This window comes from Haliotis rufescens, unplaced genomic scaffold, assembly GCF_023055435.1.
Source record: "Haliotis rufescens isolate VD_foot unplaced genomic scaffold, xgHalRufe1.0.p SCAF_38, whole genome shotgun sequence".
Taxonomy (NCBI): Eukaryota; Metazoa; Mollusca; class Gastropoda; order Lepetellida; family Haliotidae; genus Haliotis; species Haliotis rufescens.
This window is the reverse complement of record NW_025964090.1, coordinates 1,120,195-1,192,283: the sequence shown is the minus strand read 5'-3', so window position 1 is coordinate 1,192,283 and position 72,089 is coordinate 1,120,195. Positions and strand designations below refer to the sequence as shown.

Here is a 72,089-nt window from a genome sequence, read left to right as displayed (position 1 = left end):
CAACAGGCAACAGTTGACCTCACTGTTTGTTTGTTTGTTTATTGTTTTACACCACACTCAGCAATATTCCAGCTATATGATGGCGGTCTGTAAATAATCAAGTCTGGACCAGACAATCCAGTGATTTACATCATGAGCATCAATCCACGCAATTGGGACCGATGACATGAATCAACCAAGTCAGCGAGTCTGACCACCCAATCCCGATAGTCGCCTTTTACGGCAAGCCTGGACCTATTCTACCCCGGATCTGACATCACTGTCACATGCCCAAAGCAGCATAACTTTGGAACAGCAAGTCCAAGGCCTATACCGTAATCATGTTAATTTTAGCATTACCATTGAGCTTGAAATTTCTACATGTGAAACTGCAATCTCATTAAAATCAGATCTTAGTTCTCACTACCGCTGAACAAAGATCTGAGGACATCCCATTACGGGTCACGTCAGAACGAACTTTCATCCGACCAATCAGAGCATCACTTACCAGATTATGAAAGTGACTTCTAATCATGTAACCTCGAAAACTTTAACTCCGAACAATAGGTACGGGTTTAACGACTGAACTTTAACGATGAAATATAGTGATAGCTAAATAGACAGATTTTTTATTCATGCACCGATTGTCTTTAAATGTCATATCCAGTTATGTATGACTGTTTAATAATCTCATACCAACTTTGACTGGAGTAGGTCCGATAGTTTTTCAGATATTGTAGTAAACGTCGGTACCTTAAATTACCTTCCAGACTATAGACAAATTTGAAAGTACCCCCTACTACAACCAAACCTTAACAAGGCAGTCTATATTTTCTTGTGTATTTTCCAGAATATATAATTGCCAGGTATTTATTATCCAAAAAGTTTTGTTTTTATCGACGTTTCAACTATGACTGGTTGATCTCTGGAAACAAATTAACTCATTGTGCATAGGTTAAAAAAGCATTCCTCGTCACTTTTCTCGGGGCACTTATTTCATTGATTACCATAATTAGGGTATATGTACTCATTCTCTGACAACAAAGGTTTGTTTCAAGGCGTCAATAGCAGCAATGTGATCCTTGTTGCTGGAGTTGGTGCGATCTGTTCAGATGCCATGTTGCCAAAATTAATGTAAACAATATTGAATGAACACAATACAATTTTAAATAAAACTTATAATAAATATAAAGCCATGTGAACAATGATCATTTTATAACCAAACTATTTTGTGTACTTCTTTTCAGATTTCAATTTTCAGAGCTTGTGGTAAAGTCTTTGCTCATAGTCTGCATTGGGAGTGCCGGACAGATGAACAGAAGGGCCAGTCCTGTGCATTCCTCTCATTATACTCTCAATTGTACATATGGTTACACGATGGGGATCTTAACTGTGTCAAAGTTATAAACTCTTTTTAGCCCCGCCCCTTAGTCCCCAGGGTTGGGGGTAGGGCTCAGCCCCTCTATTTCTCCAATTTGAATCCCAACCATTGGAGAATACTTCCAACCCAAATATGGTTGATATCTATCTCTTAGTTCCAGAGAAGAAGTCGCTTTAAGCAATATAGTCAAATTACCCCTATTTGGCCCCACCCCTCGTACAATTTTGAATCCTCACCACTTTTATTAAGGGAACACGACAAAATGCCAGGTAGGCATATCACTGTGATTGAATGATGAGGCATTCAGTAGGAAGGTAAGGTTTATTTTCTGTAAGTGCAATATATTACAGTTCGCAAGTATATTTTGTAGAAGGATAGTTTTATTTGTTGTTTAATGTTTCACTGTCGCAGTAATATTCCAACTACATGGAGGTGGTCTGTAAATAATCATCTTGACCCGAAAATCCAGTAACTTGCATCATGAGCCTCTTTATGACAAGCATGGGTTTCTGAATACCAATTCTAGCCCAGATCTTCATGGGAGAGAAACTTAGATAAGAGAAAACAAATTTGTAAAAGTCGACATGTACATGATGTAATTCTAAAGAAATTTCATCAGCATTGAAAAAAAATGCATCAACATGATCAAAAGTAACATATTTCTTAGAAATGTCTTACACACGTTTAAAACCACAAAATATGAAGATCCTCGAACAATGACCTCTCATCCAAGTGCATATGTGTAACAAGGTGAGGTGAGGTAAAATGGGGTTTAACGCCGCGTCCAAGATTATTGCACTTATATAGCAACGTGCATGCGTGTTTGTGGCTGCTTGTACTAGTCCGGACTGATGCCGATTTAAAGTGCTAGCCCACTGAGATACCATGCCGCAGTTTAACGTGAATACCCCACTCAGACACAGTATACTGACTCCAAGCCGACCAGTCCTTATTTTAGCCCCTTAATACCGAGCGCCAGACAGGGCAGAGCTCCAGATAAGCTGCGTATCTGCGTGAAATACGCATAAAAAATGCAGAAATATGCAGTAAAATAAAATCCAAGCGTATCAAATACGCAACGAACATTACAGATACGCTACAAAAATAAAATTTGTGCGTATCATCAAAATATTGTGAAGTAACCCTGCGTATTCGATTAGCAAATCAGCAACTTATTTTGAAATTATAAACGGGCATTCCGTCAACCTTGCCAAACTCCACGATGACAGTCACATCATGATCATTTGCCATCACACTATCGTGTGGAAGTATCGTGGTATTTTTTAGTCCTATAAAGCTCTCAAACCCACACGACACCAATTTGCAGGGACTAGATGAATAGTGTTTTTAAATATTTAACTTAAATACCCACATGTGTAAAAACTAGTGGGTAACAGAAATTTGAATACGCAGATAGAATTACTGATACCCAATGATTTTAAAATGCATGGGTAAAATACCAACAACACCAAAAGCTTATCTGGAGCTCTGCAGGGTAACAAGTACCATCTTTTAACGTCTTTTGGTATGCGGCCCCGGGGATCGAACCCCTGACCTTTTTCTATCCGGGCGGATGCTCTACCACTAGACCACGGAGGCGGTCAGCATGCATGTAACAAAGTGTACATGTGTCAAAAATGTCTTCATGTATATAGATTCCTACAGAATAAGTACACATAACAGTGGTCGCATACTTATACATTTTCAAGTTAAACTGGAAACTGCCACATTGTGTTCTACATTGGTACCAATATTACAGCTTTAGATGGTGGCCTGTAAATAGAGTCTGACTAGACAGTCATTCTAACCAGTGTAGCCACCAGGAAAACAAAGAGCAAATTTTGAATGTTGTTTCATTACAGCCAAATGGTGTTTTACCAATATTCCAGCTATATGATGGCGATCTGTAAAATAATCGAGTCTGGGCCACACAATCCAGTGATTGACATCATGAGCATCGATCCATGCATGGGATGCGCCTTTTATGACAAGCATAGTCGCCTTTTACAGCAAGTATGGGTTGCTGAAGACCTATTCTACCCCGAAATCGTTATTAATTAGCTAGCAACAGACTATTACAATATTGAGTCTGATGCAGATTGTATATTTGGTACAGCAGGTGAACATCAGTGCCCGTTGCTTTATTACAGAGAGTGACCATCGTCCATCTATCAGTGGCTGTGTAAAAGGTGTAGGTATTTATTTGTTCCGCATTCCCAGTACTAGAAATTAAGAACATGTAGATCTTACACTTTTTCAATATTTATATTAACAAATGTAGTGGGAAAATATAAACTCTGGAGCCGAATGTTGTATTTGTACAGTGAAATTTAGCCAATCAATGATATTATAGGATTATGACTGCGTTTCATGGCGAGCATCAAACAATCACAAAAAAAATAGTTCCAGCCCAAGTATAATAATGTTGAAAAACAATGGGGAAAAAATACACACATCAATACCTTTCTCAAATTGCAGGTCATCAACGATAGCAGCCGGACCGGAAAAGAGGTATGGGTGCTCTAACCGCCAAAATTATTATGCACATAATGTCGGGTCAATCTCGGTCTGGAGAAGCCACATTTGCCCGCACGGCCGCACTCTACTCATTTTTACAGTTAGTTTCTCGAACAGGAACATACATTAATCAGTCAGAAGTCTTACCTTTCTAAAATAACTGCAGGAGATTAGCGGTTAGATGAATAGATTTGATTAACGACCGTTGTCTCTTTGAATTTGTTTGTCGTAGGAATGGGCGAGCGTGAAGAAATGTCGAAGGGAGGTAACTCAATCTGTCTCACGATCAACATTCTTCAGCCGCGCGTTTGATTGGATATTAGTTCGATGCCATCTTCCGGTTGCAATTTTGGGGTTAAAACAATGAACGATTAGCTGATATTTAGATTTTTTGAATTTATACATATTTTAGAGAACACCAGAAAAGCGGCGTATTTGCGTTACATTAGCAAAATAATTCTGAGTTGCTTGCCGACAAATACGCATGAAAATAAATACGCACAAACCAAATAGTGTAATAACTCTTTACAATTTATATCACTGTTTCCTTTTCAACTTGCATTACCTGTATTTCTTTACAGATCTTTATGTACTGCAATGCAGGCATCACGTGTGCATTACTGTAGTGAACAATGCATACAAATGGCGCTAACTATTGCTTTTTGCTAATTAGTGGGGCGGTGGGGTAGTTTTGTGGTTAAAGCGTTCGCTCGTCACTCCGAAGACACGGTTCGATTCCCGACATGGGTACAATGTGTGAAGACCATTTCGTTGTCCCCCGCCGTGATATTGATGGAATTTTGTGGCGTAAAACCATACTCACTCACTCACGCTAATTAGACATGTATATGGCTCTTTATTTCTTGCCCGTGAAGAGATCACCCATTTAATAAACATACAGCTTTATTACACATTGTGTAATACCAAAACGCGTGCTTATGTACTCTCGGAACACGTTTCACGAACAAATATTGAAAGCTCTCAACATTCCTTGGCTTATTCAACGACATTGCGTATGGAGTTGATAGATCACTGAGAGGAGCTTATGCACACCCGATGACCCCAGCAACCTTGTTGATAGGCTGACGTCACATGGCATTGTTTCGCCGATGGACCTTGCAACAAAATTCCACAATTTACGTCATCGGGTATTGTGACGTGATTGTAAACTTTGAGGTGCAAGACCCGTTCCACAAGGCGATCGTATTGTAGCGCAACGACAGTCGTTAGTCTAAGTTAAAATATGTGAGTTGCGATTAGCCCTACGATAATTTTCTGGAACGGACGCCTGAATTCTAAAGGTGGACCGTTGTATGGTATTAAATTCATACGTTTCAACGTTTGACGTGTTTGAAGTATTATTCTGTTAAACTCAATTGGACTATGCCGTGGATCGTGTAGGTGTCAGCCTATTCATACTCAACAGTATAATTCTAAAAACGTTAACAATGGCAAGTAATAAATAAAATACTAAACTCGCTCCCGTGTAAAACCAATTTTATGAAACTCGTGAATAGTTGTGGTATCTGACTCGCTTTCGCTCGTCAGATACCACAACTATTCACTCGTTTCATAAAATTGGTATTACACGGGAGTGAGTTTAGTATTCTATATTTATGTGACATTTTAGAGCCTGGGACAGCCCGCGAACTGATACAAATTAGAAGTCACTGGAAACAACATTTTAAGCAGAAACACATATAGTACATCGACTTATTGTCATTTGATAGACAAAACATGAAAATGCCCCAGACAAGCAATACCTGTAACAATCTCCATGGGGAAAGTTTGTGTTGAGAGACAATAAATATTTTTAACCCTGTCAATGGTTGATGTAAATGGCACATGCACTAAGGTGTCAATTCATATACTGTGTCCTCAAAATAACCGCATTGCAATCCTGCCAGCATAAGTGAAATGCACCCAGCATGTTACTGACATCCTATGATCTGACTAGGGGAAATTACTTACTCTAGTCTGAAAAGTAGAAACAATTTATGGATTACAATTTCTTTCATATACAGAAATATCAAAGTTTCTGTATAGATCCTTATACGATTGTCAAGCCAGACTCCATAAATTGTACCCATGTCATCCCTTAACTTCTAAGAAAAGCCTTTAGACTGTATGTCGTTTACAATGTAAGTAAAGACAACAGAACTGACAAGAAATATCTCTGACTTATCAGGGAAGGTAAGTTCATAACATACATTATATATCTTATACAAATTATCTTCAAGTTACAGTTAACGATAAATCAACAAGCTAAACATGAAACATTTGTCTGATTCAGCTTAATCTACGAACACTACAGTTGCTGAGTAACTGTTGAACATCCGTTGAAAATGTCAATAATTTCATTCCTGTTCCCTGAATTCTTGTTAACATTAGGTAGAGGGGAAGGGGCATCAGGTACTTAATGGCTTTACTGTCGAAAACGAAAACGGTGTGCTTGGTTGCTCTCTTCCAGTAGTCTGCTCTCACTGTAGATTTGTGAAGGGAATAGGACCAGTAGGCTGTTGCAAGTCCCCTGTGTGGAACAGATGGGTTGTCGAAAGTAGGCTCAGTGCACTTTCTACAGTTGATACCTGATTCTATGTCATAACATTGTCAATGTTGGAGAGATTAATCTTTTATGCATAACCTATTTTGCTTGTAACGACGTTTCAAGGCAACGTCTTGCCCCTTCCTCGGGTGTGGCTACCTTCCTCCGTTCATCAAGCATTATTCAGTTGGATCACAGGACCATGTAACAATCGTCTATGATTTTTTTTGCGACTTTTTATATATTTTCATTGTTACATGGTCCTGTGGTTAGATGGAGGGGCAAGAATTAGGCCCTGAAACGTCGTTACAAACAATAAAGAAGTTACGCATAAATGTTCAGCGTTAGAAATTGGCTCTAGTCCTATAGTCCTTGCCAAACTGTCTAATAGTTAAGGTATCATTAGGACTAGTAGAAATTTGATTCTCTTAAAGCGTTTTTCTATTTGTTTTCATCATAAGGACTAGTGGGCTAAAACTGTTAGTTTCTACCACTGATGTTTCATATCTTCACGTTCTTGTAACTACTAAATGCCCACCAAAGCCTTGGTTGTCAATGTTTAAACAAGAGTGAGTCCACCAAGCTCTGAATGTGTTGCCCATGTACGGCAGGCCTTCGCCCGAGTCGCCCGAGTACTAAAATATGGTTCAAATCTCATCCGAGACGCCATTTTGAAGTTATCGTCCTCGGGACGAGCAAAGACACACATTCGTTTTAGTTCATAGGCTCACCGCCCTCATCATTATTCTGGAGGTCCTTGTCATCTCCATCATATTTCACGTGTTTCCGTTCAACCGTTGCATCCTTTTCTATTTTTTCTATGTCGTTGTTTCCACAACAGCCAGCGTAGTTGCCATCTTTTATTTTACTTCCCGCCCAAACAAGCTCCTTCACAGCGCGTGACACCTTTTTACACTCTCGGTATCAGAGCTCCTTGAACTGACTGTCGCTGTGAGGAGCCTAAAGTCCAAAGGGAGATAATTCCCAACGGGCACATACATTTGCGCCCCTTACATCACCCTTTCCGGAACCTGATCTTCGGCTTGTCCCAGCATAACACGTGTTGGTGACGATGTCATTGACATACATCCAAACAAGCTCGTTCTCGGCGCGTAACACCTTCGTTACACTCTCGGTAACATCGCGATAGTAAGTACAGACAGCTCCGCGAACTGGCTTATCGCTGCGAGGAGCTTTTGGCGTAACGTGACTCTATATAATTTATATTATGTCCATGAGTAGATTAAAGTTAACGTTGATGCAGAGCATCAAAGTTTCCAGCCACATGTGATGCCTCAGAAATGCATTATTGTGATGTTACAGATTTAAGGAATTATAATATAACGCATGGCAAATTAAACGGGAGAAAATATAGCTTGAAGTTACTACGACGGAGCTTCTGCATGCAGCTGCTTAATGTATATTTGACACAAATGAGACAAGGCTGGTATACCCAGGAAATACGATTTGAAGTTAAAGTACTGAAGTAATATGGTTGAATAAAACTGAATAGGAAGTTTTTACGTGCGTCATTAATTTATTTAAAATGTTGAATCTGCGTACTGCAGAGTCGCTAATCCTCCGCGTACCAAAGGATGTTGGAAGTCACTAATGGGATGTGGCATGATATGGTTTGAATCCCAGATGGGCCTCCATCGAAAAAAGGTACTTAAGAAGTTTAAATCCCCAATATGCCTAACATACATGTGGGTATTTTGAGTCATAAAGAATGATGCATGTTCTAGAGGTCAGTGGGGGCGATCGGGTAACCTAGTCGTTAAAGCGTTCGCTCGTCACGCCGAAGACCCGGGTTCGAATCCCGACATGGGTACAATGTGTGAAGCCCATTTCTGGTGTCCCCCGCCGTGATATTGCTGGGATATTGCTAAAAGCACGTAAAACCATACTCACTCACTCACTCACTAAAGGTCAGTGCAAACACAAGCGTAGATTGAACTGTAAACGTAGTTGTAAAAAAATGCAGTTAATGGTCTAAGGGAGATAACCATGTAATGCCTGATTTCCGAACAGGGTGTGCTCACATCAATACAGTCAACGGGAGGTATTCGAGTTTATACAAGATTTAACTCCCTTGCTCTAACGGCGTGAACTCCTAACAGTGGGTCGCTTAAAACTTCACACACGGCATGTATCCTAAGGGAGCTAACCGCGTAGAGCACATCAATAGTTATGCCCCTTATCACAAAAGGAGGCAAGCTCCTTCCCAGCGCGTGACACCTTCGTTACACTCTCGGTAACATAGTATAGAGAGCTCCGCGAACGGACTATCGCTGTGAGGAGCTTGAAAATGAGGTAAGTCGGTTTAGCAAATGGTAAACATGATTTACGGTTACTTCCCCTTGGCCATCAATGGCACCGCTCCTCAAAGCCAGTGAATCGTATTGATGTATATGTAGGTTATTGAATAAGCCGCAATCGTCGGTATGCGGCCCGTGAAACCACAGCAGTGTCCAATCGGCATATATTCTTCCAACTACAACACGAGATGATTTTTTGCGTGACACCGTTGATTGAGTTGTCTCCCTTTGGCCATAAAGAGAACTCCACAACGTTGCATTTTAAATAACCGACCGAAAATCTCAAACATGACGATTCAACCGAATCAACGAAGAGATATGGAGGAGCGACATTTGAAACACTATTGGAAATAACAAACTACAAAACATATATATACAACGCTTGTCCCGAATAAACGCTGAGTCAAAGGACCTCCCGAATTGTATGTAAGCACAAGGAGTAATGTTGAGTTTCGAAACCCGTCTTGAAAAGGTAATCAAAATGAAATAAAAAAATCTTTATTTCTGTATAAATTACCACAAAAGACAATAAATAGATCTTAATTGTGCACCCCCCCTTTTCAAAAAAGCTGTATCCTCCCATGCGTGTTATTCATGGACAAGCCGAATAGCAACTCGTGCCCCTCTCGTCGCCATTTTTGCGACCGGGTTCCGTCTTAGCGCAAACGGACATTCTCATTAAAATCAGACCTTAGTTCTCGCTACCGCTAAACAGTTTAGTTGTAGCGAGAACTAAGATCTGATTTTAATGAGATTGCACAAACGGGCATACCTAAAACAATTGTCAACTCGTTGCGTAATGGTTCACATATATTTCCTCATATAATATATATATTTCAGATGCAATTTAAAGCACATCGGGACGTGCGGAATTGTACCGTATGATTGAAAACATTTAACTGTGTCTTGGGTATATTTTTAGATGCAAGACATATGTAAAATCAAAAATTATTTCTGAGGGATTCTTTGACGCATTCTGATTGGTTTGTCGTAATTCGCACATAACATTCATCGATAGGGGGGGCGAGTCTTCTTGCAGGTTACGGAAAGGGGCGAGTGTTGACGAATGATTCTAACCAGGGATTGGTGGGTGACAAGCAAACAAGATAACAACTCGATTACCACACCGCCAAAGTGGGTCAGCCAGACTATATTGGATATACACATGACATAGTAATACTATGTAAAAAAAAAATTTCTCAACACTATTCAAGTATTAACGTGTGTTGTAAATCTATCCACCATATAACTGCCACCCCCACAACACGGGGCATATTTCACCTGCCATGTACTTGTCATGAATAACCTAAAAGTTGTAGCAGTATCACTCGGGGTACATGACGCATAATACCACATGTACCCCAAGTGATACTGCTACGACGAATTTATCTTACCCATATGTTTTAATATGACATTGGAAAATAATAAAAACAAATTCAAAATTGATACAAAACAGCCGTTCGATTGAGCTGGGGTTAACTTGTGCTATCTCGTCGTATAACGTCTTGTTCGTGGCGGGGTATAATAGATTTATTCTCCCGCCGAGAAATTTATTTCCCTCCATGGTGGGATACATGGTATTTTATCAAGATCACGTGAACCAATCAGATCTTATAATTCTGACATGAAGGTATGATAAATATAGTTGCAATAGACCCTGATCTGAAGTGACCAGAAATGTTAGTCAGATAACATTGAATGTGCTGTTTGTTTCAGCCTTGAATTGGACATTACCGAGTTGGTTCACCTTAGCGAGATGGTTCACCTTACCTTCTCCTTGTCAGAATTTGTGGTTCATCTTCAGTCTGACCAATTTACCTGGTCATGAAATTAATTGTCTCTATTAATTGATTTTGGTATCAAGTTGAAATTGTTTAGAATCTACAGAATATTTGTTGAATTTACGATTCAGAATCCAGTTCCTGGTCATTGTATTATTGAACAAATCTGTGTCCTAGTATATTATCAAGAAATCAGTCCAGCTATTTGACCTATAACCTGCCTGATATTGATTTGGCAGTTCGATCTAATGTTAACTGCCTTGAGAAGTGGAATATTCATGTACTAAACTTCGTAAAGAACACTTCCAAATTCCAGAATTCTTTCTTGTACTATCTGGTCCTGTTTGTTCAGGTGAACACTTGGCTTGCCTGTGCATGTGTTTGTGATGGTTGCCAAAGGTGGGTCAGGATATGCTCGCTTTTTCGTGAACACCCGGTACCATCACTATTTGTTTGCGATTCTTAAACACATGTTCACGATACTCAAACACCTGGTAACATCACCAACACCCAGTATCATCACGAACACCAGTGAAACCCACGAGCACAGGTATGGTGCTGACAAACCTAGAAACATAATCAGTGCGAACCAGGATTCGAACCCACAATCATAGGTTTCTTGCGTGTCCAAGTGACGCAACTTTGCACAGCGAATGGTGGCGCCTTAGATTGGGCCACCAGTGCCCCTCTTTGAATTTATAAACAAAAAAACGAAGCAACCATTAGCAATTTATTGCCCATGTTTTCACTCCCAAGTAAAGCACTCCCTGGTATCCTCACAGTTCTCAGGTATTTTGTTAAAATTATTTGAAGAAAGCGCCATAAATACTGGAGATACTTTGGGGAACAAATTGATTTTGTGCAAAATAGGTTGATCTCCGAAGTAAAAGCAACAAAAGTTAAAACCCTTTCAACAATGATCAGAAATCAGTGCTAAAAGAGAGTGAGTGAGTATGGTTTTACACCACTTTTAGCAATATTCCAGCTATCACTGCGGGGGACACCTGAAATGGACTTCACCCATTGTATCCATGTCGGGAATCGAACCTGGGTCTTCGGTGTGAAAAACGAACACTTTAACCACCAGGCTACCCGACCGCCCCTGTACAATCAGGACTACATCATAATCATGAATGACTTTCAAATAGTGAGGGTATGAGGTATGCAAGAAAAGGTGAGTGTATCCTGTCCCACCATCACAAGCACATGTAAACGCAAGAATGGTGTTCACCTGAACAAAGAAAGGAATATATGCTACATAAAGCATTCCCACGCGTCAGTCCCAATCAGTCTGTCTTATGTCCTTAATGGCCAACCTGTGAATATCCGGGGTAGAATACGTCTTCAGCATCCCATTCTTGCTGTAAAAGGCGACTATGCTTGTTGTAAGAGGCAACTAACAGGATCCGGTGGTAAGGCTCGCTGACTTGGTTGATGCATGTCATCGATCCCAATTGCGTGGATTGATGCTCATGATATTAATCACTGGATTGTGTGGCCCAGACTCGATTATTGACAGACTGCCGTCATATGGCTGGAATATTGCCGAGTGCGGCGTTAAACAACAAACCCACCTTTATGCCCAGTGCCAGGTTGGGTGAGAACAAGTACAATCGTTTAACATCTTGGAGTGACATGGACTGGGGATCGAACCACTAACCTTCTCCAGTCAGACACTCTATCCACTACACCACAGAGGTTACAAACAAAAGGCACAACTCAGAAAAATATGGAATTGTCTTTATCATTGTTAACAGAGTACAACACTGACAATTGACGACTCATCTAATACACACATATTATTTCTATTCTATAACGTCCCTGCATACTATCTTAAAATTTGATTCAAATGTTTAATGTTATATCATGATGCCCGACACAGCAAAACTCAATATCAACTTGATGTGCTCTTTTCCTTGACATCTAAACAAATGCACAAATCCTTCATATGGCTTATAAACGGAAGACCAGGTGTTGGTCATACCAGTCATGGGAACACTGGCTTATGGCATCTAAGGGACAGGTCATTTATGCGTGGGTCTTAATGTACCAATGTACCAATGTACTAAAACAATGAGGGGGCATGGGTGGCCTAGTCGTCTAAGGAGCCACGATTGGCTTGGGCATGCCAGAAACCTATGATTGTGGGTTCGAATTATGTTCGCCCCGATTATGTTTCTAGGTTTGTCAGCACCATACCTGTGGTAAACCGACGTGGTAAGCGTCTGAGACCTGCATCACTTCGGGCTTTTCTCCCACATTAAGCTGACATGCCATGATACCTGAGACCGAGGTGGTAAATGTCTGAGACCTGCATCACTTCGGGCTTTTCTCCCACATTAAGCTGACATGCCACGATATAACTGGAATACTGTTAAAAGTGGTGTTAAACCCAACTCACTCACACACTAAAATAATGACCCTCCCCAAATGCTTGTCATATTTTTGGATGACCCTCCCATGTCTTAATCCAAAAAATTCATGACCCTCCCTGAAAAGACAAAATGAAAAAGCACTATATATTTGATCATAAAATGTGAACTCTTTCAGACCCTCCCTAAATATGTGTATTATTTCATATTCCCCCCTAGAGACTGTCATACTTTTGGGTGACCCTCATTATGATTCCCTCTGACCACCCCAAAATAAAATAAATGACCGGTCCCCGTCAGCCTATGCTCGCCTCCTACTATGTGTTTTGTTTACTTCTGTGACTTGGGTGTTGTGCACTAGGGCTGGGACGGGTCCAAATTTACTACCCGGGTACCCACCACCCTATTACCCGACCCTACCCGGGTACCCGCTGTAGATTTTTAGAGATAGGTACAAACTGTCCAATTTTGAAAAGTTTTACCATAGCCCTGGCAAAATGTATTTAGATACACATGTAAGACGATCCACTCATGCATACACTGAAGTTTAATGCATGAAGTTTTATCTCTATTCAAACATATAAAAGTCAGAAGAAATGGGATATTAGTGACTTATAGTGTAACCATAGAGTTTTAGATAATTTTTTACATCAAACAATATATATCACGTGACTAACTACGGGTCCGGGTCCGGGTCCGGGTCCTACTCAGGACCCATCCGACCCGGGTACCTGAGTTACCCTTCCCAGCCCTATTGTGCACACATCCCTTTACAATATCATGGATCTGCCTCTGCAATATCTTGTTCAGCAGAAGTGTGGTAGCTCCTTGTACCATGGTAGGATGATCTTTTCACTTGCCATGTTCATGCTGAGTTCCCTTCACAAGTTAGAGTGAGCTTGTATAGTGGAAGAAAGCACAAATTAAGAATGACATGTTGTGCTGACAAATCATAGGTATTTATGAGATTCAAAACCCATGATCAGCATACCCTGGCTTGACCAAGGGACACAACTCTCCAAAGCAAATTGATGTGCCTCAGGTTACTGGGTATTCTCTCCATTGTCAAGAATAACCATCTCTGAAGACTTCAAATTTGCATTTCATTATGGTTTGAATCCTGCTTGTGCCAATATTCAAGCAACTTCTCATCCAGGGTAACTAATACCAATAGTAGTCTAGTGGGACATCAATCAGTTCTTCCAGGAGTGATTGAGTGAGTTGTGTTTAACACGGCTTTTAACAGTATTCCAGTCATATCACGGTGTGTCAGCTTAATGTGGGAGGAAAGCCCCAATTGATGCAGGTCTTAGACGTTAAGCACTTCGGTGAAACCAATGAGCATGGGTATGGTGCTGACAAACCTAGAAACATAATCGGGGCGAACTTGGATTCGAACCCACAATCATAGGTTTCTGGCGTGCCTAAGGGATGCACAGATGCACAGCGAATTGCGGTGCCTTAGACGACTGGGCCCCCCCCCGTGCCCCCAGTTCTTCCAGGAGACAAACGAACGATCTCAACAATGGTCCAACCAACCCTCATAATCAGACCATTCATGTAATAACATTATACTAAAAATAAATAGAGCCACAGGGATCTGGATCATTATCATGATTTTCAATCATGATGCAATTAGGATTAATCAGAGATACAGAAGTAAGCAAGGAAACATGTACATTTCATCACTGACAAAATCATGCTAATCCTCTCCAGACATAACAAAAGTGACAAATTGAGAATGTGAGCCCACCTTACAATTTAGCTTTTAATTTGGTATGTCAGCCTTTAATATTAACACAGACAAATCATCAACAGTACACCATGACATGACTCCATGTGATCCTTCAGGTAAGGTGAGCTACAAGAAAATGTAAACAAATGAACCCGACAAAATGCTGTTACACATAAGCAATCTGTCATCAGTTACGTTATGTTACTCGCTTCCTTAGGCCTTATATTAATTAGCTTGTTTACAAAGCTGACGTAAAAAACTAATGATGGCGAAATGAAAAAAAGAAAGAAAAACAATCTTGAAATTGATTAGGCCAGCTTTGAAGTCTTGTCTTAGGAACATGTAAACTTATCATTTATAGCTGTCTGAGAGGACAAAAACAGAACTATTCTCAAACTGATGCAGCGATAGAAACTAACACCTTCAGTCCACTAGTCCTTATAATGATAACAATTAGCAAAACCCTTAAAATGGCAAACTTGAACTCATCCTTAGGATACCTTTACTGTTGGGCAGGACGATAGGACTAGTACCAATTTCTATCGCTGCTCATGACTCATTAAACAACCTCAGCATCAGCAATCAAAATCTTGATAGTGTCATTGATTGATGTTCTCCACGTTTGCTGCCAGTGTATTTGTGGATGCACACAAAGACAATGGACCATGCCGAAACCAGTGTCAAACCATCAAGTTAGACCTCCCCAATACTTGTTCATTCATTAATAGTAAGTTAATTTTGAAGTTGAAACTTTTTTTATATTTCTTATTTGAACTATTTCAAACTAAATAAAAAAGAAACTGGATCTTATGGAAGGACACAAGATCATCTAAGAGAGAAGTGTGATGTACCAATGCATTAAAAAACTACTCACTTCTGGGCTAATGCTGAAAATGCCTACTGATGTTTTGATTCACATTTCAATTCCGTATGGATTTAACAAAAGTAATATTTACAAAGTTGATCAATAATACAGCCTGCTATCTACTTTGGCTATCTTCACGTTACTGCCTATCATGAAACACAATGCTAAATCTTTCTGAGTACCGTATTCAACGTAATAAGCGCCCAGGGCGCTCTCAAAATAAGAAATAGGGGGCTCTTATTAGAATATTATTTTGGTGGAAAAAAACCCAAGAGTTGAAAGATAAATTCTGTTGTTTATGCTGTCAGCCTGAAATGTTTAAGTACGACAGATATATTTTTCAAAATTAAATGCCCATAATTAGGGGGGCATATATCATGTATATCACACAAGTGCGTATTATACGCGAATAAATAAGTCTTGTGTACATTCATCAATCGGAAGGGGTGCTAATTGGGATTGTTCACTAGCCAATATCTTAGCAAATGTCGCCATGGGCGCTTATTACATCGAATACGGTAATACAATTAGACATAGCTGTTATCATGGTTATCATGTTACACAATTACCAAATTCCATGTTTTTAAACACAATCTGATCAAGAGAAACATCCTCCTGTCACAGAATTTTATACAAAAAAGAATCCTGGAACAAAAATTAAGTTTAGCAGTACATATCTTACAAGGAAAGCTGATCATATCATCAAGTTGCACTTGAACTAATTGTAAAAGAGGTAGTGCACCAGGACATATCATTCCTAAATTGTACAGTCTTTTAAAAAATGCATGTCTAGTAGACGGAAGATCGAGGAGTGTACATGAACGTACAACTTGGTCAGCTCAACAATGCAGTTTAGCGGCCACAGATTACATAGAGCTGAACGGGTCAGGTTACCCCAAGCTCTATCTTTAGCCCATGGATCCCCTTTCCCATCAAGCACCCCTTCACGATCCTTAGGGCTGATTCTCAGGGGTGGGCTATACTTTATGACCAAGCACCCCTTCACGATCCTTAGGGCTGATTCTCAGGATTGGGCTATACTTTATGATCAAGCACCCCTTCACGATCCTTAGGGCTGATTCTCAGGTGTGGGCTATACTTTATGATCAAACACCCTTTCATGATCCTTAGGGCTAATTCTTAGGTGTGGGCTATACTTTCCGATCAAGCACCCCTTCACGATCCTTTGGGCTAATTCTTAGGGGTAGGCTATACTTTATGATCAAGCACCCCTTCACGATCCTTAGGAATGATTCTTAGGGGTGGGCTATACTTTCTGGTGAAGCACCCCTTTACAATCCTTAGGGTGAGGCACCCCTTTACAAACCTTTTAGTTAGTTGTGAGGTATGGTTTGGGTTAGCATTCACTTTCAATGAATTAATCCGATGTAATTTGAGGAGACTGTTCAAGTTTTGTGCATAAAGGTATGAGGTGCTGATGACTTGGTGAAAAAGCACTAAATATTTGTGAAAGCGCCCGTGGTCCTGTGGTGGCTTATTAGACTAACTCATTAGCCTCGCTTATCTTCAGGCTGTCAATGTGAAGTCAACCCAAAACACATCACTAATTGAAATCCGAAAATGTGCGCCCGGTAAAGTGCACTTGTCTACATTCCGCTATTGGCATGTGCACTTCTCGAGTTCACTATTTGTTAAAAAAATTACAAAAACACATTTTCAATGAACTATTTGCTTGATCTGTGTGACACTCTGTCCTTTGTCCAGCAGAAGAGTCTTAGGGTAATAACTAAAAGAGAGAACAGATATCAGTACAGCCCGGCTAACCGACTTGCATGCACAAGATGCACATCAAGATTCTTCAACAAGTGAATGGGTGGGTATGGTTTTATGTCGCTCTTAGCAATATTCCAGCAATATCACTGTGGGGGACACCAGAAATGGGCTTTAACACTGTACCCATGAAGGGAATCGAACCCAGGTCTTCGGCGTGACAAGCAAACGCTATAAAAACTACGCTACCCCACTGCCCCTTTTTTAACAAGTAACAATAATACTTTTTACCAGTATATATCTACTGTGACATGTCATCTGTGTTAACAGGTTACAGAATTCTTCAAATAATTTTCCACACGATGCATTCATTTCCACCTCCATTGTGTGTTTTCTTGTGATCCTGCAATTCGCCTGGTGTTCCATAGGCCTTGTCACACTGATTACATTTGTGGGCTTTGTCTGCGCTGTGACACCTCATGTGTCTATCCAGGTCAGCAGACCGTGAGAATGCTTTCTCACATTCGCTACACGGATAAGGCTTCACTCCACTGTGACACCTCATGTGTCTCCTCCGATTACCTGATGTCGTGAAAGCCTTGCCACACTCTGTGCAGGGGTAGGGTTTAATTCCAGTGTGACTCCTCATGTGCGTCTTCAAGGTATCGGATGTTGCAAAGGATTTCTCACATTGTCCACACTGGTAAGGTTTTTGTTTTGTGTGACACATCATGTGAGTTCGCAGACTACCTGCTTTTGTAAATGAATTCCCACACACCCCACACTCAAAAGGTTTGACGCCGCTGTGACTCTTCATGTGCAGTTGAATGCCGACCAAGTGCGCGAACGCCTTCCCACACTCACAACAAAAATAAGGCTTGACAACGCTGTGAAGCCTCAAGTGGATCTGCAGACTGAAAGCGCTTGTAAATGCTTTCCCACATTCTTTACAGTGATGAGATTTGATTCCGGTGTGACTCCCCATGTGTCTGTCCAGGTCAGTGGTCCGTGCAAATGCTTTCCCACACTCTGTACACTGATGAGATTTGGCTTTGCTGTGACCATGGTAAGACTGCATATGTGTCCGCAGGCCCCCTGGCTGGGTAAACGATTCACCACAGTCACTACACTGATAAGGAGTCATTTCGCTTAATTGTGTACATATTCCCTCGCATCCAGCATCTAAGTCTGCTTCATTGTCACACTCGTCCTGTAGATCGTCAGTTTGTGTACAAGCTCCCTCGCATTCTGCATCTATGTCCGTGGTTGTATCACTTTCACACTCCATCTGCTTCTGAGGATCAGTTGTTTGGGTACGTGCCTCCTCACATATACTTTTCCCATCTGTGTCTGTGACATGGGTACTGGTTTGTGCTTCACTTGGCGCAGCCATGACAGAGTTTGAAGTTGATGCACGCAGAGCTGTCACCTTTCACACAAGCGATGTCTTCAGGTTTAGTATTGGGGCTCCACACCTACAACTGTTGTATATCTGGAAAGGATATCAGAATGAGGCAAGGTGAAATTGGGTTTGACAACTCATTCAACATTTTAGCACTTATACAGGGATGACCATGCATGTGTGCGAGTGATTTAAAATCAACGTTTTTTCAGCATTATTTCAGCCATATACACCGGTATTGTGATGTGTCACGCACGTGTGATGTATGGTGAAATGGGGTTAACGTTGCGTTCAAGGTTATTGCACTAGTATAGTGACGTGCATGCATGTGTGTGTGGCTGCTTGTCGTAGTTGTTCTATTCTAGATTAATGTCGATTTTATAGTGCTAGCCCACTGAGATTCCACACCACAGTTTAACATGAATATCCCACTCAGACACACTATATTGACTCCGAGCCGACGAGTCCTTGTTTAGCCCTTTACTGTACGTGGGGTACATATCTGTAGTACCCTTTGCCAACAAACACCCCTTCAGGATAACTAACATTCTATACTAACAAACTCGTAGGCCAGAATATTAGTTAGATCTACATGGTCCTGTGGTTAAAATTCTTTGAAGTAAACAGTTTGATTTATAAATTAACCAAATTAACATCTTCAAATCAAAACATTTCGTTATATTATTTGTCTCATATTTATGAACTCAAACAATCTCAGAAATGAAGTTTACCAATATGCTTCAAATCATAATTACTATGATGCTTATTTGGAAGTTTAATTTGGTTGGTTTGTTGACATAATTATTATCTATCAACCAATAAAATCAACAGCGTGCAGAAATTTGGTCGCGTCAGGGGAGATAATTCATGATAGACAAGGACAAAACAAACCCCTGAAATTATTTTGATGTGTAGGCAATATTAAAAAAAGAGCGATGTTAATGAGAATCATAACGATAGATAGACAAATCACGAAATATCCATTTTAGTACGAAATACACATTTCGTGATCCAGTGGGCACGATGAGACAGAGACATGTGCCCCTGGCTGTGATCTAGGGCCTAGTTACATTCCACAGCACCTAGCGGTATCATATTCCTTCTCGACCGTTTCCGAGGCTTTTCAAAACTCTGTACACTCTTACCTCGGCGAGAAACAGCTCTAGGTCGGGTAAACAAGTGGGAAGTTACATGAATCTGCAAGTAATTTGGCTATGACCAGCCTTTTCGTTTTTTTCTCTCATTGTCGTCTTCGGAAATGAGTGGTTATCAAAGGGACATCACTCCATGTGGTTCATGCACATTGATATTTCTGGGGACCCAAGATATAGCTACATGAGTTCGACCCCCACTCGGTCATACTTTTTTTAAATGTTGTAATAAATAAATTGTAATACAACAACACATGATTCCGATTTCCTCGACGAGCGTTGTTTTATTCCGTCGACTGAATTGTTATGTTTTCACCACAATAGAATTGTGCATACAACTTTCTGGCGAGATTGGTAGCACGAACATGTACACACGACCATGCTCTCCCCCACCCCACCCGACCTAAAAAAAGGAAAAAGAAAAGAAGATTAAGAAATAAAGAAAACATACTTTCTCACATCCTCATGTTCCAAAATGAAATCCGTCAACAATACAGTTTGAAAGTCTACTAAACTTTGTCATATTATTTAGTAATATTACACTACACTTTCAATTGCTTGTCATTAATCAGAGTTAAGACAGTTGGGTTTCAGTGATTACATTGGCTGCCCGTATGAATTGTAAATGTATTGGTGAATTAGGAATGGAAAAATTACACATTAGGAGCTTAAACACATATGTAATATAAAAATAGAAAACAAAAACATATCATTAAAACATAACTAGTAATATGTTTTAACAACAACGACTTCGTGAAACATGTGTTACCGTTTTAAAGGAAGAGATATTTAGTTGACAGTGATAGTGGTATACATGATAAATGTTTAGAATTTTAATTGAATGTAATGGCATAAACACTCTTTTGTTGGCATATCATATGTTGCATGTCTTGATACGAATGAACAATTATTATGAAAGCAACACAATGGTTGGACGGAAATGGCATAAACATGTTTTGAATAATGTTATTAATATTTTTCATAATTAGTCTTTTCAAAGTAATAGTTACATTATTGTAATATTATTTATTATGAACTAGGTCAGTGGAGACATGCAGATATTGTTAGAATTTAAACCCACAATTTTGTGAGTATGCAGTTATTATTAACCATGAATCATACCTCCCTAATACCAAACGTACTGTACGTTTACTGCTGTAGCCTGATACGTTATCATTATACATTAGACAAAGACTTGTTTTCTTTTGAAGATTGTTTTTATACATCTTTCCAACAATTACTCATATTATAGAGTTTGCCTCCCTTTGAGCATTCTGCTGACTAACGCAAACGTGTTTAGTGCAATAATTTACAGTTAGGAATGTTTTACATGATATTTTCATAATTAGTTATGTATTTCGTATGTACACATATAATTATAAACGTGCGAGATAAAGATAAGGTTTTCTTTTAAACTTTGTTACATAGATTTACAACTATTTCTCATCCCCATGTAACTTTCTAAAACCAAACACAAATAAAGCACAGCACATGGCCAAACGTACCGCGCGCAAGAGGTGAGGTGAGGTGAAATGGGGTTTCACGTCGCGTCCAAGATTATTGCACTTATATAGCGACGTGCAAGTACGTGTGTGTGTTTGTGTGCCTGCTTGTACTAGTCTGGACTGATGCCGATTTATAGTGCTAGCTCACTGAGATACAATGCCGCAGTTTAACATGAATACCCCACTCAGACACAGTATACTGACTCCGAGCCGACCAGTCCTTGTTTTAGCTCCTTAATGCCGAGCGCCAGACAGGGTAACAACAAGTACCATCTTTTAACGTCTTTGGGTATGACGCGGTCGGGGATCAAACCCCGAACCTTCCGCTCTCCGGGCGGACGCTCTACCACTAGATCACGGAGGCGGTCTACGCGCGCAAGACTCTTGTAGGCCTATGTTAAAGTATGGGAGTTACGATCATCTAAGCGCTAAGTTCGCTTTGTGCAATAGGGCCCTGCATACCCTCCCAGTGTGGATGAGGATTTCTAAAGACTACTAAAAGTCTCCTGATATGAGACTGTCGATGCCCTTATCTATAAAGTCAGACATATGGATTCGATCAACTAACAGCTATGGATTCTGGGTCACACATTAACTACATGTAGTTCGTCGCAGGAGTAGGCTGAGAGAGACTCGGGTTACCATTAATGTGGATCAAGATAGACTGATACCCGGATTCCTAGATTGTTAGAATGATAAAATTCAAGAGGGGGCACGCGTGGCCCAGTCGTCTAAGGCGCCGCAATTCGCTGTGCAGAGTACCGTGTGCAATGTATTTTGAATCCTGAATAAAAAGATTATTACAAAAAAATAAATAATTTTCAAGTCATTGTTATCAGCTCCTATGCGCCTACAGAGCATGATGCTGAAACTACAGCCCTATGACCTCACAGGGGGCACGGGTGGCCCAGTCGTCTCAGGCGCCGCGATTGGCTGTGCAGAGTTGCGTACCTTGGGCACGCCAGAAACCTATGATTGTGGGCTCGAATCCCGGTTCGCCCCGATTATGTTTCTAGGTTTGTCAGCACCATACCCGTGCACGTGGGTTTCACCGTAGTGGTAAACGTCTGAGACCTGCATCACTTCGGGCTTTCCTCCCACATTAAGCTGACACGCCGCGATATAACTGGAATACTGTAAAAGCGGCGTTAAACCCAACTCACTCACACTCAAATTCAAGAGGAGCTTGTCACCACCCAACTGTTGATGTTCAGTCAATTCAAAAGGATGTATAGGCAACATCTTCTCTCCCAAGTGCTTACCAAGGCAGTATTGGAGCAAACCAGGAGGTTTGAGATGATTCAACCTGTCTCAGCGACTCGTCCTTTTAATAGCAAACTTACCACGGTAAGGAGGAGGTGCGCCAGGACATTACAGATAGCTGCCATCACTCCACCATTAACTTGGCGACCAGCACACGAAATTCGGTTCACTAGATCAAGAGAACACAATCTCATTGAAATCAGACCTTAGTTCTCGCTACCGCTAAACAAAGATCTGAAGACATCCCATTAGGGGTCACGTCAGAACGACCTTTCATCCGACCAATCAGAGCGTCGCTTACCAGATCATGAAAGTGACAGTCGGAATGTGATTTCTAATCATACAACCTCGAAAACTTTAACACGGGGTATTCCGAACGATAGTTACGGGTTTAACGACTGAATCCATACAATCTAGACCATCTATTAGCCATTCCAGAATGTTCTTCTGTTCAGGTTTCAAATTTGTAATCGAGAATTTGTCAAAATATGTCTCGAAACGTAGTCGCCAATTTGAAATTAGTGCCGTAAAGCACGAGAAAGCTGCCTTCTGATTGGTCATTCCATTGGTCAGTCAAAGTTAAGACTGACGTGACCCGTAATGGGATGTCCTCAGATCTTTGTTTAGCAGTAGCGAGAACTAAAATCTGATTTTAATGAGATTGAAGAGAACATGAATGAATTTTCCGTGACTCCCCCCAAAAGAAGTTCTACCTTCCGGAAAAGAGTCCTATCAGGCCAGTAAGGGAAAGACTGATCCCACAGTCACACTCCAATAGGGAACATCGAGATGGTAACCGTGAATCAGATTACAAGCATCGGGAGGCCACAGAGGGAGCAAGCCGTTAATGATTGTCAGGCAACCCCATCTTTTAGAATAAACCCTATCGACTTGGCGGGAACTGGGCAATCCATACCCAAACGTTTTTGGCGGACTCCTACACAAGTGTTGGATAATCCGTACCACGTCACGCCTAATCAACTGGACGACTCGTACCCCTAATAGCGAATCCTTACCCGATGAAAATATATATGACTTTAAACATTAATAGTTTTCCTTTTACCTGTAGCTATGACCGGAAATGATATTTGACTCTGGCGATGTTTAGTGTTGAATAAATAATTGGAAACACATACTTTTTTTGTCGTTTTTACGTCTATACGGATTAAAGCAATACGGTTTCGGACATCTTGCTTTAAAAAATAAATGGGTACGGGTCATCCAAATTTGGATACGGGTCAGCCAAATAAAGTACGAACGCTCCAACGTTGCCTTCTACGACAAGCATAGTCGCCTTTTACGGCAAGCAAGGGTTGCTGAAGACCTATTCTACCCCGGATCTTCACGGCTCTCCGTGGGTAGGGATCGTCTAGCATCCAACTTGGCCATGTTTGCAGATTTAGATTCTCGCCTTCCGGCATTCAATGTAACGCATCATCAGGACCAGTAGGAGGGACGATTGGTGTCATTGGCCGAAATAAAGGTCGTTCTGGAGGATACAAAGTACATTCAATCAACTATCAAATAGTGTTACCCGGCCGTGGGGCCGTCGGTCTTATCTGGAAGGTACCAAGCTAACAACAGCCTCCGGGGCTGTTCAGACGCTATATTACAAGTGCGCCATACAGGAACTGGAGAAAACTGATCACAGCCAAGGCTTCTATTTTCCAGTTTTGTGATTCACAATTTGCACGTGCATGTTCACTGTTGTTTAACTGCAAATAACGCTGACGCAATACTACTGCTTGCTGATGACAGATACGTTCCTGCCCATCTTCTTTGACGACTTTGTGTGTGTGTGTGTGTGTGTGTGTGTGTGTGTGTGTGTGTGTGTGTGTGTGTGAAATAAAATACATATCCTGATGTTTGTGACATGATTTAGAATGTAATTGCCAGTAACCTTGATCCCATACAGAAATAACAATCAAAACACAAATATTGAGTTTGGTAATAATTGTCTCAAAATTTCATATTTAGTGGTTTTGAATCGTCCTTGATATATCCAGTGTATTATAGCTCCATGATGTTATGACATGTACCGTGGACTCAATCGTCAACATTGCTTCACTCAGGCCCAATTCAAATGGCACGACGCGGTTCAATTAAATTACTCTGAGTGAGAAAACAGATGCTGAGTTGTTTATTGAGAAAGAGCAACTGTGGCGAATGTCACCTCCGAAATGAAGTTATGGTGGTGAATGGGCATTTATCAAAATATACACTTGCACAAAAGTTAAGCACCACCAACCATATTTGTGAGCTGTTACTTTTGGCACTTAATGATGACTATTATAACGAGATGTACGATTGTTATAAGCCGTATATGTAAACCTCATGTGATGCAAAAGTTGTCCCAAAGCTATTGACGCATTGAAACGAACTGTAGTGGATAGAGAATGGATATATATCTGTTACAGGAAACATGTATAATCAGTGATTAAGTCTAATGACTGAACATTTCAGTGATTATGTCTAATAACTGATTCACTCGGTGGTTATGTCTAATTACTGAAATCTTCAGTAATTAGACATAATCACTGAAATGAACCAAGGGATTTTATACTTGTTTACCATGTTTACTGAAAGCATATCCCTGCCTTGTTTTTATAATGTGTGAAATTAGTTTGCTATCAAAGTAAATACAACCTCCTGTAACCAGATACCTTACACAAAAATCACAGAAATAAGCTTAAACAGTTCAATCTTTTATTTCATAAAATGGTATGACGTGAATGGTATGACGTGAATGGTATGACATGAATGGTATGACAAATAGCAGTCAGATTGACACTCAGGAATGTTTGTTTGCACATGAAAGACTTGAATGACATCTAGAATTACATTGCATCTTGGCCTTAAAACATTTGCAGCGATTGGTCTGACACCGTTTAGTTCCAACACAATTACACCTTACAAAGCCTTGACCACCACAGACTGAGTCAAGTTGAACCGCTTGACGCAAAGAGAGTGTTCGATCGGTATTGAAATCGTCAGCATTATACAGTTTGGTGACACATACATTAAACTGGTTACGGGAATATTTCCCATTTAGCCACTGTGGAGATACCACTGTGGAGACTTGAATTCTTCTGAAACTGGACGAACTTAAGTCCTACAGTCCAATCACTGGTGTCATTGTCTCCAAGTCAAGCAACTAGAATGACTTTAATGTCACAGTTCGCCCTCTCTACAGAACCTTGGCTTTGGGGATGTCGAGGCTTTCCGTGCAGGATCACCAATGAGGGCAACATAAGTTTCAATTCAGTTACAACCTGTGCTGTAAATTCAGATGAAGCTTTCTCACAAGTTATTATAAAAAGGCAGGGATATGCTTTCAGTAAACAAGTATAAAATCGAACCCGGGTCGACACTTTTCCACACACATCGAACTTAAAAGGCTTGATTCCACTGTGAATCCACGTGTGTATTCCGATTACATCTTTTTGAAAAGGTTTTCTCGCACTCACTACACTTACACGGCTTGATTCCACTGTGAATCCTAATGTGAACCTCCAGGAGACAAGCTCATGTAAATCCTTTCCACACTCATCACACTTAAAAGGCTTGATTCCACTGTGAATCCTAAGGATCAAAATGGATAAGCCTAGAAAGCTTCCTTGCTTTTCTGAAAATCCACCACACAGTTCATGATAAGTTAAGAGACATACGCCGCTTCAACATACAGAGGAAAATACAGTCCCATTCATTAAGTGTGCGATCTGTTAACCAAAAGTATTTGGATGATGATGGGTCAGAAACTGTACTCGAGGAACGCCAAATAAGTTTTGTTTCATTTTTGAGATTTTGCCTGAACCATGTTGAGGACCTCAACATCTGTAAACGTGTAGTGAACGAACTACAGACATGTGCACTTGATGAAGATGATACTCCATCCGATTCATTATATGAATTTTACAGAATGATCAGCAAGTCTGTATTCAGACTTGATACTCTTGAAAACCTACTGACAAACAATACTCATTTGATTGACATCCCATGTTTGTTTACATCGTATCAAACACATTTCTCCAACGAAGAATGGGAAAAGATCAAGATCTTTGAAAACCATATCTGGAAAACTGTTGAAGACGATACTAGACTACAGGACGTTGGCTTTTACAGTGATCCCTCAGTGAGAAGAAGATGGGACATTTTCCACCAATGCCAAAATCTGTACGCATTACAACCACGTCTCATCTACTGTGCTAAAAACACAATGAAATTAAATTTAGACAGGAGGGCAGCTGCAGTCAAAGCAGAAGGCACTCTGTTATTGACAGAATCAAGACATCTTCCCAGACTGGTGGATGAAAACATTAAAGAAGAATTAGAAAAACTCTTGCCAGGATTCTTCAAACATGTCATCTGCCTGGATTGTGATCATGAATGTACCCAAAATCATCCCCGTGGAATCCATGTGTTCCTAGATGCAGGCAAAGAACAAAGCTTGCTTAACTGTGATGATGTGTGTGTTCTCATCAAATATACACTTGCCACTGTACACAAGGACAACTGCGTGGAAATAGCCATGCTTGGACATTCAGATATTAATGAAGATGTGATCAGCAGACGTTTCCACCTACGAGACAGTATTAGGAAGGGTGAAATATCAAGTACAAGACTATATTTCATTTCTGACTCTGAACACATCCTGGATGTTGAAAGCACATCTTGTCCAACATGTACACCTGTTCTGAGTCATGAGGATCCTTTGGATTTCAAGACCTTTGATTTGCTGAGAGAATGGAAATTTCACGTCCCACTACCATTCCAAATCCTGTTGGAAACATTTCTCAATGGAACCACATTGAGGAAATCTCAAAACAAAAATAAGTATTTGATGGAGAAACTTGAAAAACTTCACCTGCTCTTTGATGCTCTGTTGAACACAAACAATCGGAACTAAATTGGCATTCAACAGGAAGTAAACACAGATGAACTCTCAGCATCGTATCACAGTGTCACAAAAGTATTCAACTTGACCTCTCAAGGCGGACTGACAAGTTCCTTTAATAAAGCAACGAGTCGTTTGCAGGACCAAGCTGATGCCGATACATGTTATTACAACACATTTCTGAAGAAATATGACTTGGAATATGAGGCGATTGATGGAATCAAGAGACCTGTGTCACTCCAGGACTGCCACTTAATCTTCTGTTTTGACAACTTGGTGCACCTATCCTTTCATCGTGATCCAGACAGGGGGGAGTCCAGATCATCACAAATTTGCACTCTTCCAATGACTCTCATGGGAATTCCGAAGAATGCTGCCATCACTCAGAACTGGCACGATGAAAACATTTGTGATGGATCAAATGCTTGTAAATGCAAAGATACCACCATACTGAAATCATGTGAAAGGCAATATGTATTTCATGAGCTTACAGTGGACGAGGATCAACAACAAAAGAGACTCAATTCTGCTTTAACATGGGGCCATTTTAAACTTTGGAGAAACATTGATGCATCTCAAGTATTCCCCTTGTTGAAAACCGCACTGGAGAAAAATGAGGATAATGACTCTATCACATTTGAAGCATCCATTTTGGACACAGATGAGTCTGATGAAGAAATACCAAGCGACTGGAAACCAGATCATGACAGAGAACTGGATACCATTCTGTTTCAAATTGACAAGCAAGAAGGTCTCATGGACTCATCATTCTCTGAAGCATCATCTGGTGAGGAAATCATCTCTCAGTTATCCTCTTCTGGTGACCATGAATCCCCTAATGAAGACTTAACTGCTCTCAATGAAAGCATTGGTGCCCTGTCACTTGGATGTTGTCCTCTCGACACAATGGTTCCATCTCCATCTGATCAATCGTCAGACGATCTTGTTGACACTTTTGATCAGGAAACATCTAATGATCATGAACACCAGTTCTCAACGATGGGATTTGAAACGTTCAATCCTCCACCCTTACTGGTGCGCCACCCACCACCAGCCATAGGCAGAGATGACGACATAAAGAAGTTGAAGGAAATTTTAGAAGACATTCTCATGAAAGCTGGAAACTATTCCGATACCTGTCGCATTCTGTTTGCCCCTGATAACAAAATTGGGAGATGCTTGTTTAAGCTGATGACACAGGATGAAAAGTACAAGAGGTATTTACCTGAATTTCCCCTCCTCCATCTCCGGAAGTCCAAGATTGGAAATCTACTAACTGCTTACAAAGATGCTGGTCTGTATCACTTACTTGGATATATGCAAGACACAAGCACAGACTGGGAAAATCTTGTTAGCACCGAGAACATAGAAGATGCCACACACAATATCAGGAGGATCTCATATGCACTACATCTTGCATTTGTGATGAAATTTCTTGAGGTACTTCACCCAGAAGACTCCAGTGCTCTTTTTGAGTGGCTCAAAGAGACCAATCGAGTATCCAATGAGAGATGGGAACATGAGTATGAACATTTCATCAAGGATGGGTGCACTCAGAATGCAACGTTTTCACTTCATCACGATATAATGACCCATTGTGATGAAATATTGGCACTGTCTGTGGCTGAGAGGGTTGGAGGTGAGACTGGGTATGACCTATTATTAGGCACAGTGAAAGCTTCCCTACCATTTGCGTTTTTGAATGGAGCATCCTCATATGGTACTTTCTGTTGTGAGCTTCTGCTACAGCACTACACTGCTGGCTACTTCCATCAGAAATTCAAGAAGACGTTCTTTAGCTGCCCATACAAAGGCAGTTCAACAAATTTTGCACTGGACACTCACAGAGAGATGGACCATAGAGATGCACTGAAAGGTTTTCGTCCCAGAGCCACTGTGACATCTGTATTGCCAAGAATGTCTCTTGTTGACAGATACCAGGAAATGGAAAGTTACAGAGATGATGATTTGTCGCTACCTCATCCAGCAGGTGTTCACAAAAGCAGAACATGGGGTATATCAGATCAAGACCTGAAGAAGATATACCCAACAGCCCTCCTTATTCTAAGGCAGGGTGGACTTGATCATCAGAAGTGTGACATACCCATCAATGTGTATTCCAAAAAAAGGTCTACTTTGCCTGACGCAGTATTGGATAGGAAAACATTTGATGTGGGAAGATACCTAATTGACAGACATGTACAGAACAAGATCTTTCATGATCAAACAATTGATCCGCTACATCACTTCAAAACCTCACAAAATGCAAAAGAATTGATCAAGAAGGCAAAGGTGACAAAAGGTGTTACAATCAGAAGAATGTCCTGTAAGCCACAGATCATGCCGCAAGATGAAAAGGAAGTCAAGAGGAAGAGAAAGCTCAAGACATTGATTGGCATTGCAGAAGGACTCTCATCAGATATGAACACTTGCCAAGCAGTAGTAAAACCAGATGGTTCCAAATCAGCCGTGCAAAAATCAAGGGGAATGAAAAAGGCATTCATAAATGTAGTTGCTAACGCATGTGGACAAGAAGAGAGCATGGGGAATGAAGACTGCCTGCGAAAATATGATCTTGCTGAATTTGACTTGAAAAACCTACCGGTGCATAAACTCCAAATGGTAAGCCATTCTGTGGTGGAACTGGCTGGGGTCAAATTCAAAACAGTAGCAAAATCAGGATATGAGTATGTGAAAGCTGTTGAGGATAGACTTATAAAATCCATCAAGAACAAACTACCCAAAGCTAAACACATGGTCCTATGTGAAGAAAAGTATTCATTCACTCCAGATGACTTTAAGGCAGCCACAAGACTCAAGAGAAGCAAGACTCATGGTCAGTCAATTTCACACCTTAAAAGAGGAACAGAAATAATAAGCAGTTCAACATTTGACAAGACTGCTGTGACCTCTACTGATACTGGGAAGGCTGCTATCAGCTCATTTCTTGCTGGAAATATTGCAATCTTGGACATTCATCAGGATTTCATCTTGGACATAGACAGTGAGTGGGTAGTAGATGGTTGCAGTTGTGGAAATCTAGTTCCTTGTCAATGCTGTACAAAGTATGCCGTACCAACGAGGACAATATTTTCTCATGACAAGTCACCGATTACAAGTACACTTGATCATATTCAACAGAGGAAAGGTGAAGCAGAGATGGCGCAAATGGATTGGATACTTGAAGTGAAAAATAATCTGAATTCGGGTGATGAAGTTCTTTCTGTGGTGACTTCTGGAGATATAGACGCACTACCCATACACCTGTTCTCATTGTCACATCTTTGGCCAAGAAATGAAGATGGCACCTACAAGCACCATGTACATGTTGTACTGATGAAGCCAGGATCCATGGATATCTACTCCATTACTAGAATTCTAGAAATCTTGGAGAAAAAACATGGTTCTCAAGCAGGTATGAACATTGCTTTGGCACTCTGCATGGGGGGAAATGATTTTATACCCAAGTACTTTGGCAAATCCCATGACAAACTAATGGGGATTTTCATGAACCTGAACTTCTGGCAAAAGTTATTCTCCTTCACACCATCTGAGGAATATGGTGCTGTGTCTCATGATGTGTACAAGGACCTTGTAAAACACATGTACTGCCCAAAAGGTCTTGATGCAAACAGGATGACATATGATGAGATTCGTCAACTCACTGTCAAGCTCCCCCAGAAGGAGGAGATGGCAAAGCCTACCTCGTGGATGCCACCAATGTCTGCACTTGAGCAATTGTGTCACCTTATTGAGTACCAAATGGAGTACTTATTCACTGCAGGATTCCACTCAAAGCAAATGCCAGATTTCATGAGCAAAGGCTGTCTGAGGAGAAGAAGTGATGGACAAATAGAATACTACCTTGGACCAGACTCAGCAGTAAGAAAACCTGAAGACCTCTTGGTCATGCCGGAAGCCACTCTTTTGAAAAGAGTATTAGAGTGCAAGTGCAAGAAAAGTGATCTCTCAAGGAAACGGACTCTCAAAGATACCCCACAGAAAGGAGCAAGACGCAAATAGAGGCAGCTTACATCAACACCAAAGTAAGTATTAAAAATTCTTTAGAAAGTCATGTTCATCTCGAGCAACTTTTCCTTAATGAATACAAAATACTGCTCGATCACACCGTATGGTAAATGGCGATGTCTGTTCTGCTTTAAATATTATGTATCTTTTTTATATAATAATTCATCGGAGGAGACGTGCATGTGTGCATATGTGCATGTTTGTAACAAACAGTTATATTCTTTGTGACAATCAGTCATTCCCTTGTTCATTTAAACTGAATATTGACACATTTATTAGGTGAGTAAGTGAGTGAATATGGTTTTACGCCGCTTTTAGCAATATTCCAGCTTTATCACAAGGAATGGGAAATCGAACCCGGGTCTTCGGCTTGACACAGTTATTAGGGATACAGTGTTATTGTAAAAGACTATGCATAAAAATACTTTAAAAACCTTTACATGTCAATCAATATTTTTCATTTTAAACATGTCATGGAAATTCTCTGTAAATACAAATTTTGACAAATAATATGATGTACCTATGTTTTCAGGAAGTAGAGACATCTGTCACTAAGAAATGGCTATCTCATGCAGAACCAGAAACCAGAGATTGGAATTGAAGATGCAACAATATCAATGACTATATGACTTCGGACATGGACTATGATTACTCAAGCACAAAATCATATTACTATTTGTGCACAGGGTGTGACATGACATTTTTACATTCATTCCTGATGTTTCTTGCATACTGACAACTAACATTTTTGGAATTGTTTTTAGTAACCATGTTAGTTTTGATTCGGTATAATAATCAGATCATGTACATACAGCATTATTCTTTTTTATCTTATTGAGACTGAGGGAATCAGTGGTAGCATACCTAGATATGCGATAAATAAGATATTTCTTGCGTATCATTTCATCGAGAAACAGTGACATTATTCTACTAATATATATATATATATACACACACACACACACACACACACAGACACACACACACACACACACACACACAATGTTTTGAGTTATTTACAGTTGATGTTTAAGAATGACATTTGTTGAGTTGTGTAAGCTTTATAAGTTAATCATAGTTAGAAATCAGACAAAATTTAGGGAGAAAAAACATTTTGTAGTTACAATTTTGATGTTACATTTTTTACTCATACACATTTATTATTAAAATATGAGTAGATATATTTGTGTTGGTTTTGTTTCTCGCTATTTACAATTGAAATGCATCATCTGCTAGAGACATCTGGTGGTAATTAATCATTAGCTGTCACCATGGGGCACGGTCCTGGTAAGGACCAGCAGAGAGCCTGTAAATGGAATGTAATGTAGTAACTTGAAACTCCACAATCTCTGCTCAGATCCGAGCACATTCTGACCACTGGAGGATATAGTACACACTTAAAAGGTTTGATTCCACTGTGAATCCTCATGTGGGTCCGCAGGTGACATGCATGTGTAAATGCTTCCCCACACTCCTCACACTGATAAGGCTTCAGTTCAACGTGAGACTGCAGGTTACCCACTTCTGTAAACTCTTTCCCGGAAACACCACACCTAAATGGCTTGATTCAACTGTGCATCTTAAAAGCGTGTCTTACGAGTATCTATTTGAGTAAACGATTTCCTGCACTCCTCACACAGGTGAGGCTTGAGTTCACCATGAGACCTCAAGTGAGACTGCAGGTTACCTGCTTCTGTAAACTCTTTCCCAAAATCACCACACCTTAATGGCTTGATTCAACTATGAATCTTAAAAGCGTGTCTTAAGAGTATCTATTTGAGTAAACGATTTCCTGCACTCCTCACACAGGTGAGGCTTGAGTTCACCATGAGACCTCAAGTGAGACTGCAGGTTACCTGCTTCTGTAAACTCTTTCCCAAAATCACCACACCTTAATGGCTTGATTCAACTATGAATCTTAAAAGCGTGTCTTAAGAGTATCTATTTGAGTAAACGATTTCCTGCACTCCTCACACAGGTGAGGCTTGAGTTCACCATGAGACCTCAAGTGAGACTGCAGGTTACCTGCTTCTGTAAACTCTTTCCCAAAATCACCACACCTTAATGGCTTGATTCAACTATGAATCTTAAAAGCGTGTCTTAAGAGTATCTATTTGAGTAAACGATTTCCTGCACTCCTCACACAGGTGAGGCTTGAGTTCACCATGAGACCTCAAGTGAGACTGCAGGTTACCTGCTTCTGTAAACTCTTTCCCAAAATCACCACACCTTAATGGCTTGATTCAACTATGAATCTTAAAAGCGTGTCTTAAGAGTATCTATTTGAGTAAACGATTTCCTGCACTCCTCACACAGGTGAGGCTTGAGTTCACCATGAGACCTCAAGTGAGACTGCAGGTTACCTGCTTCTGTAAACTCTTTCCCAAAATCACCACACCTTAATGGCTTGATTCAACTATGAATCTTAAAAGCGTGTCTTAAGAGTATCTATTTGAGTAAACGATTTCCTGCACTCCTCACACAGGTGAGGCTTGAGTTCACCATGAGACCTCAAGTGAGACTGCAGGTTACCTGCTTCTGTAAACTCTTTCCCGAAATCACCACACCTAAATCAAATGTAAACATGGTAAATGGCTTGATTCAACTGTGAATCTTCAAGTGTGTCTTAAAGGTATCTATTCGAGTATACGATTTCCTGCACTCCTTACACAGGTAAGGCTTGAGTTCATAGTGAGACCTCAAGTGAGACTGCAGGTTCCCTGCTTCTGTAAACTCTTTCCCGAAATCACCACACCTAAATCAAATGTAAACATGGTAAATGGCTTGATTCAACTGTGAATCTTCAAGTGTGTCTTAAAGGTATCTATTCGAGTAAACGATTTCCTGCACTCCTTACACAGGTAAGGCTTCACTCCAGTGTGATTAATCATGTGAGACTGCAGATTGCGTTTTCGTGCAAACTCTTTCCCACATTCAGCACACTTAAAAGGCTTGATACCATTGTGAATCCTCATGTGTATCTTCAGGTCGATTCTTTGTGTAAATGTTTTCCCGCAGTCATCACACAGATAAGGCTTGAGTCCACTGTGACTCGCCATGTGCCTCTGCAGGTGACCAGCTTGTGCAAACTCTCTCCCACATTCATCACACTTAAAGGCTTTGATTCCACTGTGAAGCCTCATGTGTGTCTGCAGGGTACTTGATTGTGCATACCCTTTGCCGCATTCAGCACACTTAAAAGGCTTGATTCCACTGTGACTAATCATGTGCCTCTGCAGGTGACCTGATTGTGCATACCCTTTCCCACATTCAGCACATTTAAAAGGCTTGACACCACTGTGAACCCTCATGTGTGTCTTCAGGCTATATGCTTGTACAAAATCTTTCCCACATTCAGCACACTTAAAAGGCTTGATTCCACTGTGAATCCTCATGTGGGCTTGCAGGCCACCTGCTTGTGCAAACTTTTTGCCACATTCAGCACACTCAAAAGGCTTGATACCACTGTGAAGCATCATGTGTATCTGCAGTTTATATGCTTGTGCAAACTCTTTCCCACATTCACCACACTCAAAAGTCTTGAGTCCTCTGTGATTACTCATATGAGAAAGCAGGCGATCAGCGTGTGCAAACTTTTTCCCACAATCAGCACACTTTAAAGGCTTGATACCATTGTGAATCTTCATGTGTATCTTCAGATAACTTTTTTGTGGAAATGTTTTCCCGCACTTATCACACAGATAAGGCTTGAGTCCATGGTGACTACACATGTGCGCCTGAAGGCCACTTGCCCGTGCAAAATCTTTGCCACATTCAGCACACTTAAAAGGCTTGATCCCACAGTAAATCCTCATATGCGTTTGCAGGTTACCTGCTTTCACAAACTCTTTGCCACATTTAGCACACTGAAAAGACTTGCTACGACTGTGAAGCCTCGTGTGTGTCTTTAGATTGTAACTTTGTGCAAATGTCTTCCCGCACTCACCACACTTAAAAGGCTTGATTCCACTGTGAACCCTCATGTGTTGCTGCAGGTTACTTGCTTGTGCCAACTCTTTGCCACATTCGCCACACTTAAAAGGCTTGATTCCACTGTGAAGCTTTATGTGTTTCTTCAGATATCTTCTTAGTGTAAATGTCTTCCCGCACTCATCACACTTAAACATGTTAAAAGGCTTGAGTCCACTTAGACAGCATGTGAGACTGCAGGCCACTTGCTGGTGCAAACTCTTTTCAACATTCAGCACACTTACATGGCTTGATGCCACTGTGAAGCAAAATGTGTGTCTTCAGTGTACCTTTTAGAGTAAATGCTTTCCCACATTCAGCACACTTAAAAGGCTTCACTCTACTTTGACTCAGGATGTGTGTCTTCAGAGAACATCTTAGTGAAAATGTTTTCCCACATTCAGCACACTTAAAAGGCTTGATTCCAAAGTGAAGAGTCTAATGGTGGGTCTTCATGCTCCTTGATGTCTTAAATACTTTCCACTGTGACCACTGTGTCTGTAATGTACTTATCTCATGAACACTTTCCAACATTCACCACACTAATTAGGTTTCCCATTCACATCACTGTGACCACTTTCATGTGTCTTCATGTGTCATTTCAGATGGCCATTTTCTGTGAATTCTTTCCCACACTCACTACGCTGATAAGGTCTGACTCCAACATGACATTTAATGTGTTTCCTCAACTTGCCTGTACAAATTCTTTCCCACACTCACTTCACTTTACAGCAAGACGCCACTGTGCCACTGACATCTTATATATATATCCCACACTCTGCTGCTTTGCTGTCACAATCGTTGTGAGTCTTGAGATCACCTGTTCCAACGTTCAAGCAAAACACACGTTTCTGTAACAGAGCCAGGATTCTGTGGATGGCTTTGTACTTCCATTATCAACTTGTGGATGTCATTGTGTTCACTGAAAACATAAAAGAGTTGTCATGTAAGTTTAACCTAGTTTATGCATCTTTGTCTGATGTTTCCACTAGGGCTGCAACGAATACACAGTGAGGCGAATACGATTTATATCACGAATATAGGGTAAAGAATACAAATCTTAATTCCTCAATTACAATAACAAGTCAGCAGTTTATGTAGTATTTATATCATTCAGTGAAACAATAACATCATAATTTATTTGACATGGTTTGTTAATTATCTATATTATACATTTATATACTGCACTTATCCAGGTACTAGTATCATCTCAAATGCGACAATGACCAGTGACAACAATACTATCAAATTAAATATTATTAGAAATCTATGCATATAATATGTTGTTATGGATATTTTTAGGTACAGGGTATGTAAATATACATGATAGCATATTCATAAATATTCGATTCTAGTGGCCATGAATAACGAATTCAATTCATGTATGGTTACGGTTCGATTCACTGAATACAAGAGTGAATCGTAACAGCCCTAGTTTCCACACACACATGGGGGCACGGGTGGCCCAGTCGTCTAAGGCGCCGCGATTCGCTGTGCAGAGTTGCATCCCTTGGGCACGCCAGAAACCTATGATTGTGGGTTCAAATCCCGGTTCGCCCCGATTATGTTTCTAGGTTTGTCAGCACCATACCCGTGCTCGTGGGTTTCACCGAAGTGGTAAACGTCTGAGACCTGCATCACTTCGGGCTTTCCTCCCACATTAAGCTGACACGCCGCGATATAACTGGAATAATGTTAAAAGCGGCGTTAAACCTAACTCACTCACTCACTCACTCCACACACACACACAGTGACACACAGGGCCGGGACAATACACACAATGTAGAGATACAGTGTTCCTGCTCGCTTTTGAAAGACAGTCCTGGTGGCTGGCAACTCTAAAAATTACCAGTCCCCCCTAATTTTTGCTTGTCCCAACTTTCAACAAATAAAACAACGCATGAAAATGACCTGGTTTAAATAATTTTAACATCATGTTCGATTGGATGGACATCATCTCTGAAGTAACATAGTTATACACATCATTCCCACAAGGTTAGTCACAATTTTCTCCTTTTTTTGAATATTTCGAGACTAAGTCACCACATGGTCACTACAAATACATATTTAACCTTAAAGCAACACGAAATGTTGTTTCTTTGCACTGAAAATAGACAACGGGAAACCCTGATAGTTACAGACAAGCTGACTTCGCTCGAAAAACCATATCGCCAATGTTTTATTCACCAACAAAGATTTATAAGGTACTTTATTTGCGGGTCCACAGGGACTGGCAGTCACATGAATTACCAGTCAAAACCTAACTTTACCGGTACAAAACTGGCAATTACCGGTAAATCGGAATACTGAGGTATGTATTGTGATATGAATGAATGACACAATCTAGTTACTTCAGGTACCTAAACTAAAACATTTTTGTTAATGTTTTCAAATGGAAATTGATAAAAACATGGTGTTAAACAGCCAAATTCTGAAATATGCTGCAAACAATCTCATTAAAATCAGATCTTAGTTCTCGCTACCGCTAAACAAAGATCTGAGGACATCCCATTTTGTTTGTTTGTTTGTTGTTTAACGCCGCACTCAGCAATATTCCAGCTATATGACGGCGGTCTGTAAAATAATCAAGTCTGGACCAGACAATCCAGTGATCGACATCATGAGCATCGATCCACTAAATTGGGATCGATGACATGTATCAACCAATTAAGCGAGCCTGACCACCCGATCCCGTAAGTCACCTTTTACGACAAGCATAGTCGCCTTTTACGGCAAGCATGGGTTGCTGAAGACCTATTCTACCCCGGAATCTTCACAGGTCTTATCAATATTTAATATACCATATTCGACGTAATAAGCGCCCACGGCGATATTTGTTAATATATTGGCTAGTGAAAAAAACCAATTAGCACTCCTTCTGATTGATCAATGTATACAAGACTTATTTATTCGCGTATAATACGCACTCGTGTGTTATATGCATTCTTAATTATGGGCAATAATTCTGGAAAAATGTATCTGTCGCATATAAACATTTCAGTGTGTCAGCATAAACCACGACATTTATCTTTCAACTCTCTTTTTTCCACTAAAGTAATATTCTAATAAGAGCCCCCTATTTCTAATTTTGAGAGCGCCCTGGGTGCTTATTTCGTCGAATACGGTATTTGATATTCTACCATGAATTTGGAAAAAAATGATTTTGATTGGTCAATCAGGGTTATCAAATCATAATATACCCCATCTGATTGAAAGAGACAATTTGACAACCGCATCACTGCAGAAGCAGATATTTTTGGAATAGTTCTTCTTTTACAGTCTTTGTTGATAGGCATATTTAGATAATTATAGGTACAGTTATCTTGGTTATCGGCAACAAAATGCAAAACTGTGGTAACTAGAATATATCAAAGGATGTGCCGCAATACATTTCGTGCTGAAAACACAGTAGAAATCTACAATTAGATTGTATTTCAAGTTTTGAGGACAACAGTGAGTGTGAGTGAGTTGGGTTTAGCGCCACTTTTAACAGTATTCCAGTTATATCACGGCTTGTCAGCTTAATGTGGGAGGAAAGCCCGAAGTGATGCAGGTCTCAGACGTTTACCACTTCGATGAAACCCACGAGCACGGGTAAGGTGCTGACAAACCTAGAAACATAATTGGGGCGAACCAGGATTCGAACCCACAATCATAGGTTTCTGGCGTGCCCAAGGGACGCAACTCTGCACAGCGAATCGCGACGCTTTAAACAACTGGGCCACCTGTGCCCCCTTGAGGACAACAGAGAGCTGGTTATTTGGTGCTCTTCTATATATGACTTGGCATCATATCTTTTGCACCACAATGAGTCATATGACACCATAATAGTGATGTGTGTTTTCTTTTGGAGTGACCACCTCATGTTAGCTTTTGAAGTTGCCGGGCTACATGCTTGGTGTGCCTGTCATAAGTTTGCGTGAAGTATTACGGAGTAAACACAATGCTTGAGCATATGGAGCACCATATCTCAAGCCTCAAAGTTTAATTTTGTCACTAGTAGCCATATGGCTACCAGTATTTTTTTCCAGGTAGCCAGTGGTAAAATCAGCAAGACAGGCCACAATTTTAGGTAGCCAAAAACATTTGAAATTATCTTTTATCAAATAACTATTATGGTATGTACAAGTCATAGCACTAGGCTTGAAATTGTATATTAGTCATCTTCCCGAGGCAAGAGAGTTAACTGACTTTAAAAGTCCAGTTTCCACCCTTGCCGAACTAGGCTGGAATTACTGGGCTCGATCGTAGCGCCATCAGTGGCTTTTACCAGTCATGTCCCTTCACAGCCTCTCCTATGGACCAATAAGACTCCACCTCTCGTATCACTTGCGTTTGCTTCACACTAAATGGTGGCGCCCGGTCAGTTAGATCTGATCGACAATCAAGATCTATATTCTGATAAAACGGGTCTTACATCGCGAAATGCATTAAATCATGTGAGCACCTTGATTAGAAACATGAAAACATTTGGAAAATATCTGCTGACAACGAGTTGGCGGTGAACATGCTTTGCAAACCCAGCAATCGACTGAAATCTGTACAACAGTGTACGAACCGGATTATGACTTCGGTGCGCGATTTTGATTGGACTATGCATAGACTTGTTAGTCCAGTCAAAATGTAACTCCATAATACCAGCCTAGTTCGGCAAGGGTGGAAACTGGACTTTTATTGTCAGTTAACTCTCTTGCCTCGGGAAGATGTATATTAGTGTACTTGAATTTTGTTATTTGTGACTCGAATGATGCAATTTATTTTAGTAGATGACATAGGTATAGCCTTGCTCATCCAATGAGCATTGTCAACTAAAATAAAATTGTAATTACATCATAATTATGTATTTGTGTTCATTGTCAACTTTAGGAGGAATTATTCGCGAGTACAGTTATTATTAGCAGACTTGTTTTCCACGATCTGCTGTTCTTTTCATTGGCATGCAGGAGACAACAATCTGCCATTAACAGATTTCTATAGGTCTTCGACAATGTGTGTTTAGATCGTAACTGAATATATTCAAAGTGATAAGACATTAAAAGCGGATACCGGTGTTGTAAATGGTGTTACCATGTCATTATGCAATGAATATTGTTCCAGGTGCACTCTTTTCTTCAATTAGCAACAATGAAATTATTCATTTCCCGCAAAAGGCGCTCAGTAACATGAAGAAATACCTCTGTTTTCGATAACTTTGTATGAATAACACGTTTGTCGAAGACTGTCATATGACACACCGCTAGAAAGCTTGTTTTTTTTCATCTACATGGCCATAACATCACCCAGAGTCTTTTTGTATCTGTTACAATAGTAATTGGATAAAAAATGGTTTCTTATGAAGCTTTTGGGCTGAAATCAGCTACAGGGTTCATGATTGGTCAAATTTGAGCATGTGACCTAAGGAAGCCAATCAAATAACAGCTATGGTACTGTCCTCGTGTGTAATGAATTTCAGACTTTGACAACCACCTTGATCTAGAGGATAGAGTGTCTGCCCAGAGAGCAGAAGGTCTTTGAGTTCGATTCACATCTTCTTCATACAAAAAGACATCATAAGACGGTATTTTATGTCACCCTGCCTTGTGCTCAGCCTAAGGGAAGAAACAAAGACTGGGTGGCTCGGAGTCAGCATACTGCAACTGCGTAGCGAATTCGAGCTAAGATGTGGCATGGTATATCTGTGTGGTAGTACTATGAAACCGGCATTAGTCCAGACTATTACAAGAAGCTGCAGCCACACCCACATGTAACTACATGAATGCAATAATCTTGAACGCGATGTTAAACCTGATTTCATCTCACCTCCATATCAGTCATGTTGAACATTTGAATAAAACCTTCGTGCATTGAAGCACATTGTAAATTATTAAAATATTTATTTATGTTTTAAGTCAGAACTACCCTGTAGGCATCTACACATCCCACTCTAAACAATCCATGGAATGAATCCATTATTTAACTGTAGTGTGTTGCCATTTTGAGTAGGTGTTAGAGTACATAGTAGTAGCTAGCTTGTGCTATGACATAGTTGATGATGTCATCGATGACCACAGGTACTGTCGCCATAACTAAGAATTAACCCATGATCGTATCCTCATGTCTTTGTGGTTAATAGATCCAGAGCTACAGATAAGAAGCGTATTTGCATAAAATACCCACAAAAAATATTCAAAACCCAATTACTTTCAATTAACTTGCGTACAGAAATGCATGCAGTAAATGAAAAACTCAAATGTATAAAAACAGCATGCGGAAATACCCAATAAAGCTTTTTCAGCATGTGTACAAAGAAGCTAATTTCCGAAACACATTTACGAGCTAATTTACTTTCCGAGTCAAGCCTATATATTTAGAACAGTTATTTACAACTAAAACATTATTTTATTTTTTTTAAATCTTAAAATGTTCAATAATTTTGCGGGGAAAAAAACAATCGAGAGATGAATAGATGGGTGAACAAATATTGGTTACCCAATGAAAAATGTAATAACCCAATTGAGATAGAAACTCAATTGCTCAAAAAGTTATCTGGAGCTCTGTCGATCTATGCGAAGATATTTCCTTGAAGACTAGGCCCTACAAGGTAGAACATTACACTATTAAAGTACAAGCTCTCGCTTATCTTTGCCAAAACTGAAGTAATTAACTCTGTTACACCTTACACACAATGAGGATTTTGATTGTCAAGCACTCAAGTGATTATGGAAAATTAACATGAACTGAACAATTTCTTTCATGCCCCTTTGGTCAGACATAAACATGATAAAATAAAAAGCGTGTATTCTGTTTGTTGGGTCAATGCGTCAGGGGAGATAATTCATGCCAAAATAAATCGAAAATATACCTCTGAAATTATTTTGAAGTGAAAGCGGTTAAACCAGAGCGACATTTGTGAGAACCATAACGACAAAATACCCCATCACGAAATCTCCTTTTCTACATCACCTCCAAGCAATCCTACAGTTTGCAAAACTTGCCACGCTCTTACCTCGTCGAGAAATGACTCTTTCGGGTAAACAACTGGGAAGTAACTTGCGCCTAGATTGTGATATCAAAGACGGGGCCCAGCTTAACACGGCGCAGTGGTGACTAAGCATTAACACCACTTAAGCTGGGCCCCGTCTCTAATATCCCAATATTGGCGCAAGTTGACGACGCGCATAGGGAGCGCTGGAACCAGCTCAAACACACATTCGTCACCCAAGCTCCTCACAGCGATAGTCCGTTCGGGGAGCTCTCTATACTATGTTACCGAGAGTGTAACGAAACATACGTCACCACTCGCCCCTTTCCGTAACCTGCAAGAAGACTCGTCCCTAGACTGGTTCCCGTTCGTTCCTGCGAAACACATCACAGTTATAAAAGGTATGACCTTTCGTGGACCTTAAGAAAGCATTTGGTATGGTGAATAGAAATATTTTGATGTTAACCATTAAACAATGGCAATCACGGTAAATTATTTCGAGTTATTGAGAGTATTCAAGTCATGTTAAGGCTGCAGGTTTTTTTTTGTAATTATCTGAGTATTTTACGGGCCCAGTTGGTGTACTCTCAGTACCTTACTTTTTCCGGTTTTTATTAAGGAAGTGGTTGAAATTATTGGATCTAGGTTAGATGATGGTGTGAATATATAAGGAAATGTATAACATGATTTCTTTACTATTTGCAGATGATTTAATACTGGTAGCAGATACTACTATAACATTACAAAGATGATTGTATCTCTTGCAAGGATGACCCGTGAAGATTCCGGGATAGAATAGGTCTTCAGCAACCCATGCTTGCCGTAAAAGGTGACTATGCTTGTCGTAAAAGGCGACTATGCTAGCCGTAAAAGGCGACTAACGGGATCGGGTGGTCAGGCTCGCTGGCTTGGTTGATGCATGTCATCGATCCCAATTGCGTGTATCGATGCTCATGATATTAATCACTGGATTGTCTGGTCCAGACTCGATTATTTACAGACCGCCGTCATATAGCTGGAATACTGCTGAGTGCGGCGTTAAACAACAATCCAATCCAATCCAATCTTGCAAGGATACTGCGAAATATGGGGAATGGAAATAAACACACAAAAACTAAAATTATTGTATTAAAAGATAAGACTAGGGAAGATGGGCCGATTAAAAACTAATTTGGAATAGAGCTTGTAATAACCGCGCAGAAAGGCAATTTGCGCAAGTAAAGCACTATGCACAAGTGTTTTGATGGTATACATTGCTTTACTTGAGCAAATTGCCTGTTCTGCAAGGTTATAACAAATGTATGGGGTATCGTTCAAGCAAGGTCACGTTACATAGGTCACGTTATGATACGTATCGCGAAACGCATATTTTTGTCAAATCGCGTGAAAGCGTCTTGACTAGAGTATTTCAGTGTAGGTTCAAAGGGACTAGCTAGCTGTTTGTAGTGGCTATTTTTGGTAATGAACTTGAAACGGTAATTACAACACATTTTGCGATATTTGATTGACAAAAACGCCGAGTGTAATTAAACGAGTAGTAAGTAATTTAGTTTAGCAAGTGTATCGTCTTGTACCGATACCGTCGGAAAAAAACCTCATCGTTTATCATCATTCGTCACCACTCGCCCCTTTCCGTGACCTGGCTATTCGGCTTGCCCCGGAATAACACGAGTTGGTTACGAATGCGTTTATCATATCGTTGCGACCGCCTCCGTGGTCTAGTGGTAGAGCGTCCGCCCGGAGAGCGGAAGGTCCGGGGTTCGATCCGCGGCCGCGTCATACCAAAAGACGTTAAAAGATGGTATTTGTTGTTACCCTGTCTGGCGCTCGGCATTTAGGGGCTAAAACAAGGACTGGTCGGCTCGGAGTCAGTATACTGTGTCTGAGTGGGGTATTCATGTTAAACTGCGGCATGGTATCTCAGTGGGCTAGCACTATAAATCTGCATCAGTCCGGACAAGTACAAGCAGCCACACAAACACACACACGTACATGCACGTCGCTATATAAGTGCAATAATCTTGGACGCGACGTTAAACCCCATTTCACCTCACCTCACCTCATATCGTTGCACGAAAACTCACGAGGCACGAGGCACCGGTGCACCGATGTATCGTTGCACCTCTATCAAGTATTTGGCACAAAAATAGTACCGATACTGATGTCTAGTAGCGATTCGTGGTGATACACCCAAAGGGAGAATATAGAAAATTGTACATAGACAATCTTGTAAATTACTACATGTTATTAAGTTTTAAATAAAAGTTATTGCTTGTGCCTGTTGCCTTGTGTTGTTGCTTAAGGTGGTTGTGGCAGATACCCATTCTACACGAAATATTATGTCGTATTTATTAAATATTGGTTACATGTTTTAAGCCCACATGTACATGGCCATCTGCAACCATTTTTTGAATGATATATAATACCCGTTATAGAAAATACTTAACGTAAACCATAACTTAATTTCATATTAGAAATTTGTTTTTTAGTTGGATATCTCAGGGAGCTGGTAATGAAGAAAAAGAAGCATCTATCTTTGTCTGGAAACGTATCCTTGATTGTGCTAAATAAGAAAATTGCATTCACTTCTCATATTTAAACAATAACTTCTCCAGCCTGGTTCCCTGGGTATGCTGCGCTGGCGCTACACTACCAGGCTGTAACCTCTCCTTTGTTTAACAATAAACTTCTCCAGCCTGGTTCCCTGGGTATGCTGCGCTGGCGCTACTCTACCAGGCTGTAACTTTTCTTTTATTTAACCATAAAATTATAAAAAAAAACTTCAGTTTTAGTCGTATGTCCAAAATATTAATGCACTTCATGATAGAAAGGTTGGGTTAAATATGACATGAATATAAAACATCTGGTGTTCAAAACGTATGTAAAGGTAAATTGAATGTAGGTGACTGATTCAGATACTCATTACAAAGTTTTATCAAACAACCACGTCCACGATATGATGTCTATAATTTATTGTAAAAGATTTAAGAATATGTTTCGTGTGTCAAAATATGCTAGGAAAATACTTAAAAGAACCCCAAATTTATTCAGAAATTATAATATATAAAGAAATGACGTGAAATCCAATCTTCATAGTAAAGTCAATATCTGGTCCATGCCCCGTGAGCATCGATACAGGCATAAAACACCTGGGCATAATGAAAATCAACGCTGGATTACCTCCCGTGGTATTGTTGAAAGGCGCGAATCAGCATGCGCTGCAGAGGTTGGTTGGTTGGCTGGTTGTTTTACGCCGCACTCAGCAATATTCCAGCAATATCACGGCGGGGGACACCAGAAATGGGCTTCACACATTGTATCCACGTCGGAAATCGAACCCCGGGTCTTCGGCGTGAGAGCGAACGCTTTAACCACTAGGCTACCCGACCGCCCGTATTCGACAATAATTACACGTATGCCATGTGACTGGTATCGCATGACTACTATTTAGAGGTTTCCTTGCCTTCACATGTCATGACATTGTCAACGGGACATGACTCCATGCAAATGAAACACTTGCAATCATTCTGGACAAAGCACGCATGCACGCACACGCACTCTCCCCTGGTAATTCTTTTTCTAAATGTTGTGTTCATTAAGTTTTAAAAATAACACCTCGATCCCATTTCCCCAATTGATGTTATTTCTGAGAACAAACCAATAATTAGGAAATCGTCTACCCAAACTAACCCCAAGAGAGCGATACTTAAACACTTTTTAACATAGTTTATGGATCCGCCCACCTAAGAAAATATAAATAATAATTGCACATCTCTTCCTGGGTCTCAAACCAGAGGTGAAATGGAGTTTAACATCGCATCCAACATTATTGCACTTGTATAGCCACGTGCATGCATTTGTGTGTGTGGTTGCTGTGACTGAGGCCGATTTTATAGTGCTAACACACTCAGATACCATTTAACATATATGAGTGAGTGAGTATGGTTTTTACGCCGCTTTTAGCAATATTCCAGCAATATCATGGTGGGGGACACCAGAAATGGGCTTCACACATTGTACCCATGTCGGGAATCAAACCCGGGTCTTCCGCGTGACGAGCAAACGCTTTAACCACTATGCTACCCGACCGTCCCTTTAACATATATACCCCACTCAGACACAGTATACTGACTCCGAGCTGACCAACCCTGTTTTAGCCCCCTAATGCCGACGTCAGACAGGGTAACAACAAGTACCATCTTTTAACGTCTTTTGGTATGCACGGACAGGGATTGAACCACAGAGGCGTTAATGCCGAGTGTCAGACAGGGTAACAACAAGTACCATCTTTTAACGTCTTTTGGTATGCACGGACATGGATTGAACCACAGAGGCGTTAATGCAGAGTGTCAGACAGGGTAACAACAAGTACCATCTTTTAACGTCTTTTGGTATGCACGGGCAGGGATCGAACCACGGAGGCAGTTCAAACCAGAGGTGGGGGAAGTAGTTATGTCACAGAGGCTCGAACATGCAGGTTGCCATGGACCTTCCATCTTAGCATATCACCACTGCACTTCACCCTACACTTAACAATATTAAAGCTATATGATAGTGGTCCGCAAAAATGACAATCCAGTGATTTACACTATGAGCATAGTTCATCAGATTTGCTCACATCCATGTAGTGTGTCTGCATGAATACGTCAACGATTTTCTGTTGGACAATCACGACGATCAGCATCTTAAAACACAACCGTCCTCGTCCAACTTCTGTCTCATCTTGGTTTCCTGTTCGTCTGGAGAACAAGCCAGTCCAAGACATCATTTATATTGGTGCCGACTTTACAGGGAAATCCAATGTCCACCGGAGGATCATAAGGAAGGGAATTTAAGGATGTCAACTTCTTTATTTTGAGGAACACAACGTTTTGGAGTATATGCTTACTCCTTCATCATGGGAATTATATACTATTCCAAAAAAACCGCATAAGGCAGAAATCTGAAGAGACAAAGGTTTAATTCAAACGTGTATAACTATTCAACAAACATACTCAGGAGCATGAAATTTGACGTGCACATGGCAGAACCACGTGTGTATACGATAATAATGATCACCACAGGCTAAACAGTCATGATTTTGTTCAGCGTCCACAGAAGTGTCAGTACCTGTTATGTCCACCACGTGCACGAATAACAGTTCGGACCTGCCTCGTCATGGACTGGATCAGACGCTGTATAACTGGTTGAGGAATTCTCCTCCACTCCTGCTGAAGAAATTCAGCTTACTCCTGAAGAGTTTGAGGTTGACGTACACGCTGACGTAGACGCCGATCAAGTTCATCCCAAAGATGTTCTACGGGGTTGAGATCCGGGGAACGAGATGGCCAGGGGAGCACAGGAATGTTGTTATTTGCCAGATACTCTATGGTGACACGTGCTGTATGTGGCCTGGCGTTGTCTTGCTGGAATAACTCCCGTCGGACGTCAACGACTGGGAGAAGGTGTTGCTGAAGAATATTGTCCCTATAGCGCACAGCCGACAGGTTTCCTTGGACATGGATAAGATTAGTACGGTTGGTGTAGGATATCGCCGCCCACATCATGACACTTCCTCCACCGAATCTGTCCACTTGACGTACACAGTTAGGAGCATAACGTTCATGGAACCGTCTGTAAACTCTGTTTCGTCCATCCCGTCTCTGTAGAAGAAACCTAGATTCATCGCTGAACCATATGCGCCTCCAGTTTCGTAAGTTCCAGGCCGACATGTTATTGCACCAGCGGAGACGTTGGACGCGATGCTGACGTCGTAACACGTTCCCGAAGTAGGGTCTCCGGGATCTCAGTCCAACCTCTCTCAGTCTGTTCCGTACTGTTTGCCCCGATATCCTTCGAAGTCCAGGCACCCTGGCCACTGTGCTCTCAGCTGTAACAGTACGATCACGTAAATGGAGGACCGGATGTAGCGATCCTGAGCTGCTGTGGTGACTCGTGGTATTCCGGTGCGTGGACGGTCGTTTGTGGTACCCGCAAGGTTGTAGCGTGTTGCGAGTCGAGAAATCGTACTCTGGCTTACATTTAAACGTCTTGCAACTGAAGATTGCGACTCACCTGCCCCTAGTCTTCCAATGGCGATATTTCGAGTCGCAGCGTCTAGACGTGGCATAATGATTCCGTCGTGAAACTCTTCAAAACTGATTTCACATTTCGAATGCGACATGGCATTTTATAGACAGATACAGCATGCAATTCATGGCCCAATTTGCACGTGCAAAATGAGTTTAGTTTCGTTTTGGTGATGTGTTTTCAGAAATTTGTAAAACGTCTTATCAAACACAACGTTTTGTGTTTTGGTGGGTTTTTTAAATACAGATTTGCATAGAAGTCTCCTATAAACAGATTTATAACATATTTTAACGATTCAGTTGACATATTCTTTGATCAGAGGAATTTTAAAAATTCAGAAACACCTATGCGTTTCTTTTTTGGAATAGTATATATACATAATGGCTGGCATTGCCGATCACATATCAGTGCCAATTAACGATTGACTTCCATTTTTAAATTTCCACCTTTGTTATCGAAGTATTTCCACACAAGAAGGAAGATGACTTCCATAAATTCTCTTCCTTATGTATCACTTCCAAATGCCATCCAAAGATTTCGCTGGAGAATCGTTACCTGAACACAATGTGGATGGTCCCACTGTGGCAAATTGGCCCAACCCCACTCTATGATGGTGGATGTCATTGTGGACAGGACGTAACTTACAGGGGAAAACTTGATTGGTCCCATACATAACAGTGGTAGCTGTCATCTAGAGGCGTTGGTGTTTTATGTTTTATCACTGTCATATCATTTCCGTTTGTTCCAGGATAGTCTGCTCCCTAAACTACCATTCAAACTACAACCCCATCTTTGAGCATTTGTTAGTAGTGGCTAGTCCTCTTCACTAGCAGGAAGCTGAGGTACGGTTAGTCCCTATCATCCAGAGTCACATGACCTTGCTTTTGCTGTTTGTGGTTTATGGTCCCTGGTTTCGACACTTGTCAATATTATTGCTTTGCTAAACAAGTTTGGAATCTGGGGGATTCCGGATAGAAATATTGGTCCCCAGCAACACATGCTTGGTGTAAGAGGTGAGAGTGAGTATGGTTTTATGCCGCTTTTAGCAATATGCCAGCAATATCAGGGCAGGGGACACCAGAAATGGGCTTCACTTTTTACCAAGTCGGGAATCGAACCCGGGTCTTCGGTGTGACGAGCGAACGCTTTAACCACTAGGCTACCCGACCGCCCCTAAGAGGTGAAGAAAGTGGAAGGGGCGATCAGGTTCAGTGGCTTGGTTGGCTTCATGTCATGGTATTCTAACTACCTGGAGCGACAGTCTCACCTTGTGTGCGAAATAAAAACTAAAGCCTGGTGTTTGTGACATGATCACGAACATATTGTTTGGAAATGTTTGTCTTAAAATTGAGTGTTTAGTGATGTTGAATCATCCTTGATGTATTATAGCTAAATTATGTTTTGATACATACCCTGGACTCAGTCGTCAACATTAATTTGGAGGCTGATTCAAATGGCATGATGTGGTTCAATTAAATTACACTGAGTGAGAAACACGTGGAGCGTTTTCTATAGAGATAGAGTTATTGAGTCTGTGACGTCACTTCCGAACTGGTGAATGGGTATTAATCAAAACAGAGTGAGTGAGTGAGTGAGTGAGTGAGTGAGTGAGTGAGTATGGTTTTACGCCGCTTATAGCAATATTCCAGCAATATCACGGCGGGGGACACCAGAAATGGGCTTCACACATTGTACCCATGTCCGGAATCGAACCGGGTCTTCGGCGTGACGAGCGAACGCTTTAACCACTCGGCTACCCGACCGCCCCCTAATCAAAACAGAATCAAAACTGAAAAGATAAAATCATACATAATATACAGAACAACCAACAGGCAGAATAGAATTATGTATTATCGGTCGATCCAAATAATGTTGGAAGTCAAAATTACACAATAGCTTCACTCGGGACAGATAGTCCGTAATTCCTCGTTACTCATAAGCTATTCTCTAAATATATTTCATTGTAACAACATAAATGCAGACAAATTTTCACAGTTTATTCATATGACATATAATTAATGAAACATATAATACATATATGCATTCTACAAGTACAGACAGTTAGAGATCTCAATACTCATCAAAATAATACAAACATCTGATAATGTTTACAAATATCAACATAAATAAATTGCTACAAAATGGACACTCATTGTTGGCACAAGTATTTTTGTAAGCCCATAATTTTGAAGTGTATTGATACCATACTTGTCCTACTTGTCATAAAGACTACACACATTTTTGTTGGTTTACGGATACACCAACCTCAAGCATTGAAAATTGAACACATAAAAAATGAAATAATTCAGAATGGCAAGATTTTTCTTTTCACCACCAAGAGTTAAAATTGCTTTGACAATAAATACATTTTCAAGGGACTAATATGACTACAACAAATGCAAAATTCCAACAATCAATCACTTTTGTTTCATTGGCTCTTTTTCAGTGGTCATCAAATCATAAATAAACGGTGGACAGATGGACGGACAAACGGACATGTTGGTCCCGATTTTCATAACGAGGGTATACAGCATCAACATTTCCGTTGAAACTTTTATTAGAGCCTGGTGATGGAAAATGCATTCAATATGTTTTGTTTTTCTTCTACCTTTCTGTCTACGTATTGAATTACGGCCTACAGCAAGTGTGAGCTATATTTCCTCATCATAATGAAAACATGTCTGACTGTCGACAATGCCAATTCCAGATGGAAATATTAAGCATTATGTAACTCACTGTGCAATTCACAGACATGTACCTAATTTAAAGTTTCCATGCTGCTTGGAACATTGCATACGACAATTTCACACCGATGCGGCCTTCAAAGCTCGCATGCACTGCAATCACAAAGGTTACAGAGGGTCCGACAAAATCTCTCTCTTAGGATGAACGTTGAAATACTCATACATACTCTGGATAATCCTTTTTTTTAGCAGTCACCTCTATCCCCAATGTCTTCAAGTGGATCTTCAATTTTTCCCCCAAGTACCAAGCCTATCATGTATGTAAACAGAGACCCTAACTGGACAGTGAAAATGGATCTGCTGTTCGGTAATCTTAACCAGGAAAGCTCTTGTTCAAGGCAAACATCTTACTCCGGATGCCAAAAAGGAAGTTGTGCATAAGATTGTTGAGACTGTGGGACAGAAAACATGTCACGCAATGACGCCACCAATGTGCAGAGAATGGTGGCTGCATACCCTTAGAGTTTGCAGGACAAGATTGAGGAGAGCATTGTGGGCAGTGGGTATGACACAATTTTGAATAAACTTGTGTCCTGAAACCAAAATCTGAACCGTGGAAATTCTAAAATGAGTCTGTCAGCAAAGAAATGTCCCCTGCAGACAACTGAAAATAGATCTGGTTGTGATGAACCACTTAATGGTGACAGAACAGGCATGAAGAAGGATTCTTATGGCTGTGAAAAATGCATGCCTTAAGTAGCATAAGATGAAGAAAAGGACGTGGAAGCACCCAGAGTTTCCTTGAGTGCAATGTAAGTTCCACATCTACTGAAAGGGATATCTGGATATGGAACAGATAGAGACAGACATGGCATCAACTTCTGCTTTGCTTTAAAGGATGCAATGTCAAAGGTGGATCTAAAAGCTTCCTGGCCTTTTTTTTTTAGTATTCCGTGTTGTAGAAGTAAGTTATGTGCAGACAGTTGTTCTCTGAACCAATGTAATCTGACAATAGTGAATTGATGTTTTTCTTTAGAAATACAGGAATCTGTCCAAATTGGACTTTGTAAAATTGGTGAAAACGAGACTTTTTCTCTGGTCAATGTTTTGGTCAGGCGATACATTGCCTAGGAAAGAACAACTCGTGTTGTGTATACAGTTGTGAACATATTAAAGTCCTATACATCTAAAGCACTGGTGAGTTTGTCAACTGCTACAGATGAAGTATCTGACTTGATCATCCATGATCTGTCGCTTCAGTTAATGAAGTTTTGTTGTGAAAATTAAACCTTGCTGGTCTCTGATTTAGCAGGACCAGTTGAACATCAGGATGGGCAAGTACAATATTTAAGTATATTTGCCGTTGGGCAAGGATGGGTGTGAGTGAGTGAGTGAGTGAGTGAGTATGGTTTTACACCGCTTTTAGCAATATTCCAGCAATATCATGGCGGGGGACACCAGAAATGGGCTTCACACATTTGGGCAAGGAGGAAATTTTGGTATGTGAACACTCCTGCATAATAACTACTCTTCTTAAAAATATATTGCTCCTTTAATAATAATAAACCAAGTATTGCTTTTGTTTGAACAAATGCAGAGATGAAATTAAATATGACGATAAAAAGTATGATCTGAGGTGATTCATTTGGTGAAAAAAAAAACCAGGAGATGGAGGAAGGTGATTTTTCCAACCCGAGTTCACCAGTTCGACACAAGTCAGTAATTGGGGAAAAAGGGAGGAAAAATGCAGGGACTAAACACTTATGATTGATTGTTTGTCTTGCATAGGTGCTTCATGTACTGGCCTGGTCATGGACGATAATTGACAAGCCTACTGTCAAAACCTGTCAAGACATGTGCGAAAACTGAGACATAAATATAAAGTACTTTGGTGAGTGAGTGAGTGAGTTGGGTTTAACGCCGCTTTTAACATTATTCCAGTAATATCACAGCGTGTCAGCTTAAGGTGGGAGGAAAGCCGCAAGTGATGCAGGACGTTTACCACTTTGGTGAACCTTACGAGCACAGGTATGGTGCTGACAAACCTAGAAACATAATCGGGGCGAACCAGGATTCGAAGCCACAATCATAGGTTTCTGGCGTGCCCAAGGGATGCAACTCTGCACAGCGAATCGCAGCGCCTGAGAGGACTGCGCCACCCGTGGCCCTCAGAGAGAAGAAGAAAAGTCTTATTTTAGCAGGGGTGGTGGGGTAGCCTAGTGGTTGAAGTGTTTGCTCATCACCCTGAAGACCCCGGTTCCATTACCCGCATGGGTACAATGTGTGAAGCCCATATTTTGTGTCTCCCACCATGATATCGATGGTATATTGATAACAGTGGCGCAAAACAATACTCACTCACTTTAATTTTAACAAACCTATATAACTGAAGCAATGGAAGATGTGCAGAATAAAGAAAAATGATTTGTCAGACACTACATCTGCTGTTGACAAATGCATTTTACATCCATGAAGTTTAAAGTTAAAACCGATTTTCATACATTCCCCCAAGATAAATGAATTATATTTTCCCACTTGCCCGGCACTTTAGCATCACGGATCGGTCAAGTTGGGCATACTAGTGAGTGAGTGAGTGAGTTGGGTTTAACACCACTTTTAACAGTATTTCAGTTATATCGCGGCGTGTCAGCTTAATGTGGGAGGAAATCCCGAAGTGATGCAGATGTCAGACTTTTACCACTCCGGTGAAACCTACGAGCACGGGTATGGTGCTGACAAACCTAGAAACATAATTGGGGCGAACTGGGATTCGAACCCACAATCATAGGTTTCTGGCGTGTCCCAGGGACGCAACTCTGCAAAGCGAATCGCGGCGCCTTAGACGACTCGGCTACCTGTGCCCCCTGGGCATACTAATATAACATCCCTGTATTATGATAGCAAAAAAACAATCATAATGAAATTGTGTTACAACATGTACAATATGTGATTTAATATGTTCATTGTAATGTTCATTCACAGAGGATGTGGAATTCTCATTCAATGCAATTGTGGAAAGAACATACAAGTTTCCTACCTACAGACTGGCAGGAAGACATTTTGAAAGACTGACAACTAATTTCCAAGGATTTCTGTCAGACAGTTTTGTAAAACCAAGCAAGCAGGAACTGTTGACTTCACTAACAATACTGTAGATATCGCTACAATGCTTTGCAGACCATTGTGACGTCATTGGTTACCATGACGTCACAATCAAATGACATCACTAATGGCTCTGCTACTGAAGCTGTTAGCAGTACATTTTACACTTAAGAACTGAAAAAGTGGGAAGAATGATGTTGGATGATAAATAACATCTCTCCCTCGTGTCTTTTGATATCAAATATATCAACACTCGTTGATAAAAGTGAAAAAAAAACCTCAGCAAGCCTCGGAGTTTTCCCACTTTTATCAACTCGTGTTGATATATTTGATATCAAAAGACACTCGGGTGAGATTCTCTCTATATAAACTGAAATTATTGGAGGCTAATGCATTTAGAATGTCTATGGTACTTGTATCCTGCCACTTCTTCAGATGGAAAGTGTACCCTGACTGTAGCAAACACCACCGCTGCTAGGCGACGCACGCAACCTATCACTTATTAGCAGACCAAGCAATTTCATACACTTTGCTTTGGAAATATCCTACAACTTTGGCCTTGGCAAAGGTGAAATATCAAAGCGTACATGAATATATTAACCATAAAATCACCATTATTTTATCAAGTGCGATCAAACGAAGATTTGTCAGCACTTGAAACTGCAATTTGGACATGAATGGTCAACCATATATGCAATAGGTAACGGTTGTTTCTTGACTTTAGACTTCATAGAAGTGATTCCATCCGTATTTTAACAAAAATAAAGCATACTCAATTTTCCAAAGGGAGGTAACTGTAGACAATCGCGCTGTACAATTGTGCGGTAGATGTTACATTGCTCTCTTTAGGTCGGGGACCTCCTTGAAAATAACATAAGAGTACTATTAAGACTATTAATATACAGATCAGGACTTTATTAATTTCTTCATATCTAGTTTTCTTTTTAAATATTCTACAGAACTAAGTGATACTAAATGTGTTTAGTTGAGTAAGATTTAATTTTAAACTAGAAAACTAGTACATTATTAAATGAAGTAAAAGATACACTGTAGTTATTAATTAAAAGTAATAAAATTATTAATAAAATAACTCTAATATAAGCAGTACACTTTAAAAAAAATGATATTTCTATTTAATCTGAGAATATGAGAAACTTTATATAAGCAAATTGGGGTTACTTATAAATTATCAAATGATATAATAAGAAATACAAAATATTAGATCTTGAAATTGTTGTAATCTATGGTCATGTGATTTACCTATTCAATTACATGACATAATCTAAACTTTTTATCTTAAAGTGGACCCGGAAGACATTCTATTGCATTCTATAACTTTAGTAATGCTTATGGTTGTGTGCTTGGTTGGTTGGTGAGTCAGATTGTTACTTATTGCATGCTATATTTACTGCTGATAATAACACACATTAGTTAAAATGAAGATGGCACGGGTGAATAATTGTACGAACAGTATTCATCATACTTTTACCATATTTACATTTATTTTACACACACATTTGCATAACACATCAATTACTACCTGTGTTATTGAGTATGTTCTGTTAAAGCAAGTGTATTCTGATAATCATTTTTGCAAAACACCCCCACATTCTTTTATATAATGTATATACTGCATAAAGCATCAAACAGAATTTTTGTATTTTTTGAGTTTTCCTTTTTACAATGTAAATTGTATGTGCTTTGGAAATAGGTTTTTGGACCCTTTAATACTTAAGACAAAGACATAGTTAATTTCACATGATAACCTTAAATATATCTTTCAGTTACCATGACCGAGTCTGTCAGCCTCACATTTGATAGCCAGCCATTGCCGAGTTCTGATGAAGATTCCCAGTATAGATATGGAGGTCTATCTTTCACAGACACGCAGGTGATAAGATTCACATTGTATTATCTATCAATTCATACTACTCCTATATTATTTCATGAATAATTAGTCAATAATAATAGTCGACTTCTACAGAGCTGAAATCTACACCACTTGGGGTAAGCTAAAAGCACATGACATTTTATGATATGACATTTGGATCATATCTTGCATACCATATCCATCTCAACTCCATGGGGAGTATTAACACTATGTGGGTATGAATAACAATAATTAATAAAATAGTATCAATATCAATTTTTTAATAACACTTTACAATTTTTACATATTATTTTTTCCCGACAGGCTGTAGACAGTGATGCCACTATACCCCCCTCGCAGCCTGTCACAAGTGATGAAGGTCCTTCGCCCAAACCACGCACCAGTTACAAGACTTCTGCAAGACACTCAGTTAAATACATCTCTAGTTCGGAAGAGGCATCAGAATCTCAGTCAGTCATTCTGAAGAAGAGGCGTAAAAGTAAGTCAATTGAAACCAAGCAATCAGTCGAGTCACAGACAGTCAGTATTGGGGACTGTGACACACATTCCACAGGTCTTTCAGCTGGTGACTTGGTGGAAGTTTTCCGAAACCAGAAGTCAACTCAGGCAATTTCAAGAGGAATCATCTTGTCATTCAGTAACCATCTGTTTATTGATAAATTGTTCAGCCATGACCAATTTGGATCATCTTGGAAATTCTTAAAGTACATTAATAGATGACAGCTCTGAACTTCAAAAAATTGCAGAAAGAAAAGTGATAAATGAATTTCTAATTGATTTGTTTTCTTTGTCACGGACATTAGGTCATATAGTCTAAAGTAATCTGAGGTAAGTTTCAGATTTGGCAAATCATAGCTAGTGACCCAGCAAGAACAAGACATGATCTGTCACCCACCCTCCACACCAGCTATAAATACCAGTAGCGGACAGTAGAGGGCGACATGGGTGGACACCAGTGATGACAGCAGCTGAGAAGGATCAGAAGAATGTGTTTCATCTGCATGTTGAGCAAAGATATTTGATTGTTGATTGGGAGGTAATTCCAGATTCCAAATCATAGAAAGTGACCCAGCAAGAACAAGACATGACTTGTCACCAAAACCTCCACACCAGCTATAAATACAAGAAGCTGACAGTAGAGTGTGACATGGATGGACCGCAGTAATGATGGCAGCTGAGAAGGATCAGAAGAAAGTGTTTCATTGGCTGGAATATAAGGTTGGAAGAGAAACAGTGGGAAACATCTGCCACTGGAAAAACGTCACTCATCTATTGTGATCTGCTACTGGTAAGAAGAAGGTTTTTGATCTGCATGATGAGCAAAGATCATGGAGAATTCAGGCCTGGAAGCTGTTTGTTCCCAGATATTGAGTCTGATTGTTGATTGGGTGGCTATTATCTATAATATAATAATATAATTATTATCAGCATCGAACATAAGGATGCTATTTGGCAGGACCTGAAGCGGAGTTCAAGGGACAATGTATGTAGATGTTCAATGTCAGTCTGTTGGACAGACAAGACGAAACATGTAACAACAAAAGCTCACTTGACTTTCAGTGGGTGGCCAGACACCTGTGACAAAAGCAGCTGAGGATAAGAAGAAGGTTTTCGATCTGCATGATGAGCAAAGATCATGGAGAATTCAGGCCTGGGAGCTGTTTGTTCCCAGATATTGAGTCATATTTGAGATATTTGATTGTTGATTGGGAGGTAAATTCCAGATTCAGAATCATAGAAAGTGACCCAGCAAGAACAAGACATGATCTGTCACCCACCCTCCACACCAGCTGTTTAAAGCTGAGCGTAGAGGGGTGCATGGATAGACACCAGTGATGACAGCAGCTGAAGCTGACCAGAAGACAGTTTTCTATCTGCATGATGAGCAAAGATCAAGGAGCATTCAGGCATGGGAACTGTTTGTTCCCAGATATTGAATCAGATTGTTGATTGGGTGGCTATTATCTATACTACAATAATATAATTATTATTATCAGCATCAAACATAAGGATGCTATTTGGACAGGACCTGAAGCGGAGTTCAAGGGACAATGTATGTAGATGTTCAATGTTAGTTGGTTGGACAGACAATAAGAAACATGTAACAACAAAAGCTCACTTCAGTCAGGTGAGCTACCAAACAAACAAAGATTATAGCCTTTGAAGAATCAGAAGAGATGTACAAAATCATGGATTCACAGATGACAGACAACACAACAAAAGCTCACTTGACTATCACCTGATTAACTAAAGTGAGTTAGTTTTCAATGCCTCAGTCTGCAATATTTAAACCTGGGACATAAGGTTGGAAGAGAAAAAGTGGAATACATCTGCCACTGGTGAATGTCACTCAAATGAAGTTATCTGCTACTGGTAAGAAGAAAGTATTTGATCTGCATGATGAGCAAATATCATGGAGAATTCAGGTCTGGGAGCTGTTTTTTCCCAGATATTGAGTCATATTTGAGATATTTGATTGTTGATTGGGAGGTAAATTCCAGATTCAGAATCATAGAAAGTGACCCAGCAAGAACAAGACATGATCTGTCACCCACCCTCCACACCAGCTGTTTAAAGCTGAGAGTAGAGGGGTGCATGGATAGACACCAGTGATGACAGCAGCTGAAGCTGACCAGAAGACAGTTTTCTATCTGCATGATGAGCAAACATCATGAGCATTCAGGCATGGGAGCTGTTTGTTCCCAGATATTGAGTCAGATTGTTGATTGGGTGGCTATTATCTATACTACAATAATATAATTATTATTATCAGCATCAAACATGAGGATGCTATATGGACAGGACCTGAAGCGGAGTTCAAGGGACAATGTATGTAGATGTTCAATGTTAGTTGGTTGGACAGACAAGAAGAAACATGTAACAACAAAAGCTCACTTCAGTCAGGTGAGCTACCAAACAAACAAAGATTATAGCCTTTGAAGAATCAGAAGAGATGTACAAAATCATGGATTCACAGATGACAGACTACACAACAAAAGCTCACTTGACTATCACCTGATTAACTAAAGTGAGTTAGTTTTCAATGCCTCAGTCTGCAATATTTAGTCCTGGGACATAAGGTTGGAAGAGAAAAAGTGGAATACATCTGCCACTGGTGAATGTCACTCAAATACAGTCATCTGCTACTGGTAAGAAGAAAGTATTTGATCTGCATGATGAGCAAAGATCATGGAGAATTCAGGTCTGGGAGCTGTTTGTTCCCAGATATTGAGTCTGATTGTTGATTGGGTGGCAATTATCTATAATATAATAATATAATTATTATCAGCATCAAACATAAGGATGCTATTTGGCAGGACCTGAAGCGGAGTTCAAGGGACAATGTATGTAGATGTTCAATGTCAGTCTGTTGGACAGACAAGACGAAACATGTAACAACAAATGCTCACTTGACTTTCAGTCAGGTGAGCTACCAAACAAACAAAGATTATAGTCTTTGAAGAATCAGAAGAGATGTACAAAATCATGGATTCACAGATGACAGACAACACAACAAAAGCTCACTTGACTATCACCTGACTAACTAAAGTGAGTTAGTTTTCAATGCCTCAGTCTGCAATATTTAAACCTGGGACATAAGGTTGAAAGAGAAAAAGTGGAATACATCTGCCACCGGTGAATGTCACTCAAATAAAGTCATCTGCTACTGGTCAGAAGAAAGTATTTGATCTGCATGATGAGCAAAGATCATGGAGAATTCAGGCCTGGGAGCTGTTTGTTCCAAGATATTGAGTCATATTTGAGATATTTGATTGTTGATTGGGAGGTAAATTCCAGATTCAGAATCATAGAAAGTGACCCAGCAAGAACAAGACATGATCTGTCACCCACCCTCCACACCAGCTGTAAAAAGCTGAGAGTAGAGGGGTGCATGGATAGACACCAGTGATGACAGCAGCTGAAGCTGACCAGAAGACAGTTTTCTATCTGCATGATGAGCAAAGATCAAGGAGCATTCAGGCATGGGAACTGTTTGTTCCCAGATATTGAGTCAGATTGTTGATTGGGTGGCTATTATCTATACTACAATAATATAATTATTATTATCAGCATCAAACATGAGGATGCTATTTGGACAGGACCTGAAGCGGAGTTCAAGGGACAATGTATGTAGATGTTCAATGTTAGTTGGTTTGACAGACAAGAAGAAACATGTAACAACAAAAGCTCACTTCAGTCAGGTGAGCTACCAAACAAACAAAGATTATAGTCTTTGAAGAATCAGAAGAGATGTACAAAATCATGGATTCACAGATGACAGACAACACAACAAAAGCTCACTTGACTATCACCTGACTAACTAAAGTGAGTTAGTTTTCAATGCCTCAGTCTGCAATATTTAAACCTGGGACATAAGGTTGAAAGAGAAAAAGTGGAATACATCTGCCACCGGTGAATGTCACTCAAATAAAGTCATCTGCTACTGGTCAGAAGAAAGTATTTGATCTGCATGATGAGCAAAGATCATGGAGAATTCAGGCCTGGGAGCTGTTTGTTCCAAGATATTGAGTCATATTTGAGATATTTGATTGTTGATTGGGAGGTAAATTCCAGATTCAGAATCATAGAAAGTGACCCAGCAAGAACAAGACATGATCTGTCACCCACCCTCCACACCAGCTGTAAAAAGCTGAGAGTAGAGGGGTGCATGGATAGACACCAGTGATGACAGCAGCTGAAGCTGACCAGAAGACAGTTTTCTATCTGCATGATGAGCAAAGATCAAGGAGCATTCAGGCATGGGAACTGTTTGTTCCCAGATATTGAGTCAGATTGTTGATTGGGTGGCTATTATCTATACTACAATAATATAATTATTATTATCAGCATCAAACATGAGGATGCTATTTGGACAGGACCTGAAGCGGAGTTCAAGGGACAATGTATGTAGATGTTCAATGTTAGTTGGTTTGACAGACAAGAAGAAACATGTAACAACAAAAGCTCACTTCAGTCAGGTGAGCTACCAAACAAACAAAGATTATAGTCTTTGAAGAATCAGAAGAGATGTACAAAATCATGGATTCACAGATGACAGACAACACAACAAAAGCTCACTTGACTATCACCTGACTAACTAAAGTGAGTTAGTTTTCAATGCCTCAGTCTGCAATATTTAAACCTGGGACATAAGGTTGAAAGAGAAAAAGTGGAATACATCTGCCACCGGTGAATGTCACTCAAATAAAGTCATCTGCTACTGGTCAGAAGAAAGTATTTGATCTGCATGATGAGCAAAGATCATGGAGAATTCAGGCCTGGGAGCTGTTTGTTCCCAGATATTGAGTCATATTTGAGATATTTGATTGTTGATTGGGAGGTAAATTCCAGATTCAGAATCATAGAAAGTGACCCAGCAAGAACAAGACATGATCTGTCACCCACCCTCCACACCAGCTGTAAAAAGCTGAGAGTAGAGGGGTGCATGGATAGACACCAGTGATGACAGCAGCTGAAGCTGACCAGAAGACAGTTTTCTATCTGCATGATGAGCAAAGATCAAGGAGCATTCAGGCATTGGAACTGTTTGTTCCCAGATATTGAGTCAGATTGTTGATTGGGTGGCTATTATCTATACTACAATAATATAATTATTATTATCAGCATCAAACATAAGGATGCTATTTGGACAGGACCTGAAGCGGAGTTCAAGGGACAATGTATGTAGATGTTCAATGTTAGTTGGTTGGACAGACAATAAGAAACATGTAACAACAAAAGCTCACTTCAGTCAGGTGAGCTACCAAACAAACAAAGATTATAGCCTTTGAAGAATCAGAAGAGATGTACAAAATCATGGATTCACAGATGACAGACAACACAACAAAAGCTCACTTGACTATCACCTGATTAACTAAAGTGAGTTAGTTTTCAATGCCTCAGTCTGCAATATTTAAACCTGGGACATAAGGTTGGAAGAGAAAAAGTGGAATACATCTGCCACCGGTGAATGTCACTCAAATAAAGTCATCTGCTACTGGTAAGAAGAAAGTATTTGATCTGCATGATGAGCAAAGATCATGGAGAATTCAGGTCTGGGAGCTGTTTGTTCCCAGATATTGAGTCTGATTGTTGATTGGGTGGCTATTATCTATAATAAAATAATATAATTATTATCAGCATCAAACATAAGGATGCTATTTGGCAGGACATGAAGTAGAGTTCAAGGGACAATTTATGTTAATATTCAATGTCAGTCTGTTGGACAGACAAGAAGAAACATGTAACAACAAAAGCTCACTTGACTTTCAGTCAGGTGAGCTACCAAACAAACAAAGATTATAGTCTTTGAAGAATCAGAAGAGATGTACAAAATCATGGATTCACAGATGACAGACAACACAACAAAAGCTCACTTGACTATCACCTGACTAACTAAAGTGAGTTAGTTTTCAATGCCTCAGTCTGCAATATTTAAACCTGGGACATAAGGTTGAAAGAGAAAAAGTGGAATACATCTGCCACCGGTGAATGTCACTCAAATAAAGTCATCTGCTACTGGTCAGAAGAAAGTATTTGATCTGCATGATGAGCAAAGATCATGGAGAATTCAGGCCTGGGAGCTGTTTGTTCCCAGATATTGAGTCATATTTGAGATATTTGATTGTTGATTGGGAGGTAAATTCCAGATTCAGAATCATAGAAAGTGACCCAGCAAGAACAAGACATGATCTGTCACCCACCCTCCACACCAGCTGTAAAAAGCTGAGAGTAGAGGGGTGCATGGATAGACACCAGTGATGACAGCAGCTGAAGCTGACCAGAAGACAGTTTTCTATCTGCATGATGAGCAAAGATCAAGGAGCATTCAGGCATTGGAACTGTTTGTTCCCAGATATTGAGTCAGATTGTTGATTGGGTGGCTATTATCTATACTACAATAATATAATTATTATTATCAGCATCAAACATAAGGATGCTATTTGGCAGGACCTGAAGTAGAGTTCAAGGGACAATTTATGTTAATATTCAATGTCAGTTGGTTGGACAGACAATAAGAAACATGTAACAATAAAAGATCATTTGACCTCCTTGTCGATTAAGGAGGGATGTAGAAAATGAAGGACTGACAGATGACAGACAACACACAACAAAGGCTCACTTGACTTTTAGTCAGGTTACCTAACCAGCAAACAAAGTTACAAGAGTTCATAGTCCTTGTAGATTCAGAAGACGTGTACAAAATCATGGATTCACAGCTATAAATACCAGTAGCTGACAGTAGAGGGCAGCATGGGTGGACAGCAGTAATGATGGCAGCTGAGAAGGATCAACAGAAGGTGTTTGATCTGCATGATGAGCAAAGACTACAAGGAGAAAGCAGGCCTGGGAGCTGTTTGTTCCCAGATACTGAGTCATATTTGAGATATTTGATTGTTGATTGGGAGGTAAATTCCAGATTCAGAATCATAGAAAGTGACCCAGCAAGAACAAGACATGATCTGTCACCCACCCTCCACACCAGCTATAAATTCCAGTAGCTGACAGTAGAGGGATGCATGGGTGGACTCCAGTGATGACAGCAGCTGAGAAGGATCAGGAGAAACTCAAAGTGTTTCATAGATAGTGACCAAGTAAGAACACATGGTAAATGTCACATATTAAAGTCATCAGGGTAAATTCCAGATTCGGCAAATCATAGAAAGTGACCCAGCAAGAACAAGACATGATCTGTCACCCACCCTCCACACCAGCTATGAATACCAGAAGCTGACAGCAGAGGGCAGCATGGGTGGACAGCAGTAATGATGGCAGCTGAGAAAGATCAACAGAAGGTGTTCGATCTGCATGATGAGCAAAGACTACAAGGAGAATGCAGCCCTGGGAGCTGTTTGTTCCCAGATATTGAGTCCGATTGTTGATTTAGTAGCTATTATCAATTACATAATAATATTTATTATTATCAGCATCAAACATAAGGATGCTATTTGGTGGGACCTGAAGTAGAGTAAAACATGTAGATATTCAATGCCTGTCGAATGAGACAAGAAACATGTAACAAAAAAAGCCCACTTGACTTTCAGTCAGGTGAGCTAAACAGCAATCATAATTACAAGGTTTCACATTTCTTTTAGATTCAGGAGGGATGTAAGAGGATCAAAGTAACAAAGTTACAAGATTTCATAGCCCTTGACGAATCAGAAGAGTTGTACAAAATCATGGATTCACAGCTGATGGACAACACAACAAAAGCTCACTTGACTATCACTTGAATAATCGATTGAGTTAGTTTTTAATCTACCACTGGTGAATGTCACTAGTCTTTCGTCATCTGAAGTAAATTCCAGATTCGGCAACAGACGACGGACGATTTGTGGTTGCTTTAATCAGGCTTTTGACAGGATGCAGAAATGTATAACATGGACATATGAAAAAAACCAGTGCATTCCTTGGGACCCAGACTAACAATATTCATTGCACCAAATCCTTGACAAGAAATATCAAGGTCCAGTAATGGATCATCAAATCTTGCAGTGCAGAACACAAGACCATTTCATTACTTTACAGGACCCTCATATTTCCTGTAACGACTCTTGAAATTAATTATTGGGGGTCCCCTGGACCCTTGTTTAGAAGGTCAAGTCAAAACCATGTTCAATGTGTGACAGCCACTTTCAGTCAGGTGATCTATAAGTACAAATCAATGACTAATGTGCGGCATATTTCATGTTCCATTTTTGTCCTCATACAGAATGTAATGGAGACACCAGCATTTACTTGAAGCTCAGCGTTTAATCAAGCAAATGCAGTAGTTGTGTGTTTAAGTTCAACAAAAGACAAGTGCGGAAACTCTGGTACGAGCCTAAAAGGATTGCCTAGGAACCACAAAATCATGGCATGTTGCATCATGTCCTACCATGAAGAAAGGAAAATTTCACTGTGAAATGAAGACCATCCTGCAAGAAGAAAGTTACCAGCTGCTCTCTGAACAAAAAATAAAGCATATTGTTGTCATGACATGTCAAATTTGTACTCCACACAAGCCGATCGGGATGTTCGCTAGAGGTATGGAAAATAGCATCACAGCTCTTGGAAAGTCAGATGGACAGACAATGTTTCCCACACTTTCAGGGCAGGACTCCCTGATGATGCCCTCTGTTTGTCTTCAGACAACTTGATGCAGTGAATGTTCCTCCAACTCTCACCACACTTTCAGGGCAGGACTCCCTGATGATGCCCTCTGTGTGTCTTCAGACAACTTGATGCTGTGAATGTTCCCCCAACTCTCACCACACTTTCAGGGCAGGACTCCCTGATGATGCCCTCTGTGTGTCTTCAGACAACTTGATGCTGTGAATGTTCCCCCAACTCTCACCACACTTTCAGGGCAGGTCTCCCTGATGATGCCCTGTGTGTGTCTTCAGACAACTTGATGCTGTGAATGTTCCTCCAACTCTCACCACACTTTCAAGGCAGGACTCCCTGATTATGCCCTCTGTGTGTCTTCAGACAACTTGATGCTGTGAATGTTCCCCCAACCCTCACCACACTTTCAGGGCAGGACTCCCTGATGATGCCCTCTGTGTGTCTTCAGACAACTTGATGCTGTGAATGTTCCCCCAACTCTCACCACACTTTCAGGGCAGGCAGGGCAGGACTCCCTGTTGATGCCTTCTGTGTGTCTTCAGACAACTTGATGCTGTGAATGTTCCCCCAACTCACACCACACTTTCAGGGCAGGACTCCCTGATGATGCCCTCTGTGTGTCTTCAGACAACTTGATGCTGTGAATGTTCCTCCAACTCTCACCACACTTTCAAGGCAGGACTCCCTGATTATGCCCTCTGTGTGTCTTCAGACAACTTGATGCTGTGAATGTTCCCCCAACTCTCACCACACTTTCAGGGCAGGCAGGGCAGGACTCCCTGATGATGCCCTATGTGTGTCTTCAGACAACTTGATGCTGTGAATGTTCCCCCAACTCACACCACACTTTCAGGGCAGGACTCCCTGATGATGCCCTCTGTGTGTCTTCAGACAACTTGATGCTGTGAATGTTCTCCCTACGTTTCATCATGCTTCTGATTCTGTAAATGCCATTCCATGTGAAATCTCTTCTGGTGCATCTTCTTGGTCCATGATGTTGCAAACCCTTTCCCACACACACAACACTTAAATGACTTGATTCCACTGTGACTCGCCATGTGTCTCTGCAGGTTGCCTGAATGTGCAAACTCCTTCCCACATTCGCCACACTTAAAAGGCTTGATACCACTGTGAAGCCCCATGTGTGCACTCAGATTACTCCTTTGTGTAAATGTTTCTCCACACTCACCACACTTATAAGGCTTGAGTCCACTGTGACTCAGCATGTGAGACTGCAGTGTAGATGCTCGTGCAAAATCTTTCCCACATTCAGCACACTTAAAAGACTTGATACCATTGTGAATCTTCAAGTGTGTCTTCAGATTACCTCTAAGAGTAAATGTTTTCCCACACTCACTGCACTCATAAGGCTTGAGTCCACTGTGACTGATCATGTGACACCTCAAGCTATCTGCTCGTGCAAAATCTTTCCCACATTCAACACACTTAAAAGGCTTGATACCACTGTGAATCTTTATGTGTGTCTTCAGAGTAGCTTTAAGTGGAAATGTTTTCCCGCACTCACTGCACTCATGAGGCCTGAGGCCACTGTGACTCATCATGTGTGTCTGCAAGTTACTTGATGTTTTAAACACTTTCCCACATTCCCCACACTGATGAGGTTTTCCATTCACATCACTGTGACCACTCTCATGTGTCTTCATGTCTTCAGATTTGTGGTGAATTCTTTCTCAAAACCACTACAGTAAAAAGGTCTGAATCTAGCAAGATGTGTGAGTTTCCCCAGGTAACTTCCTCATACTTATTCTTTCCCAGCCTCACCACTCCCAACAAGACTCCATTGTGCCACTGACGTTTAATTTGTCTCATGGACAGACAGTGTCTCCACCTGTGTCAATCAGGAAGTGTTTCCTGAGATCACCTCTGTACAGGAAGGCCCATGACTACATCTGTTTCAGTTACAGAGCCAGGATCATGTGGCTGGCGTTGTACTTCCATCATCAAACTGTGGATGTCATGGTGTTCACTGAAAACATAAAAGAGTTGTGTCTTAGCTTCATTATTGCTGATCATCTTTGTCACACAAAGTCATGAAAAGATATATGTATAATGTGATGAAAGAATGTCACTCGGAGTAAAGCATACAAAAAAAATATTGCTTGAAAGTCAACGATTCTGGTTGGAAATTTAAGAAAATTTAACAAACAGACAGACACTGAAATATGGTGCTAGGCATTAAAATTTACAAAGCACATCAACAACATGTTACATGCTTATTACAATGCAAAACATTGTTTTGTATCAGTACAGCTACCTACAATAATAGTGACATGGAAATTTAATGTATCATCGTGCATTGGTGTTGCTGTGAATGCCCACCCAATCCCACTGGGCAAGTCTTATGACAAGCATTGTCTGGAAGACCAATTTTAATATATCACATTAATAATGAAAAAGCGATCGCTCACGCACACACACACACACACACACACACACACACACACACAGAGGGGCACCCACTTTTGTCTACAGTTCCTTTGCCTGCAAAGTTATCAAAACAAAGTTATGCTCCAGTGATTAGACCAGTCTGTGTAGGATTACTGCTGGATGGTTGTGTTAGGTTGTTAGGTCAGGTTGACACATGTCAGTCGTGTATTATTTAGTTAAGAAATAAACTTCACTCTTACCCATGTGTAGTGAAATAAAGGGAGCACCATTAGAATCAGAACATAATTTTCTCATGAGGATGATCTCTGCCGAAGGTCACATGTCATAAAGACAAGCAACTTATTTTTTTTGTTAGAATCTGCCGGGAGAGAACTCGCGACCTTCATATTGTTAGCCTGACAACTTACACTGTTAAACTTAGTGCAAATTTACCTTGTCATGCTTGAGATGTTACGGAACTGCATGGAAAGGGTTGAATAGGTGACAGAGACTTATGAAGGTTACAGGTACATGGTGTCTTCATCCCGAAGCCACTTGGCACACTCAACCCATTCTTTAATCTACAAGATACCGAGTGGTGAGAGGTGAGCCAATATGGCATGAACAACCCCAGTCGTCAGACGTTGAATTCAAGAGTACGCATGAATGACAGCATGTTTATAATTTGTTTGGTGATTTGTCACAGAAAAGTGTGGGAGGGAAAGCTGTAATGATAACGTGGATCATAAAAAGGAACTGGCAACTAAAGCCATGAGGATGAATCAGCTTTTGAATCATTACTGATCAAGAGTTCGTTTGTGTCTTGTAGATTAAAGAATGGGACAAGTGTGCCAAATGGCGTCGGGATCACCCCTGAGTGTTCGTCGTTAAAAATCACGAGACACTATGTCACCTGTTCACCATTGTCACCCTTCAGTGTTCTTTAACGCCACTCTCAGCAATATTCCAGCTATATGACAGCTGTCTGGACCAGACAATCCAGTGATTGACATCATGAGCATCAATCCGCACAATTGGGATGCTTTGACATGCATCAACCAAGTCAGCAAACCTGACCACCCGATACCGTTAGTCACCTGTACGACAAGCCTAGTCGCCTTTTACGGCAAGCATGGGTTGCTGAAGACCTATTCTACCCCGGATCTGAGCCCTGGATGTATCGCGGTCATTGAGACACAGGGGAAGACATTCAATTCCACTGTCCACCAATGAAAGGAAGGCGTCAGGAACTGTGGGAAGGGACGCAAGAGTAGTTGACCTCAGCCGGACACAACGACGGCTGCGTGAGCAATCCCTGGAGCACTTGCCACTGACAAAATAGAAGTGGCTGTTGAAGAGCAGGAAGCCAAAGTAGATGAGGCCTTCTACAAGACAGCAAAGTTGAAAGGTCAACAGCAGGGGGTCTCCAATCGAGTCATGTTGTGAGTGAGTTGGGTTTAACGCCGCTTTTAAAATTATTCCAGTTATATCACGGCATGTCAGCTTAATATGGGAGGAAAGCCCGAAGTGATGCAGGTCTAAGACGTTTACCACTTCGGTGAAACCCACGAGCACGGGTATGGTGGTGACAAACCTAGAGACATAATTGAGGCGAACAGGGATTCGAACCCACAATCATAGGTTTCTGGCTTGCCCAAGGGACGCAACTCTGCACAGCGAATCGCGGCGCCTTAGATGACTGGGTCACCCGTGCCCCTGAGTCATGTTGTGATGTTACATGGAAAAGTGTGTTCAGCTGTGAACCAATACCAAACCCCATGTAGACGAAATAAATCCACTCCTCAACCGATCACAAAGGCATCAACTTAACCGGTTAGGGGGAAGTCGAAGCTGTATCCAAAAGATAAGGCTGAATATCTGTAAAACTGTGATTCTGGAAGATCGCAGGTGACCAGTTTCATCTCTTTGGTGTAAGGACTCTCAGTGTAGTCCATGTGTAGTCATCAAAGATCAGAGATTGACAGAACCGTTGTGGTAAGAGTCATAAAATCAACCCTGTATCGGAATAGATATGTTTTTGGTCGGAAAGATCGTACTGCACAAAGTAATGTGATCGTTACCATCCCCTGAGCGTCATATAAGCGCTCTCCCGTTCTTGTATCAAGGTGATGGAAGAAAGGGAACATGATACTTGGCGTGAAGTCACCAGGTGTAGATGGAGCGGTCGTGGGAAGAATAAGAAAATCAGTGCTGTATCTGGTAGCCAAGGCTGAAGATACAAAATTCTGGAGTCTGAAAGATCATACCGTAAGAAGTAAGGTGATCTTTTCCACCCCCTAAACGCCGTATATGTTCTCCCGTTCTTATAGCGAGGGGAAGATGAAACGTGGTGCCTTGTGTCTGCCAGGTTGGAAGCGGAGGTCTATAGTTTTCATCCACTGCACATTGGTGGACCATGACAGACGTCTGGTTGAGTGGTTGCAGCTTACGTACAAGTAAGCATGCAAATCAATCTGTAGAAATACGATGCACTGCTCCCATTAGGTCAGTTGACCTAATTTCGGTCACAGAAGTTTACAGTCAGAGAGTTCTTGACACGTGACATGTAAATCACCCTGCGCAAGATTTTAGAGATTTTAGCTGGGGATGAGGTGCAAACTCCACACACAGAAAATCCCATGTGATCAACTTGGAGGGCTGTCCTAACTAATGCAACTGAAAATGTGAAAAACATAACATGAACAAGAATACCCTGTCAAGTGCATGATTCGTGCCTTTGGGCCCGATGTTTGAAAATGCATTCAACAACATTTCCTCCTTCAGGGATATATACAAACAGGTTTAGCCCACTAGTTCTTATGATAGCATGTAGCAAAACCCTTAAAAGGGTCTATTTCTACTAGTCCTTATGATACCTTAACTATCGGGCAGTTAGGCAAGGACTATACTATAGCGTTATAAATTGGCACCAGTCCTATAGTATATATACTATAATATATAGCCCCTTAAACGCAGCTCGTAAAGCCTCGTTTCGATCCACACATAACCTCATTCTGGAATCTTTCTCCAGTTGAAAAACGCATGAACAAAATTCACGTTTCGGGGAAAGACTTCCGCCCGTATTCCACACATCCACCCCCCAAAGTTGTATATGTATGCATTGCTTCGCAATCCTTTTAGTCATATATATTTTGGGGGTGGGTTGGCGGCGGGGGGATAAGGGTGGAAGGAAGTCTTACTCATTCCACAGCACCTAAGCAGTAGCAGTTTTCAAATGATGACATTATTCATTCTCGACTGTTTCATACGGCTTTCGAACTCGGCAGACTATTACCTCGGCAAGATAAAGCTCTGGGGTGGGTAAAGGACAATGAAGTTACCTGAATCTGCAAGTAATTTCACTGAGACCAGACCCTTCGTTTGATTCTCTCATTGTGTCTTTCGAAATGACTGGTCATCAAAGGGACATCACTCTATGTGAATCATACACTTGTGATCTTTTTGGGGACCAAGGATACAGATATAAGAGTTCAATCCCCACGCGGTCATTCTTTTTTTAAATGTTGTCATTAATAAATTGAAAAATAACACCTCATTCCGATTTCCCCATTAACGTTGTGTTTTTTCATTCCGTCGACTGAATTTTTATGTTTTTACCACAAATAGAATTGTGCATACAACTTTATTGCGAGATTGGTAGCACAAACAAGTACACTGGATCACACACCACCAGCCACACACTTGTGTATCGCTAGTTCTTCCCGTGTGTGTGTGCGTGTGTGTGTGTGTGTGTGCGTGTGTGGCTGCTTGTACTAGTCCGGACTAATGCCAATTGTCCCACTGAGATACCATGCCGCAGTTAAACATGAATAGTGAGTGGTCGAGGGAGTGAGTAAGGTTTTACGCCGCTTTTAGCAATATTCCAGCAATATGACGGCGGGACACACCACAAATTGGCTTCAGAATGGGAATCGAACCCGAGTGTTCGGCGTGACGAGCGAAATTAACATGAATACCCGACTCAGACACAGTATACGGATTCCAAGCCGACAAGTCCTTGTTGCCGAGCGTGAGGCAGGGTAACAACAAGTCCCACCTTTTAATGCTTTTGGTATTGCGCGGTCGGGGATCGAACCCCGGACCTTCCGCTCTCCGGGCGGAGGCTTTACCACTAGACCACGGAGGCGGTCAAACATTAACCAACAAGGCATGGGGTACCAATAAAAACATTTAGTTACATATATTTATTTATGTAGTAGTATATATGTATTGTGTATTTATATTGATTTAACCTTAATATGTACTTTTACAGGTAAAATGACGATCAACTTAGAAAATATTCATGTGTTGTCATGCATGTATGAAATGGCCTATAACCTGAGGTAATTACCTAACACTTGTTCCGAGGTGATGACCTCACACCGTGCCGTGCATTCTCACAGGTGAAAATGTCACCGATTTGGGGGTGGTCTCAAATTATTGATGTTA

At 40.6% G+C, this 72,089-nt stretch overlaps 5 protein-coding genes across 8 annotated transcripts in view; all 5 read right to left on the bottom strand.

The window, feature by feature from the left end:
• Positions 1-4,853, bottom strand: part of LOC124120267 (zinc finger protein 271-like) — a 21,194-nt gene extending 16,341 nt beyond the window's left edge. The window contains exon 1 of the mRNA XM_048381347.1: positions 4,025-4,853. The gene's annotated coding sequence lies outside the window, so the exon portion shown is untranslated. The remainder of the gene's footprint in view (positions 1-4,024) is intronic.
• Positions 1-7,311, bottom strand: part of LOC125372190 (zinc finger protein 431-like) — an 11,645-nt gene extending 4,334 nt beyond the window's left edge. Inside the window, exon 1 of one of the 2 annotated variants that reach the window (XM_048381375.1) lies at positions 6,961-7,311. The gene's annotated coding sequence lies outside the window, so the exon portion shown is untranslated. Of the gene's footprint in view, positions 1-3,822; positions 4,014-6,960 lie in introns of those variants that run through there. The other variant, XM_048381374.1, reaches the window with a different exon arrangement.
• Positions 7,312-15,922: 8,611 nt separating this feature from the next.
• Positions 15,923-20,391, bottom strand: LOC125372196 (gastrula zinc finger protein XlCGF17.1-like). Its single transcript, XM_048381389.1, has 2 exons — positions 19,772-20,391; positions 15,923-18,716 (listed from the first exon to the last, which is right to left on the bottom strand). Exon 2 carries the CDS (start codon positions 18,615-18,617, stop codon positions 17,568-17,570), a length of 1,050 nt encoding a protein of 349 aa, XP_048237346.1. The 5' UTR covers positions 18,618-18,716; positions 19,772-20,391; the 3' UTR covers positions 15,923-17,567.
• An 11,160-nt stretch (positions 20,392-31,551) lies between these two features.
• Positions 31,552-42,546, bottom strand: LOC124120268 (zinc finger protein 665-like). 2 transcript variants are annotated; one of them, XM_048381381.1, is made up of 3 exons: positions 42,423-42,546; positions 34,224-36,359; positions 31,552-33,866 (listed from the first exon to the last, which is right to left on the bottom strand). In XM_048381381.1, the coding sequence occupies exon 2, from the start codon at positions 35,593-35,595 to the stop codon at positions 34,258-34,260; it is 1,338 nt and encodes a 445-aa protein (XP_048237338.1). In that variant the 5' UTR covers positions 35,596-36,359; positions 42,423-42,546; the 3' UTR covers positions 31,552-33,866; positions 34,224-34,257. The 2 variants fall into 2 exon arrangements, with proteins under 2 accessions (XP_048237338.1, XP_048237337.1); XM_048381380.1 differs by having other exon boundaries at positions 31,552-36,359.
• Positions 42,547-65,907: 23,361 nt separating this feature from the next.
• Positions 65,908-71,068, bottom strand: LOC124120261 (gastrula zinc finger protein XlCGF7.1-like). Of its 2 annotated transcripts, none has more exons than XM_046483042.2 (2): positions 70,936-71,068; positions 65,908-67,239 (listed from the first exon to the last, which is right to left on the bottom strand). In XM_046483042.2, the coding sequence occupies exon 2, from the start codon at positions 66,914-66,916 to the stop codon at positions 66,170-66,172; it is 747 nt and encodes a 248-aa protein (XP_046338998.2). In that variant the 5' UTR covers positions 66,917-67,239; positions 70,936-71,068; the 3' UTR covers positions 65,908-66,169. The 2 variants fall into 2 exon arrangements, with proteins under 2 accessions (XP_046338998.2, XP_046338997.2); XM_046483041.2 differs by having other exon boundaries at positions 70,982-71,065.
• Positions 71,069-72,089: the final 1,021 nt, after the last annotated feature.

Bases quoted from the DNA above. Each gene is read 5' to 3' on its own strand.
- LOC125372196 (XM_048381389.1), bottom strand. From the start codon at position 18,617: ATGGCTGCGCCAAGTGAAGCACAAACCAGTACCCATGTCACAGACACA.
- LOC124120268 (XM_048381380.1), bottom strand. From the start codon at position 35,595: ATGTTTAAGTGTGATGAGTGCGGGAAGACATTTACACTAAGAAGATAT.
- LOC124120261 (XM_046483042.2), bottom strand. From the start codon at position 66,916: ATGAAGACACATGAGAGTGGTCACAGTGATGTGAATGGAAAACCTCAT.